The sequence below is a fragment of the Vicia villosa genome, unplaced genomic scaffold, assembly GCF_029867415.1.
Source record: "Vicia villosa cultivar HV-30 ecotype Madison, WI unplaced genomic scaffold, Vvil1.0 ctg.001967F_1_1, whole genome shotgun sequence".
In the NCBI taxonomy this organism is placed as follows: Eukaryota; Viridiplantae; Streptophyta; class Magnoliopsida; order Fabales; family Fabaceae; genus Vicia; species Vicia villosa.
In genome coordinates, this window is record NW_026705795.1 from 320,575 (window position 1) to 392,663 (window position 72,089).

At 35.0% G+C, this 72,089-nt stretch overlaps 1 long non-coding RNA gene across 2 annotated transcripts; it reads left to right on the forward strand.

Annotated features, from left to right (window-relative positions):
• Positions 1 to 28,757: 28,757 nt before the first annotated feature.
• On the forward strand, positions 28,758 to 29,714 carry LOC131637350 (uncharacterized). 2 transcript variants are annotated; one of them, XR_009294310.1, is made up of 5 exons: positions 28,758 to 28,914; positions 29,066 to 29,151; positions 29,266 to 29,336; positions 29,411 to 29,503; positions 29,600 to 29,714. It is a non-coding gene; the product is annotated as an uncharacterized LOC131637350 (long non-coding RNA). The 2 variants fall into 2 exon arrangements; XR_009294311.1 differs by having other exon boundaries at positions 29,632 to 29,714.
• The last annotated feature ends 42,375 nt before the right edge of the window (positions 29,715 to 72,089 follow it).

Consider the following 72,089-nt stretch of genomic DNA (forward strand, 5'->3'; position numbering starts at 1 on the left):
CATGCATCCATTATTTGGTCAACAACCACTCCAGGATTCACCGGTTTCCCACCTTCGGTCTCTACTTGTTTCGTCCCCACAACGGATTTAACCTTACTTCTCACATTACATGAAATATGATATCGACAAAGTAATACATCGGAAGAAGGAAATATCTTTGCAACCGCATTCATCAAAGAAGGGTCGCGTTCCATAACAATCGCCTTAGGCATCTCGACTTGTTTTTTCAAAAGTGAGCGACACACCTCCAATGCCCACCTAAGATTATCTTCTTTTTCACACTCCAAAAAAGCAAAACCAATGGCAAATGTCTTCTCGGTGGATGTAACATCGGCCATCTCAAATAATGGGAGTCGATACTTGTTGGTCTTGTAGGTAGAATCGAGTATGAGCACTGTCGGGAAAGTGTTGAACAACTTTATCGAATCCGGATGAGTCCAAAAAATATCTCGGACCATAACCTTGTCATTACAAGTTCTATACCGCGACACATATTTGTTAGCATCCAACATTTTCAACAATTGTTGCATCTCACTCCTATCTCCCCTACTCGCCTTATTATTGTGGTACCGGTGATTATACACTTGCCTTATATTCGATAAGTTATCGGGTTCCTTCCTTTTCAATGTGGCAAGTATATTTTTTCGGTTGGACAAGATTCAAGGTAATGTCTTTTGTAACGCCCGGAAAAATAATTATTTGCTTAATTTAGTCATTTGTGATGTTTATTAAAATTTTCGCGTTTTGGGACGATTTAGTCGGTATTAGTTCGGGATAGCGGATCGATATTTAATCGAAAATTTTAATATTTTTAGTATTAGAAATATTAATGAGTTAATATTTAGCGTTTTTGGAATTTTCGGAGTAATTAAGATTAGACCGGAAATATGAGACATTGAATTATTAGAGGATTATAACTATTGGGCCTATTTATTAGAAGTAGAAGTAAATTGGGGGTGTTATTTTCTTAAGCCCATTAAGACAATAAGTTAGTAAGGGTTTGATGACAGTTAGAGGTATCATTTCATTTGCTCATTTTCAAGAGAAGAGAAAGAGGGAAAGGAGACTAAGAGAGGAGGAGAACAAAAGCTAGGGTTTCAAGAAATCAAAGAGGTAAGGGGGGAATCCTTATTATTATGGGTTAGTATGATTGGTTCAATGGGTAGATTAACATGATTTAGGGATTTTGTTCTTCAATTTTTAAGTTTTTGACATGTTAGGTTTTTGTTGAGGATCCATGAAATTGATGTTAGTACATGTTTTGGTGTTAGTAATAGGTACATTAGTGAAATTGAGAGATGATTGGGAACCACCTATTAGCATATATATATATATATATATATATATATATATATATATATATATATATATATATACACACACACACTGTAGTGTCAACCCATTCTTACTTTTACTGTAGCAGTCCATGTTTTAAAACTAAATTATATTATTATGAGAAGAATATTAAATATTAAGGTACAATAGCGTGTGATTCTGGAAAAATTAACATGCATATATTGTTCTGTTAAATGAACTACATGATTATTCTTTGGAGTTAATTGCTTTTGGAAATAAATTTTATTATAATATTCTCTTTCTATGTTCTACTGTGTTGCAATGAGATTCTATCTACTACTAATTTATGGTGTGATAGTGAATATGTCACACTATGATGTAAGAAGAAATTAAGAGTATATATATAACTAGTAAGAGACCCGTGCTCCCGCACGGGTAATTTAATTATGATGTTGTATAAAATATATTTGGACACATGTAAATTTGAAATGAATGATTTAATTATAAATGAACAATAATCATAAAAGTTTAACTGTATTCAATAACCATATAAAAAAATGACATGTGTGTTGAAGAAAAAAAAAATGAAATTTTAAGAAATAAAAATATTAAATTTTAGAAATAGATATAAAATTTGAAATATTTACTTATTTTTAAAATAAACAAAAATCATATAAATTTAATTATATTTAATAATCATACAAAAAAAAAGAAAAAAAATAGGGAGATGGAGAAAAAATTAAAGATAAAAATTTTATCTCTTAAATTAAGATAATGATTGATTAAATTAAAATAAATATTATCTTGATAGTGACCCGTGAAAAAAATTAATAATTAATCTCATATTTATTAAAATTTTGTTATATGCAGAGAAGGGAACATGGCATTAGAGGAAGACATATTTCTGCTACTACTTGGAGTTTTGATTTGAGTTAATTTTAGATATAGTTTAGTTGATTGAAGTTATTCAATTATTTTGTATTAATCACTTTGTATTAGTACATGGTTGTCATGTACCAAAACATGTTGAATTCTTAATTTTTAGAGTGGATGTAGTGGAACATGTTGATCATAATTAAGTTATTTTTATCGTGTAGCAGAACATATTGAATTATGCATTATTGTTAAACTACCAAATATATTTAGCTCTAGCCTTTAAAAATAATGAAGCAAACATTTTTGTTTGATTTTGTCATTTAATCAAACAATCCAGCAATTCATAAAACAGTAACAATTAATAAAACCATGGTAATTTTACATTAGTAGTTTTACAGTAGCAATTTTTTAATTTTTTCAATAAAACAATAGCAATTTTATGGTAGCAATTTTGTCATTTATGCCAACTTTCAATTTTGTCATTCTCAACATCATAACTTCATCAAGATGTAGGTGATTGGAGTAATCTTTGCATTATAATTAATTACAATTCTATCTGTTATAACTCTATACAGTCCTGAATAATATGGTATATGACAGCAACATTGGCCTTTGAGTTGATAAAATTAACAACCTCATCATCAGTAACTCATCATCAATAACAATTTCAAAGACCAAAGTTTATTGTATCAAGCTCCAGCCAATTTGGTTTAGTATTCCTGTAACAAATTGAAATTGGGTAATTTAGTATTAAAATCAAACACATGGAGTCCATTAAAATCTAACCAATTTTAAAGGAAGGAGAAATCATGAAATGACAGTGTCTAGACATACAAACACAATTCAGCAGTGTTTGAGTATGCGGAGAAGAAAAGGTGCAGAAGACAAGGAAGAACTATAATTAAATCTTAACTGCAACAGCATGTACATTCACCCCGAGCTATCGCGTAAATCAATTGGCACAGATCGGTTTTGTATCAAACACCAAAAATATAAAAGAATTCAACATCACTAACAGGATCCCATAATCGATTTAATTTAATTTCTAACAAAAAAGGGCTGAGAGAAAATCAGAAACGGAATAGAATACTTACAGGTTCATAGCAGCAAGTCACTAATATAAACTAACTCACATAAACCAAGTTATGAATACTCAACGACATATTGATGGATTTGGTCTCCTCTTGCATATGTCCTTCACTTTCTAAAACCAACTCACATAAACTAAGTTATCAAAACTAACTCATCAAATGAAAATATAAATAATTTTTAGCTAATAGTAGTGACCAAGGTTTTAACTGCAGTCCAAAATTTAATCTGCATGCATAATTACACCCACAAATACAATAGTGTCCAACAGCCGCGAATTATAATCTGTCGACGTGCAAATTGCAGCCGGATTGATAATCTACAACAAAAACAACATCATTTAAATTTATTCAAAAATTATTCTGCACAAATTGTTGCATGTCATCTCTATGAGAAACTCTTTCAACCTACAACAAAAACTCTTTCAACCTACAACAAAAACTCTTCCGGGCAACTTAATAGTCTTCAAACTAAACCATGTTAATTTTATTTAGAGATTTAGATACTGAATTTGCTGGAAAATCTATCAGGTGTAACTTACATGTTTCTCCGGTTGTATTCACTTCAACAAAAACTTTCAATGGTTTCCTACGTATTTTGGCTACAGCACAATCAAGAAGGTTTTCTATCTACAAACAAAGAAAAAATTAACTAAAACCAGAAATGAAGAAGAAACATTTGCAATACAATATAAAAAAAGGAAGCTAAGATCATGACTGCACTAAATCAAAATACATTCTTTGATATAACATATTAGATTGACTATTTTCCAAAACAGTTTGAGATAAATTTTATTGCTTAGAACAGAATTATTAAGAAATTGATAATAAAAGGCAGTGTTGCAGTTACTTCTAGTCAGTGTTGCAGTTACTTCTAGTCAGTGTTGCAGTTACTTCTAGTCAGTATTTACCGTGGCGTGCATCTAGTGTAAGGCCCATCACTAAAATCACCATTGAGAAACATCCTATACCGCACATAGAATACTTTAAACATCAAATAGATAAACAATATAACCATCCAAGTGAAATTCCAAAATGTTAAAATAAATTTCGGCGTGTTACAACTGTTTCTGTGTCCAGTGTTCCATTAACCCGTTTTAACTCTATGTATAATTAACTTAGTTTAACAGAATAAACTCAAAAACCATACCAAGAAGAGGCTTGACTTTATTGCTTTACAAATCTCTGTACGTCATCTCTATGATTAACTCTTTCAGCCTGCAATTGAAAAAAAAAAGGTTGTAGCACAATTTATGTATGAATTGAAAAATTATTAATATTGTTTCAATAATTGGCCCAACATCAACTCCTTCAGTTTATGTATTCACTGGAGCCCTGTCACCAGCCACATGCATAGCTAATATGGCAGCAGTTTTATCACTTGATGAGGCTTTAGCAGCTGCTGCACTTCTTCCATGTACTAAGGAAGATGCAACAACTACAACACTGAGGGGCTGCATCAGGATTTGATTTGGAATCATCTTTAATTTGGTTAAGTGCTTTTTCAAACTGCAATAAAATCAAATCAATGGTAAATTCATAACAGCTAAGGTACTAACTAACATTTGATTATGAAAAAGTATAGGAATTGAATGTTTTCTAAAACCATGCTGGAAAGAACAAACATTCATAAAGTAACAACAACAAAAAAAAAGAAGAGAAAACCATGAATAATTTAAGCAAAGGTTAATAAGAAGCCATGTAACTCACAAATAAAAAAAACTGACATAATGATGGTTTTGATTGTTACTTTTCTCTTGATTTCACATTCTTCCAATTTTTCCATCCATTTCTCAACCTGAAATGGTAAAATATGTCAAATTTAAAATAGCTCAATAACACTTTAAAATAACACTCACTACAACACAAGCTAGTATACGATATTACATTTGGATGGAAGTAGACATAAATCATTCTAACTATCCAGATGTAGTGGTCAAGCCCAGATCTGAAATGCCGCTATCCACTGAAAAGATTTGTTGCTTAGTTGTTTCTTTCTTCAGAAATCAAAACCCCTAACAAAAAATAAATAAAAACACCACAAATTAGAAGAAGTAAATGAAAATGAAATCATAGCACCATAGATCTAAGAATATGAAGGAGTTAAAACAAAAATGAAAATGAAATCAAATGACAAATGAAATCAAACACAAACGAATATTTATCCAACTCTAAATAAAATGTGAAGAAGTGAAGGAGATATTGAAATGGTAGAAGAGTTTCTAAGATACCATAGAATCGGAGACGAATATTGGCATGGCTATGAGTTTCTGCATTTGTTGCGAGTTGCTTCGTCTTCCTTTTCCCAAATAGTTTCAGCAGCGCAGAGGGTGGAGAAAGGGGTGGCTGTGCTAGGGTTTGAAGGGAAAAGGAAAGAGAAAAGAGAAAACGTGTGAGAGAGAAGAGAAAATGTGTGAGAGAGAAGAGAAAACGTGAAAGTACAACATATCTTTGAAGTGACCAATGAGGAGAGAACAATTGGCATGAAGCAATTTTTATTTTGTTAATTACTGGAATAACCTTTAGCAAGGGAAAAAATAATTGATTGGAAGGGTAAAAAGGTCAGTTTGGGCAACACTTTAGTATTGGGTAGATAGTTGATATATATGTATGTCACGACATTGTACTCTAACCGGAAGAGAAAAAAAAAGGAGAAAATTATAGTGCTATATTTACTATGATTGTGGAAAATAATTAATTTAATATTGAGTTGATGATTGTTGAGTAAATTAACTAATTTAAGTTAATTTCAATTTTATTAGATTTAAGTTAATTTCAATTTTATTAGATTTAAGTTAATTTCAATTTTATTAGAGTTGTCAATAGAGTTGGCAGAGTTATTTTGAGTTACTAAGAGTCATATTTTTATTTCTTTTAATTAACTATGACATGTTTAGAGTTGCTTTCGAATTGTTTAGATTCAAATCTGATCAAACGAAAAATTAAAATTGAAGGTATTTGACTCCTTAGAATTGTTTCATTATTACTTGGGTCAGACCGTTAACCAATTAAATTTATAAAAGATATTTTTATATGTTTAGAGTTGTCAGTTTATGATATCAGTGTTTACATTATCGTTAAAACTTTACAAATTCATGTGATTCCACTGTGTATGCTATTATGTTATTTTCGAAGCTTGCCTTGTTCTGTTCCATATATTCTACTTAAGATATAATAGGTATATAATAGTGTACATAATGGAAGTGGAATATCCATTTTAGCCAAATATTTTCATTCCATGCTGTTGTCTTCAGTGCTATCAATTAATGAACATGTTGTAATGGAAATGAACCATTATAAATTGAAATACAATAGAAACAAGAGTATATTGAATTGTGTAACAGTAGTAGTTAGAAAACAAAATGAAATGCAAAACAATCCTGTTTGATCGAAATAGCCGAATTAAGCGGTATAATTAGTTGTCCGGAATTTAATGAAAATTTACGTGGTAACTAAGTTTAATTAGTAGATTAATGTGGTGGTGTTATTTTGTTGAAATTGTGATATTTTACGAATCGATCGAAATTGTGTTTGATTTGAATATCTTTATAATAAATGTTGGTTTTGTGATGGAAATGATAAATTGTGAATTGTATTATGTGGGTAGCCGTTTGACATGAATCCTAGTGATTAATTGATTAGTTGTGAAAGTGTGCATTCATATATATTTGGCAAATGTGAATTAACATGAGATAGTATGGTTGCTAGTGTTAATTGGATTTGTGAATCGTAATTGATTATTGGCCTTTATATGTGAATGATATATATGTGTTGTGAATGTTGTGTACAATTGGTGGATAATTCATAGAGTTTAATTATCATGGTATGCGGTAAGTTAAGATTGATGAGATAATCTTAATTGCATATAATATTGGTATTTGTACATTCATTCATAGCATGGTTGGCTTTATGGTGGAAGCGGTGAAACTGTGGGTTCACATGGTAATAGACGTTGATCCTTGAATGGAAATAGGCGTAGAAGATGTTGATCCTTAATTGGAAATAGGCGTAGCAGACGTTGATCCTTAATTGGAGATAGACGTGTTGGCTTTGATCTTGTCTGGATCGGGAGCGTGGCTAGATTCTATATGAATCGGAAGCGGTGGAACTTTGGGTCCACATTGGTACCACATGCATAGAGTCACATGTCTTACATTGGGTCACATTGGTGTTATGTGATATTTGAATATATGCATTTATGTGATTGTTATGTGTGTACGAAATGTGATCATTGAATTTGGTGATGTTTTACATAGTTTGGTGATAAATGTGAATATCTGATGATGATGGTTTGTGTACATATTTGGAATAATAGCATTGGATCCTTTTGAATATTAAACCATTGAGTTTGTGGCATACTTGAACATGTGAAATATATTGGATAATGCTATTTACATGATTATGCAAAGTGTGATGAATTTGTGAAGATAATCTTTCTACAAATTGGTTTTGATGAAGACAAGATTTCAATTGCAAAAGGAATGGATCAATTCATATGAAAGCATAAAGATTCAAGTATTTCAAAAAGAACTTAAACTTCATTGATCAAAAATATTAAGGTATATGGTATACAACTCTCTTGATGCATAAACAAGTGTTCTCAAACATTCATACATGTTCCATAATCTTTGCAAAACATTAGAAAATCATTCAAACCTTTAAATATATGTTTTTGGTGTTTTTTGCATATGGGAACCGAGTTCCAGTTTGGAGGAACCGGTTCCCAGTTCCCTCTGCCCAGCTATTTTTCGCTCATCATGTCCAGGAACCGAGTTCCAGTTTATGGGAACCGGTTCCCCAGTTCAAATTTTCAAATTTTAATAAAGTTACATATAGGGAACCCGGGTTCTGTTTTAAGGGAACCAGTTCCCACGTGAATTTTTTCAAAAATTCAGAATTCCTTTCATTCTTCAAATGGTACCTCTTCACCTTTTATTCTTGCATCCTTCCATACATAATAACCATTTGTAAAGGTGTCTTAGAGGCTATATATTTCAGATTTTTCACAATTTATTTTTTACCTCTTTCATTCAAATAATTCAAACAATTCAAGTGTCCATATCTTTCACAAAAATCACCAAGTGTCCATACTTCATTTTTATTTGAAACTTTGTTCATATAACTTTCACTCAAATACCAAAGTTTCATATCATACATTCATTGAACACTTGTTTATCATTAAAAAGAATTGTATGCTTGAAAGGGAAGATCAATCCAAGATTGATATATTATTCATCTTCATAAATTCTTGTATCATTCAAAGATATTTTTCTTTTTCCTTACTATCCAGGATTGTTGGAAGTAAGTGTTGTGTTTGAAGAGGATTGTTCTTCATTCACATTAGTGTTGCTTGATCTTAAAGGTGTTAAGAACCTTTGATCACCCTATAGGTTAGATAGTAAGCATAGGCTTGTACAATAATTCTAACTATAGTGAAATCTCTTTCGCGTTTGAAAGGGAACTGGAGTACTCTCGGATTGTGAGGGGAACCAGTATACATCCTTGCGTTCTTTAATTTTCCGCATTTTATTGCTTTCATCACCATTACCATGAAAAGAAAAGAACCTCTCAAAAACCTTCATACATTCAACCAAAAATTATTAGAAATATTCTCATAAAACCGATAAAATTTTTGAAAACCTAATTCAACCCCCTCTTAGGCATATCTGATACTTACATTTGGCATCAGAGCAAGTTATAGGTAACTTGTTCCTAAAGATCCAGAATGGCTTCCGCAAATCAAAATCCGGTTTTCAAAGATGGTGGTTCTAACAACAAGCCTCCATTGTTTTGTGGTGAATATTTTGACTTTTGGAAAATCCGAATGAAGGCTCATCTAGAAGCACAAGGAGAAGAAGTTTGGGAGGCTGTCCTACAAGGTCCTCATGTCCCTATAACGGTCGTTAATGGTGTTGGATCGGAGAAACCTAAAGCGTCATGGGATGATAATGATAGAAAAAGGGTTCTTGCTAACAAAAAGGCAGTCAATCTTCTTCAAGGTGCTCTTAGTATGGATGAATTTTTCCGAGTATCGGCATGTACAACATCAAAGGAAATTTTGGATACTCTTGTAGAAACTCATGAAGGTACCACTGAAGTTAAAAGATCAAGATTGAATACTTTAAGCCAAGAGTACGAACTTTTTAGAATGAAGCCCGGAGAAACTATTCTCGATTTGCAAAAACGATTCGTACATTTGACAAATCACTTGAAGGCACTTGGTAAGACTCTTACTACCGAAGAACTTAATCTTAAAGTGCTCAGATCTTTGACAAGGGAGTGGCAACCAAAAGTGACGGTGATATCCGAAAAGAAAAATTTATCAAAATTTAGTTCCGCAACACTATTTGGAAAACTTCAAGAATATGAGACGGAACTTGGAAGATTGGAAAAGCATTAGAACTTAGAGAAGAAATCCAAAGGCATTGCATTAAAGGTAGATTCAAAAGAAAGCAAAATGAAAGATGCATCGGATGAAGATGAAAACTTCTTGCTTCTTGTAAAAAGGTTAGGCAAATTTTTTGGTAATAAAAATAATATTGATAATACTAACTATGTCAAAAGAAAGAAATTCTCAAAGCATAAAGATAAAGAATCATCCACTTCATCACAAGAAGTTACATGCTATGAATGTGGGAAACAAGGACACATAAAGCCGGAATGTCCAAAGCCTTCGAAGAAGAATGGATTCAAAGGCAAAAAGGAGTTCAAAAATAAAAAGGCCTACATAGCATGGGAAGATAATGAAGTAAGTTCCTCATCGTACTCCGATAGTGACTAAAGTGCAAACCTATAACTAATGGCATCACACCACTCTGACGATGAAGAAGGCGAGGTTAGTTATGATGATTCTCTTTTTGATAATGGTGCACAAGGTGCAATAGATGAATTATTAAAAGAATGCAAAATTCTCTATAAAACTATCTCATCTCAAAAGAAAATCATACTATCTTTAGAAGAGAAGGTTAAGATAAGTGAAGTAGAACATAAAGATGACAAAGAAAAAATGATTAGTGTTCAAGAAGATAATGTTGCATGCAAGAATTGTGAATCACTTTCCTTCCAAATTGTCCAATTGAAACGTGTTTTAGAAAGATATGAAAAAGGGCAAATTGGATTGGAAAATGTTCTTAGCACACAAAGATATTCCAATGATAAGAGCGGACTTGGTTTCTCTAAATTTGATAAACCAAGATCCAACAAGACTATCTTTGTCAAGGCTAGTAACCAACCAATTCAAGAGAAAGTGATCAAGCCTAAAGTATTGCAACATTATCCTAAAAGAAATAACTTTGTTAAGAATAAATCTTATCCTCCTAGATATAGAAGTAACTTTGAACCTACTTGTTTTTATTGTGGTATTATTGGTCACACACCCAATGCTTGTTATGTAAGGAACTTTAGTGTTCCTAGTGGACATTATGTATGGGTGAAGAAAGGAACTAACTATGATGGACCCAAAGCCACTTGGGTACCTAACAAAACTTAATTTGTTTTGTAGGCATGCTTGAAGACCACTTCAAACCTATGGTATCTAGATAGTGGTTGTTCAAAGCATATGACGGGTGACCTAAACCAATTTTCAGATCTAAGGGTAAAGGCCAAGGGTTTTGTCACTTATGGAGACAACAATAAGGGAAGAATTCTTGGCAAAGGCAAAGTTGGTGCACCACCTTTCACATCAATTGAAGATGTTCTTTATGTTGAAGGACTAAAGCATAATCTTCTAAGCATTAGCCAACTTTGTGACAAAGGCTTCAAGATCAAATTCACTAAGGAGGAATGCTTGATCATTGATGAAGTCACCAATGAGGTAAAACTCAAAGGTACAAGAATTAATAACATTTTTATGATTTCTTTAAATGATTTATCTTTGAAAGTAAAATGTCTTTTGATAAACAATAATGAATCATGGTTATGGCATAAAAGAGCAGCCCATATTCATATGGATCATTTAAATAAGTTAACCAAACATGATCTTATTATTGGCTTACCTAAGATAAAGTTTGTCAAAGATAAATTATGTGATGCATGTCAAAAGGGAAAGCAAACCAAATCATCTTTCAAACCAAAGAATGTGGTGACTACAACAAGACCACTTCAATTGTTGCATATGGATTTATTTGGTCCGTCAAGAACAAGAAGCTTCGGAGGTAATGTATACGCTTTAGTTATTGTTGATGATTATTCTAGATATTCTTGGACTTTGTTTCTTGTGCAGAAAAGTGATGCTTTTAAAGCCTTTAAAAAATATGCAAAACAAATCCAAAATGAGAAGTCATTAAAGATTGTATCCATAAGAAGTGATCATGGTGGAGAATTTCAAAATGCATCATTTGAAGAATTTTGTGAAGAACATGGTATCTCTCATAATTTTTCAGCACCAAGAACTCCACAACAAAATGGAGTCGTTGAAAGGAAAAATAGGTTTCTAGTGGAACTTGCAAGAATAATGCTTAGTGATGCAAATCTTCCTAAATACTTTTGGGCGGATGCGGTTAGTACGGCATGTTATGTTGGAAATCGAGTAATCATTAGACCTATCTTAAAGAAGAATCCATATGAACTCTTCAAAGGAAGAAAGCCAAACATCGCTCACTTTCACATTTTTGGATGCAAGTGCTTTGTTCTCAACAATGACAAAGACAATCTTGGTAAGTTTGATGAGAAATCCGACGAAGGTATATTTCTTGGTTATTCTCTCTCTAGTAAAGCATATAGAATCTATAATAAAAGAACTTTAACTATTGAAGAATCCATGCATGTATCTTTTGATGAGACTAACACCTCCAAGGAGGAAATAGTTGTTTGTGATGATGATGATCCTTTAGATTTACCCCCGGAAGAGCTTTCAAATGATACAATTGTGAAGGCACCGGAAGTTCAACAAGAAAGTGTTCAACAAGAAAGTGTACAACAAGAATCAAACACCAATGATCTACCAAAAGAGTGGAGAACTCATAGAGATAATCCTATTGATAAAGTTAATGGTGATATTAGCCAAGGAGTTGCAACAAGATTAAATCTCAAAGATGCTTGCTTACACATGGCTTTTGTTTCTCAAATTGAACCTTCCAAAGTTGATGAAGCCTTAGGAGACGATCAATGGATAAATGCAATGCAAGAAGAATTAAATCAATTCGAAAGAAATCAAGTTTGGGAACTTGTTCCTAGACCAAGTGATAAACACATCATAGGTACTCGATGGGTGTTTAAGAACAAACTTGATGAGAATGGTATAATTGTTCGAAACAAAGCAAGATTGGTGGCCCAAGGTTACAATCAAGAAGAAGGAATCGACTTTGAAGAAACATTTGCTCCAGTTGCAAGGTTAGAAGCTATTCGTCTTTTACTTGCTTATGCATGTTCATTAAATTTTCAGCTTTATCAAATGGATGTCAAGAGCGCATTCTTGAATGGCTATATCAATGAAGAAGTCTATGTCAAACAACCCCCGGGATTTGAAGACTTCAAGAATCCTACACATGTCTTTAAGTTGAGAAAGGCTCTTTATGGCTTAAAGCAAGCACCGAGAGCATGGTATGATAGACTTAGCAATTTTTTGTGTTAAAAGGGTTTCGAAAAGGGTAAGGTTGATAAAACTTTGTTCATTAAGAAAATCAAAAGTAACACTTTATTGGTTCAAGTCTATGCTGATGATATCATTTTTGGATCGACTAACAAAGAAATGTGTGAAGAATTCCCATTGATGATGCAAGGAGAATTCGAGATGTCTATGATGGGAAAGATGAACTATTTTCTTGGACTACAAATTAAGCAACTCAAAGATGGAATCTTTATCAATCAATCCAAATATTGTAAAGAATTATTGAAGAAGTTTGATATGGATAACTGTAAAGCAATGAATACTCCAATGGGCTCCGGTACATATGTTGATCAAGATGAATCCGGTACTCCAATTGATATTACTAAGTATCGAGGTATGATTGGTTCTTTATTGTATTTGACGGCAAGCCTTCCTTACATAATGTTTAGTGTTTGCCTTTGTGCTCGCTTTCAAGCAAATCCAAAGGAATCACATCTTATGGCGGTTAAAAGGATCATGAAGTATCTCAAAGGAACGACCAACGTTGGCCTATGGTATCCTAAAGGTAGTGTTTGCAATTTAATTGGTTATTCTGACGCGGATTATGCAGGTTGTAAAACTGATCGTAAAAGCACAAGTGGTACTTGTCACATTCTTGGAAATGCATTAGTATCATGGGCTTGTAAAAAGCAAGCACGTGTTGCTCTTAGCACGGCCGAAGCGGAATACATAGCAGTGGGTAGTTGTTGTGCACAAATTCTTTGGCTTAAGCAACAACTTCGTGACTACGGACTTGATATCGAATGCATTCCTCTTCGATGCGACAACACAAGTGCAATTAATATTACAAAAAATCCGGTCATGCATTCTAGAACCAAACACATAGACATTTGACATCATTTTCTCAGAGACCATGTCCTTCAAGGAGATGTCGAAGTAACATTTGTGGATACTCATAACCAACTTGCGGATATCTTCACCAAGCCGCTTGCAAAAGAACCTTTTTACAAAATTCGGCGAGAACTTGGAATTTTAGATGAAAAAGATATATGATTCTTCATTTGATAAAATAAAGGTACACATATATCTCATACATTTCTAGAAATATATTTGCTATAATCATGTTTCTATGTGTTAAAAATGCTTGCATTTTATGTATTTTTCATTTTTTGGTTAAGGAACCCGGGTTCCAAAAAGAGGGAATCGGTTCCTAGTCTAGTCTGCCAGGTTTTTACGCTTGTTTAAGGGCTGGAACCCGGATTCCCAAAAGGGGGAACCGGTTCCTGCGTAACTTTTTCTTTTTTATTTTTTTATTTTTTATGTTACATTGTTCAAACATGTCATAACTTTCTCTCCTTTCTATATGACATATCTCTCTCCTCTTTTATGTTCCCTTCTCTTTTCTCTATGTGTCATAACTTGTCTTTTATTTGAATTTATTCACTCCATCTCATAACTCTCTTCAAACAACTTTGACCTACTTTATTCACCTTCACACTCATTCATATCTCTCTTGACTACACTATTCATCCTCTTCAACCTTCCTCCACTACCATTAAAACTCCACTAAATCAAGCCTTTATTCCACCAAAATTAAAACCCACTCATCCAATCTCTTATATATACTCTCACACATCCAAAACTCATATCACAAAACTCTCCACAACAACAAATCCGAAAATCCCATTCTCAAACCCTAACTTTCAAAAAGCTTCATCCATGGCTTCTTCATCAAGAGCATCAAAGGGAAAGAAAAAGGCTAGGAATGATTTTGATGAACAACCTCTTCCAAAGAATCCAAAGCTTAACATTTGGAATAGGCCTCTCTTGATTTCAAAATATGGTAACCTTGAATCCTTTCCTTCTCATAGTTTTGTATTTCCGGAAAAATTAAGATATCAAGGGGTTTATGATTTTGCTAGTGATTATGGAAAAATATATCCGGATTTGGTTAAGGAGTTCTATGAAAATTTGACTATTGTGTTTGGTAATGATCTCTCTAACCTAGATGAAATTAAGCTCACCTCTTCGATTCGTAATAAAACTATTAGGGTGGATGTTGCATCTTTTGGTAATTGTTTAGGACTCCCTACTACCGGCCAAATTTTGGTTGCTGGACATACACCCGAGTGGGAAGGCTTTAGCAAAACACAAAGCTTTCTAGATATGATTCGACCCTCTCAAACCACTACCGTGACTCAACAAAACCCTCTCCTCACAAAGTTTAACATGTTTGGATCAAACTTTCCAGTTAATGAGAGAATGCTCCATTTCATCATTGCTTATGTTTTGCTACCAAAACATTCAAATCACTCCCATGTCAATGAGTTGGAACTTCAAGTGCTCTATGGTGTCAAGAATAACATTCATATCAATTGGGCTGTCACAATGTTGCTTCATATGCATAGGCTTCAACACTTGAATGGTGGTTTACCTTATAGTAGACCTATTACACATATCATGAAAGCTGCCGGTGTGAACCTTAAGAATCAACCTTCTTTACCTATGTCTCCAAGGGAATGTGAAATCAACGACAAAACCGCTCTCAAAAATACCGGTATTGTCTTAGCTATGGACGGAGCTTTTGTTTACAAGGATGATGATGTTCCACCACCCATTCCGGAAGGAGGTGCGACTTTGGATATAGTCTTCAACAAATTGTGCTCTATTGAAACCACCATTGCTAACCACTATCAAGAACAACAAGCGGAAAATGCCTTCTTTCGCCAACAATTTGCACAAATCCTCCAATACCATAACCAACCCAATCAAGAGGATAATGGTGACCAAGGCCAAGATGATGAAGAGATTGATGGCTTGGATGATGAATGAGCATTATGTGTTTAATTTGTTTCCTTTAAATTTACATGTACTTTTCGTTTAATATCCTTTCCGTTTATGCATCTATAGTTTGCACTATGTTTTATTTCCTATGTTATGTTCCATTAAGTTTCAATTCCTATGTTGTAAGACTTATGTTATGTTACCATTATCATTATTTCTATGTGTTCACTTTTTGTTTTTATTATTATACATACCTTCTTCTATCTTTCATCTTCTTTTCCATTCCTTTTTGCTAATGACAAAGGGGGAGAAGAATTATATATAAATTATATATATGCACATGTATGTTTGTATGTTTCTCTAACAATTTGTAGCAAGCAAATCTTCAATAAAAGAATCAACTCAAGCAGAGCATCAATTATCATATTAAGGGGGAGCTTTGTCTTAGGGGGAGATTCAAATTTTAAAGCAACATCACCACCCTACCAATCCTACCAATTTCAAGTAATTTGTCATCATCAAAAAGGGGGAGAATGTGAAGACAATCTTTCTACAACTTGGTTTTGATGAAGACAAGATTTCAATTGCAAAAGGAATGGATGAATTCATATGAAAGCATAAAGATTCAAGTATTTCAAAAAGAACTTAAACTTCATTGATCAAAAATATTAAGGTATATGGTATACAACTCTCTTGATGCATAAACAAGTGTTCTCAAACATTCATACATCTTCCATAATCTTTGCAAAACATTAGAAAATCATTCAAACCTTTAAATATATGTTTTTGGTGTTTTTTGCATATGGGAACCGAGTTCCAGTTTGGAGGAACCGATTCCCAGTTCCCTCTGCCCAGCTATTTTTCGCTCATCATGTCCAGGAACCGAGTTCCAGTTTATGGGAACCGGTTCCCCAGTTCAAATTTTCAAATTTTAATAACGTTACATATAGGGAACCCGGGTTCTGTTTTAAGGGAACCGGTTCCCACGTGAATTTTTTCAAAAATTCAGAATTCCTTTCATTCTTCAAATGGTACCTCTTCACCTTTTATTCTTGCATCCTTCCATACACTAGGATGGCCTTGTAATTTTGCGCACAAATAATGGTTATGCAAACCACAAATAATAGAGCATCTCCACTTCTTGCTAGCCAACATGTAACAACAGATCTTAAATAGACACCCACATTTTCTAGTACCCATGTCGTCTTCTTTCGCACATCATTGTTACAAACGAGTTTCTTCTTGCCGTACCATTATTCGATCTTCCTATTACCAAACCAAAGTCAAGGTTAGTTTCATTCATACGAATCCATGTTAGCATGCTTTCACGATCATCAAAGTCTTCCTTGCTACTAAAGTCACCTCCGACATCTACCATCTTTGCGACTACCCATCAACACTCGTACAAACATCCACTAAAGGAGTTAATTCTCTTGAAATATTATCGGGATGCACCATACCTATTTGCAAACAATTGCAAAAATAACACAGAATTACATAACTGTTGGAAAAAACAACTCAGTGATTGTTCTGTAGATGCACCTACGGAAGTGTTCATCTTTAACACGTTCCGTAGATGCATCTACGGAAGCAGCGCAACTTTTTTCAAAAAAATTAGATGCATAATATGAACAATGTAATGGTTGAAGATGGATATTTACTTGAAATTCAGACTCCTCTTGCTTCCTTTGACTTGTTGCACCAAAAAAATTGAATCTTGGAGTGAAAATAGGTAATGATGATGTAGGGTTTTTAGGGTGTGGAATATGGATAGTTTGAAGAAATGAAACAATGGAGGGAGTGATCATGATGGTTCAAACTATATCAGACACTTCCGTAGATGCATCTACGGAATATTGTGGCGCTAAGTCATTCCGTAGATGTACCTACAGAACTATCCGTGAGCTGAATTTATTTGTATTTTTCCCCACATATAGTAGTTTATTATTCTTCCGTAGATGTTGCTAGGGAACCTATCAATTTTTTTTGCATGAATGGCGTGCTTCCGGAAGTGTATCTACGAAAGCTGGGGGCAAAAATGGAATTTTGCGTGGTGTATAAGAGATCTATGGGGTGCATTGAAATATTGTCATTGAAAATACATGGCTTATACATCTTGTTAACTCTTATTCGAAATATTATAACAAATACTACTAATATACATGTGTAAATTGCTAGCATATTAAATGATATTTTTTGAAATAGTATTGATATAAAATGTCAATCAATTATAATCAATAAAAAGATAAAGTTGACAATAATATAAATTTTAAGATAGTTGTAATAAATTGAAATATATGTGATATAGATGCGATTTTGAGAATGATTTAGTCAAAATGAAAAAAATCATATGATTTCAATCAGTAGAATTCAAAGTTATAATGAATAAGATGTAATATGATTTTGAGATAGATATGGTGAAAATCATAACAAAGCTAAATAATGATATTATGTAGCAAAGTGTGTATATATATATATATATATATATATATATATATATATATATATATATATATATATATATATATATATATATATATATATATATATATATATATAATTGTCATTCACTTGTGTATTTATATAAAATTGTTAATGAAAATAAAATAGATATTTTGTTGATAGTGCCACGTGATGAAAATAGAAATTTTAACATTTGAAAATAACAATTTTGTATCTCAAATAAAGATAATTGTTAATTAAAATAAAATTGACATTTTGTTGATAATTATCCGTGAGAAAAATAAAAATTTTGAAATTTGAAAAAAAAAGAATTTTGTGTCTCAAATAAAGACAATTGTTAATTAAAATAAAAAAGGTATTTTGCTTGCTGATAAAGTGTTTGTCAAGAATAATTAAAAATTTCAAATTATTATCTTATATATCAATTTTAATGGTTGTATATGTAACACCTCATTTCTACCAGACAAATCTTAATAAAATCAGAGTTACAAAATCTCAACATAAAAATAGGATGCTACACTTACTACTCGAAACAATGTCATTTAATCACGTATAAAACAGATACATAACACTTAAAACTCGGGTGAATCATTAACAACATAATTTAATCTTTAAAACAAAACCATTTTTAACATAAAGCAGCAGAATCATAATTTCAACTTAAATGACATAACATCTTGTCCAACTGAAAACAACTTCGAAACAACAAGGTACTTTAAGAAATTCAACTTAAAATTCAGCAACTAAATATAATAACAACGATAAAACACAAGTGTTCATCCCCCCGAGTGTTACGTATCAGGGCGACGACACCTGACTGGAACTAATGAAGGTAATCAACCTCCACTTTCGGATTACCTGCACGTTACCAACATATGGGTAATATTCAAACAGAAAGGGTGAGATATCGAACAATATAATTGGATGTGATAAATACTATATTAGAATCAGTTCATGTAAAATCACCACCTCACAACATTTAAACAACATTTATCATAACAAAACCATCAACAAGACATAACAACTATTTCAGCTTCACGATATCATCAACACAGTATAACAACTATTACAGCTTCACAACGATATCATCTACACAATATAACAACTATTTCATCATCACCACAACTCAAAGATGTAACTTAATATGTGACTCATTACGATGCACATGCATGTGGTACCAACGGAGCAAAGCCCCCAACTTAATATTTTTCAAATAATAGAGGCATCAACAAGGCATAAGCCTTCAACTTGTATAAGCTCCCAACTTGATATGCTATGTATGCGACAACATATATGAACACAACAACAACAACACAACACAATAACAACAATAATTCAACAGCAACTCAACATTGGCCATAAACCTATAATTTAGTCTTGCCAATAAATAAGGCAACAACGACAACATGTCAACACAGGCGTAAGTCTCCAACTTTTCTGCCAAGAATCAGAGGCAACATAACAACAACCAAAACAACCAAATTAACAAAAATTATCGACAACCACATAACAATGACAACAACAATTATCAACAATAACAATATAGCCACAACTTAACAACATCAACACAACAACAACTGAGCAATAACGACTTAGCAACAACAACACAGCAACCACTACCTACTGTGGATATTTCATCTACCACTAACTACCTCTAGTATTAAATTCTTTACTAACCTTGTAATTTAATATTAACTCTGTTATAACTAACCCTGCTATTTTGTTTAACTACTATGTCATTTAATTAAACTACTCTGCTTATTCACTTTTATCATCTCTGCTATTTTCCTAATCTGTGATAACCAATTGTTTTATTTATTAGTACACTGTTACTTAGCCCTAAGTCTGTTATAACTACTTCTGTTATGCAATTATATTAACTTAACACTAACACTATTATCAATATATATATATATATATATATATATATATATATATATATATATATAACACAAAATTATATCAATCATAACATAAAAATAATTTACAACATACAAATTCAACAATTCGTTTGGATTCAATTATGAAGACAATTCAACATATTAACATATAATCAATACAACCACAACTTAATAGCATACGATTTCAGAATTAATCACAACCTAATAATAGACAAGGCAACCATCTTACACAACCCAATTCCCTACATAACATTCACCATAATTCCCATTATAGGGTCAGAACCCCACCCTTACCTTGAATTGAAGGTTGCTCTATAACTCTACCAATTGAAGCCTTCTTGCCCAAACATCTAACTTTTGCCTCTTTTTCTCTTCTGCGACTTTCTCACGGTTAATTCTTCAAACCTTCTTTCCAAAATTTTACTTAACCTAATTCTCCTTATTAATATAAACCTTCATAATTTATTATTCATATTGGGCTTAACTTCCAGACCCCATCATTTACTACATTCAACCACTGAAACAAGCTCAAATATATATTACACTATTATTCCACCACTACTAGTTAATTAATTAATTCAATTAAAATAGTATAAACTCCAATAATTCACAATCACTTCATAATTTATCGAGTAATCCAAAAACACATAATTAGATAATTAACGAAATACTCGGGGCGTTACAACTCTCCCCCACTTAGAATATCTTTGTCATCGAAAATTCACTCGATACTACAACTCTTAACGTGGACTTCACATCTAACTCTCTGATCCTCAAGTCGCGTTTGGCAACACTTTAATCACTACTTTCCTAGACATAACAATAACTCCACACGATTTAAATCAGATATACACATGCTAATCATTCAACAACTTTACGACATAATCATTAATAACTTTATCAACCACTCAACCATATTCTAACATATCAGCATTTAAAGTAGTAACAACACCACACTTATACTTGGATATAGAACATCACAGTATCATAATAACAACATTTTCAACACCAAAACTCATACACAATTTTATTCTAGTATCCATGTATGTTGATTATCAACAAAATATCAGCAAATTTATTCGCATCGTCGCATCACTCTTATAGTGACATCAACATAGTCAACATAATCAACTTCGTCATAATATGGATTACTCTTCATTACATACGATAATCAAAAACAACATCACAACAACGATAACAAAATCATCATAACACCAACTTAACCGTATAACTCAACAACCATACACATAGCTCTCCATTAACCAACAATCCACAATAATATCCATGTAAAATCAGTAAATATTTACTAGAAAACTTAGCACCCTAGCACATCATCCTTATATCAACAATCCACCAAATTAAGCATGTAGATCAAGACATATCATTCCCATAGGCTTCTAACATTCTTAATCCTTCACTTTTAACGAGTTGTACATTCATAGCAATTGTGCCACATCACGCTTCAGCTGCACAACTCTGATCATCTACTTCAAATCAATGTTCTCATTAAAATTTTCGTCAACTATCTAGTTCACAAGTTTCCATCTAGTTTCAAACTTTCTTTAGCATCCACCATAAACTCGTTGTTCACTTTGATATTCTCAGTCTTTCACTTTGCGATGTTAGCTCGCATATAAACCTGCAACTCTGAATTGTTCAATACTTCTCAACTCTTCCTAGCCACTTCTCTATTAATTCACACAAACTGGTGAGCGACTATCCTCACGATATAATTCATCAATCACTTTACACACTATTAACATAGCAAGATAAGTCTATACCATCCAACACGATCTGGTCTACTATTAACAAGAGATTAAGGGTGATCAGTTCCTCAATTTGTCAATAGATAGCCGATAACCATAATGGAGCATAACCCTCGTTACCAAACTATAATAGCGTTCCTTTAGAATTGGTATTCGAGTCACGTGCAGCGCCATAATCCAATAATTTACTTTAAGGTTCACAAATACTCCCACAATTCTCCTCTCATTCGATCTTGTCAATGAGACACCAACGCCCAACATATTACAATTACTTAGCATCACACAAAGGATAAGTATTCTCTAACTCAAGAATTATTACTATACTGGCATTACCATTCGTCTTGTCTCAATTGAAATCTCAACAACATCGTTCTACATTGGTTTGATGATGGAACCTCTCCAAATTCTTCCTTTACACATGCCGCCACTTTGGCATCATAGACACGACTCTAATTCTTCTTAACAGCATATTCCCTTAAAAAGACATCTTCATTCTAATCTTTTTTAATCGATATTAAATGCATCTCTATGCGCTTCTCCAATAATTTCACATCCTTTTTAATACCGAACATCTCATTTCTCAACTTATTCGCCAATAATATATTACACTTGACCTTGTTTCGAACGACTGCGGCAATAACCATCCATGCCCAAAATCCTCTAGTTACGTAACCGACTTCAGAGTTCCTCCATATAGGAATGCATCTACTGTATTTGAAAACACTTTCATAGGTTAGAATATACTTTTATCTCTTCATAGGATAAAACAGAACATCAATCCGATACCCGGAACACAAGATATGAATTTCCAAAGTTATCCAAAAATGCGAACACTGACGTCATACAACAACATACTACTACACACCTTACGATAACATCAGAACATAATTTCCTTGTACCTGTACCAACACTTTCCATTCTCGAAATCATACTCATCTCCTCGCACTTCCGACTCTGACTCATGATTCAGAACATTCCAACAACTTCAACAACTTTTATAATCACTTATAAGGATCCCACGACAAGGTCTACAATAATCTATCACTCTACCACCATTCAAACTTCGACATCATATGCAAGGACTACTTAAACCGATAACTTCACGGTCCACAAACAACGCTGGAACATCGCAACTTTTTAAATTCCATCTTTTAAAATCATCCTCTTTACTTAACAATCACCTTCAGAAAACATCAGGGATTTACGCTCTACTCGTATATCAACAGCCTTAACATCGCTCCTCACCCTTCGAGAGGTAAGCATCAACAATGTCTGATCATTCTCCCTCAAGATGCTCCAACTTTATTAACATACAAAATCTCGAATCCTTGTCATCTTCAGATTCGAGAAACAACCAAAACTTCAGTAATACTTGCACTGTCGCCATCAGTAGCATCCTGAACAAACATCTTTCAACTTAAACATATCTGAGAAGCAAAGCTTCTCCCCCACTTATCTCAAACTAATTCCTGCAACAATCGATTAGAAAGCGAGAAAGCACCGACAGTGTTCCACACACATGTCGCGTACTATGAATCAACATATCGACAGTATTCAACTAGCATACTACTCTACTGGCTCGACAAACTGGTCGGACGGACTAACCGGGCTCTGATACCACTAATGTAACACCCCATTTCTACCCGGTAAATATTAATAAAATAAGAGTTACAAAATCTCAACATACAAATAGGATGCTACACTTACTACTCAAAAACCAAGTCATTTAATCACGTATAAAACAGATACATAACACTCAAAAACCGGGTGAACCATTAACAACATAATTTGTCTTTAAAACAAAACAACTTTTAACATTAAGCAGCGGAATCATAATTTCAACTTAAATGACATAACATATTGTCCAACTGAAAACAACTTCGAAACAACAAGGTACTTTGATAAATTTAACTTAAAATTCAGCAACTAAATATAATAACAACGATAAAACACAAGCGTTCATCCCCCCGAGTGTTACGTATCAGAGCGACTACACCTGACTCAAACTAATGAAAGTAAACAACTTTCACTTCTGGATTACCTGCACGTTACCAAAATATGGGTAACATTTAAACAGAAGGGGTGAAATATCGAACAATATAATTGGATGTATGATAAATACTATATTAGAATCAGTTCATGCAAAATCACCACCTCACAACATTTAAACCACATTTATCACAACAAAACCATCAACAAGGCATAACAACTATTTCAGCTTCACAACGATATCATCAACACAGTATAACAACTATTTCAGCTTCACAACGATATCATCAACACAGTATAACAATTATTTCATCATCACCACAACTCAAAGATGCAACTTAATATGCGATTCATTACGATGCACATGCATGTGATACCAACAGAGCAAAGTCCCCAACTTAATATTTGCCAATTAATAGAGGCATCAACAAGGCATAAGCCTTCAACTTCAAATTTTGCCAATCCAAGCCAACTTACCGAGCATAAGCTCCCAACTTGATATGCTATGTATGCGACAACATATGAACACAACAACAACAACAACACAACACAATAACAACAATAATTCAACAGCAACTCAACTACAAACCAACACAGGCCATAAGCCTATAACTTAGTCTTGCCAATAAATAAGGCAACAACGACAACATGTCAACACAGGTGTAAGCCTTCAACTTTTCTGCCAAGAATTAGAGGTAACATAACAACAACCACAACACAACCAAATTAACAACAATTATCGACAACCACGTAACAATGACAACAATAATTATTAACAATAACAATATAGCCACAACTTAACAACATCAACACAACAACTGAGCAATAACAACTTAGCAACAACAACACAACAACCACTGCTTACTATGGATATTTCACCTACCACTAACTACCTCTAGTATTAAATTCTTTAGTAACCTTGTAATTTAATATTAACCATGTTATAAATAGCCCTGCTATTTCGTTTAACTACTCTGTCATTTAATTAAACTACTTTGCTTATTCACTTATATCATCTCTGTTATTTTCCTACTCTGCGTTTACCAATTCTGTTATTTATTAGTACACTGTTACTTAGCCCTAAGTCTGTTATAACTACTTCTGTTAAGCAATTATATTAACTTAACACTAACACTAACTCTATTATCTATATATATATATATATATATATATATATATATATATATATATATCAATGTCTCTGCTACTTAATATTACCCTGTTGTTCAATCTTAACTCTACTATTTTAACATCAAGTCTGCTATCTTAATGACTCTGCTACATTATAACTCTGTTACTTATATATATATATATATATATATATATATATATATATATATATATATATATATATATATATATATATATATATACACACACACACACATATACTACTCTTAATCAGACTAGTAAGTTAAACAAATACGAGGGAGACACTGTGCCCTTCGGCACACCAACTTTGTGTCGTCCGTCACTTCTTCAGTTTCCCATTGTGTCGCTCGACACAACACATGTGCCCCTCGGCTTAGCGTGTTTCTCAGTTTTCTCCACAGATTTTGTTTAGTCCGTTTCAATGTTAACACAGGTACCAATCGTCCGACGATCGTCAACATTATCAAACATGCAGAAACAACACAACATTATATCAACCATAACTTCAAAATAATTCACAACAGACAGATTCAACAATTCGTTTAGATTCAATTATGCAGACAATTCAACATATTATTAAATAGTCAAAACAACCACAACTTGATAGCATACAATTTCAGAATTAATGACAACCTAATAGCAGACAAGGCAACCATCTTACACAACCCAATTCCCTACATAACATTCATCATAATACCCATTATAGAGTCATAACCCCATTCTTACCTTGGATGAAAGGTTGCTCTATAACTTTACCGATTGAAGCCTTCTTGCCCTAACTTCCAACTTTTGTCTCTTTTCCTCTTCTGCAACTTTCTCACGGTTAATTCTCCAAACCTTCTTTCCAAAACTTTACTTAACCTAATTCTCCTTATTAATATAAACCTTTATAATTTATTATTCATATTGGGCTTAACTTCCACACCCCACCATTTACGACATTCAACCACCGAAACAAGCCCAAATATATATAATTGTTGTGATAGGTAGCGCACTAGTTACCTTATAACCATAGTCACACGGTCGTTATGAAAACCAACATACATACAACCACCCCTTACCTCACAACGGTTGGTCAGGCGTTGTAGCATCCCTTTTTCAACCTTTGTGGTATCACTTTTACGTAGCATTGGAAATTTTTTTGGGGCCAGAATTGATGAGTCAATCGATGACATTTGTACCAATCGATTGGTTGACCTAAAAATATTCGATTAGGAAGTTTTAAAAGACAAGAAAAGATATATAGTCGTTATCACTCATTAAGATATTCTCCTAATTGTTTAGGGAGCATTTTTGTACTAATCTAATCGATTGGGTGAAGTGTCAATCGATTGGAAATAACAAAAAAGTCTCCAGAACTTTTCTGACAACTCCCAAATCTTCTGACATGATTTCAAGACAGTTTTAGAAATATTTTCTGAAGAAAAATAAGTTAAAAAAATTATTTTAGTGTGTGTGTGATTAGTCGTATAACTTTACGAAAAAACCCTTATGCTGTTATAATATTACTCACTCAAATGCAGTAGGACGAGCTTTCAGACACTTCAAGTCTTGTCAGATACTTCAATATTATAGGCACTTGCTTGAACTTTATTTTAAGATGATGCTTGAGTTATATTCTATTTAGATGTCATCCTGAGAAAATCATTCAGGCTTATTAAACTCTATTGATATGTTTGCATCTTTAACCACTTTATACATGACTTTAAATTGTTAATGTCATTATTTTCAAAGATTAATTGTCATCATCAAAATATGCAATAAAGTTTCTTTCCGGAGATCATATTCTATAAATTGTTAATGTAACCTAACCCACAATATAAAATATTAATTTTTGTATCTTCTTTTATGGCCTATCTATCCTATTTTGAACTAACCTAATGGAAATTAATCAATTGAGAAGTTGCTAATTTGTATCTCAAGAAAATGAAAGTCAAAGTGCATCAGATGCTTTTGTGCACGCCTGAAGTACGGATCCGTGTAACAACTACCACCACTTGGAAGATAGATACTATAAATATACAATAATCATCATTATTATAAAAAATAAATTATTGTTTTTAAGAATGCATTAACATTAGTCAATATGAATGACTCCATGTGAATAATTTTCTGTAAAGACAAAAATAGCAAGTAATTTCAACTAATGTTGCTTTTATGTTTCACACTTCTAAACTTTTATAATAAAACCTAAGTGCCAATTGTTGAGAGCAAAAAGTCTAATTATCTGTATTAACAACAAATAATACTTAATACTTAATACGTTTTCTACATTAGCTTATGTGAGAACGTTGCGATAGATATAGTTAAAAACAATATACTCATATATCCTCTTTAATTATAAAATTACTTTATTTATAGATAGTAAATTATCAGATAAAAATTATTTATTTTGATAAAGATTAATTTAATAAATGTTATATTATATATATATTTTTTTTGTTTTGGACGGATCAACAATCATTAAAGGTCAAATTTGTATGTTCAATGCAATAAGAGCACGTAAATTACTAACTTACATGTGAACCTTCATTCTTAGACATGATCTTCTGTCCATAAATTATATTTAAATATTCTTTTCAGTCACGCTTGCAAAATGTCTCACTTAGACATTAATTTAGCCGCATGAGAGCTAATCTTTTGCACATACGCCCATTAGTTACTAAACAATTATTACCACCACATCAGAAGTCTCACTGCGGTGGTCGTCATTGACCTATCATCTATTATCTATTCCAATACAGAATAGTGGTTCCATAAGTGGAAATCATCTGTTAATTTTTTTGAATTCTTCATCGATTATCTCAAGTTTCTCCAGTTAACCAACACTACAATTGTTTTATGTTACAACTTCGACAAGTGTAGCTGTTTCATTATTGGTTTTTCCGATCTCTGTTGATGGTATGTTCGAAGCTAATTTGCACTCTATAGTGAAACTATTGATCTAGAATTAATTGTCCACAATTTTTTATATAATGCTTCATCAGTTCTCTCTTCATGAAGAACATCCTCAACAATATGATCGCCAAGCTTTAATAGTGGCTATTTAGCCAATAGTTCGAAAACCTCATTTTATTCTTTTGTTCCAACATCATTTTTCTTCTCATCAATTCCCGCTTCCTCCACCACAATATCATCCTCCTCCTCAATCTTTGGCTCCACCACAGTTATCTGACTTTCAACAACTCTTAGCTTTGTGCGGAGCACCAAATGCAAATGAAATCAAGTTGAACATTTTCAAAAAATTTATAGCAATAAAACGCGAGGCTTCTTCGTGTTGAAAAAAAACAAGAAAAGATTCAACTCATAAATAGTAATGCAAATGAATGCGGCCACTCCAAAGTCATCTCAAACACTACAAGAAAGTTGTTGATTAGCCGGGTGAATCTGCCAGGTGACTCACACCTCGCAAAATATTGCACTTGCGGGATGCAATTCACCTCGCAAGCCGGATTTCTTAAAAAAAATAATATAAATGCTTTTCCATCTCGCAACGGAGGGAGGGAAATTTGAAATTTTGGAAAAAAGAGTTGCAGAATGTTAAACACCCCGCAAAAATATTTTAAAAAATTAATTGAAAATATAAATATTACATTTACTCAAAAGGCAGAGTGGCAGGTAACTTTTTTTCTGATTCTACTGACACAAAAGTTGCATAGTGGATATCACCCCGCAAATCTCAAAGCGTTTTTACGTTGCGAGGTGAATATTACTTCGCAAGATTTTTTTTAAAATTTTGGAAAAATATAAAATCTGGCAATTAATTAAAGTTCAGGCTGGTAGGACATGTGTCAGACACGGAAGTTGCGGGGTGTTAAGCACGCCGCAAGTGTTAAAATTCGCTGGGTACGTTTCACCTCGCAAATTTATTTAATATTTCCTTTTGATACTCATCTCCCACGTTCTCAGTCTCTCTAGTCTTTCACTCTTTGCCTCTGTTTCACTCAAAGAAAAACCATTTTTTCACAAAACCCTTAATCCTCGCAAGCTGTATTTCCAAGCCTTCCCACTCGTTTCAAGCCTTAATCGTTTGTTGCAAGCCTTCTCGCAAGGTACAATCATTCGTTTGTTTCTTTCTAGGGTTTTGCATTTGGGGGTTTCGTATTTGGGGGTTTTGCATTTGGGGGTTTCGCATCTCAATCGTTCGTTCCTTTCTTGTGAGCTTCGTTCTGCAATTGAGATTTCAGTGTTATGTCTTTGCAGTGTTGGTGTTACTAGCTAAGAATCGTGTTGGCTTCAAAGTTTATATTCATACTCTTTCTGTCTTCGTTTTGCAATTGAGAGTTCAGGTATGTTTTCATTTTGAGTTTTGAAACTGAATGTGTATGTATATTTTGTGCAATTTGAATGTGTGAGTTAGGGGATAATCTGAGATTTGATTTGGTTTTGATGTGTGATTACAGGTCTTGAAGTGTTTTGGCTTGGTATGAATCTGTAGAACTTGAATTGGATGTTGAATTGCTTTGACTTGCAGGTTCATGTAGTCTTTATTCTTTTAAATTGTTTTGGGCATGAATGCAGTTCTGAATTTCTGTATATTTTTGGCAGGTAATATACTTGGCTTGACATATTTGTTTAACAGATTTGTATTGGGATGCAGAATTGGTTTTGAGCTAGGTTTGAAGTTCGATTTGGTTTGAGGTGAGAATTAATCAAACTATGGAACATTGAGTGAAGCTAGTACAATATCATAGCATCAGTTTGTTTATTTATCTCTGAATTCCTCTTTAAATATAGAAATAACGTTCGTCAAAAAACATTACGAATAGGACGAGGGCTTTGCAGTTGATTAGGGCTTGGGGTGAATCTGAGGATATTGCTTATCTTCCTGTTTTCAGTCAAACCTATTTGGTTAGTTTCTTTCTGACTTGTTTGCTTTGTTTTTTTCTATGCCTCTTTTGTTGTAACATTGCAGGGTCAATTGGGTCCTCTAATTTGCCTTGGTCTCACTCAAAATTATAGTTTGTCACAGCTTGTGTTTATAGTGTTTATATAACTTTATTATATATTGATCAATAATAGAGCTATATCTGAGTATGTGAGTTATGATCAAATTAAGGGAAAAACTTAAAGTTTACTTTAGTAGGTTATTAGTTGGAATTATGATAGATAGAGGATGTGTTCTATTTTAAGAGGTAAGCAAGTGTTAGATTGGATCTATTGTATCTATTATTGGCAATCGTATTTTGCACGGTTAGGCTTAGGCTACTGATAGGAAGCTAATCCTATCAACACTATAAAACTAGGGTTTTCTAACTAAAGGGAAAGAACACTACAAGCTAAGAGAATAAAAGATAAAATAAACTTTGATTTTTCATTGATTCATTTCACTCTCTCATTAAGAGTACATATATAGTGATGGCAATAGTGGGTAGTAACATAAAAGCCCAAACATTAAAAGACTAACTAAATAATATCTAAGATAAGCCCAACTAACATAAATTATTTTAAATAACTTAAGCTCAATTTCATACTCTATCAGCTACCCTTTAAGGATGTTGGAATTATTTCCCTTGAAATTATTTCACTTGAATAAGTACTAACAGGATGAAAAATACAACAGATTACATTTTCATTGTGGTTTGTCATGCAACAAGTACTTATAGTAGCTACTAGCTATATAGATAAAGTCATATCATTTATAATGTTTTTTTAGTTTTCCTTTATATTTAATTATTAGAGTTTTCTTCATCCAGTAAAATTTCCTATAGGAATTTCTGTTTGGCTTATTCTGATATGGCAATTGGAAAATCATCGCATATACAACTCTACTAATTTTTATTGTTTTTAAGTTTTATTGGACGTGTTCATACTATTTTTACTTATGTCAATAATCCACCTATGAGCACCCTATTTCTTAGTATTATTACTGCTTGAGAATCAGTACTACAAATTCTTGTCTAGTCATGTGCTTCATTTCATCTATTTCCTTCTCATAGTTACTAATTCTTGTCTAGTCATGAAGCACATGTGTCTCTGATTTCACCTATTTGATATAATGGTGAGTTGAGAAAGTAATGATCAAACAGAAATCAAATTGCTGACGGGGAAGGATCTTCACGTCCTCCGACATTAACCCCTGAAATAATTGAAACAATTAAACAACTAGCTCAGATTGAAGCAGCACGTGAAAATGAAACATTGAGAAAAAAACAAATGGAGTTGGAGGAAGCATTGAGACTTTCACAAGAGCAAATGATGCTTACACAACAACAAATTCAACAACAAGTGCAACAACAAATACAACAACAAATGCAACAACAAATGCAACAAATGCAACAATTCTTTCAACAACAATATGGTGGTGGTGGATTTGGAGCGGTTGGTAACCAAGGAGTAGTAGACGAGAATGATGAAGCAAACGAAAATAATGCGGACGACCCGGATCCTAAGTGAATATTATTTTGAATTTAAATATTTTGGATTAATCATGTTTCTTTATATTAAATATGTATTTCTTTATATTAATTATAAATTTCTTTATATTAAGTATGAATTTAAATATTTAGAATTAACTATAAATTTAGTATTTTTAAAAAAAATTGAATTTTAATTATTTATTATATTTATATTATTCTAAATATTTAGAATAATATAAATACTTTTTTTTACTATATACGTTACTATTTGCAGCGTGCAATAAACAAGGAAATGTCAAAATAATTGCCAGGTGAAATACACCCTGCAAGTATTAAATATTCAAATATTGCTAGGTGAAAATCACCCCGCAAGTTGTCTAACATACTACTGGATCATCTGTGTCACACTGAACGAAGTTGCCAGTACATATTGGAAAGCGTGTTTGCGGGGTGTTATACACCTAGCAAAGTTGCGGGGTGAAAAGCACAATGCAGAATCACCTATTTCACCTGCTCTGACTCAACTGAACAAATGTGCTGTACCTCTTGGAAAGCGTGTTTGCGGGGTGTTTCTCACCTAGCAACGTTGCGGGGTGAAAAGTACCTGGCAAATTTGCGGGGTGCATATCCCTTTGCAAACAGTTGCGACTAACGTTTTTGCGAAGTGGCAAGCTCACCTCGCAACTGTTGCGTTGCAGGGTGATATTGGTACTTGCGGGGTGGTTTTTGTGTCGTCCGTCACTTCTTCAGTTTCCCATTGTGTCGCTCGACACAACACATGTGCCCCTCGGCTTAGCGTGTTTCTCAGTTTTCTCCACAGATTTTGTTTAGTCCGTTTCAATGTTAACACAGGTACCAATCGTCCGACGATCGTCAACATTATCAAACATGCAGAAACAACACAACATTATATCAACCATAACTTCAAAATAATTCACAACAGACAGATTCAACAATTCGTTTAGATTCAATTATGCAGACAATTCAACATATTATTAAATAGTCAAAACAACCACAACTTGATAGCATACAATTTCAGAATTAATGACAACCTAATAACAGACAAGGCAACCATCTTACACAACCCAATTCCCTACATAACATTCATCATAATACCCATTATAGAGTCATAACCCCATTCTTACCTTGGATGAAAGGTTGCTCTATAACTTTACCGATTGAAGCCTTCTTGCCCTAACTTCCAACTTTTGTCTCTTTTCCTCTTCTGCAACTTTCTCACGGTTAATTCTCCAAACCTTCTTTCCAAAACTTTACTTAACCTAATTCTCCTTATTAATATAAACCTTTATAATTTATTATTCATATTGGGCTTAACTTCCACACCCCACCATTTACGACATTCAACCACCGAAACAAGCCCAAATATATATAATTGTTGTGATAGGTAGCGCACTAGTTACCTTATAACCATAGTCACACGGTCGTTATGAAAACCAACATACATACAACCACCCCTTACCTCACAACGGTTGGTCAGGCGTTGTAGCATCCCTTTTTCAACCTTTGTGGTATCACTTTTACGTAGCATTGGAAATTTTTTTGGGGCCAGAATTGATGAGTCAATCGATGACATTTGTACCAATCGATTGGTTGACCTAAAAATATTCGATTAGGAAGTTTTAAAAGACAAGAAAAGATATATAGTCGTTATCACTCATTAAGATATTCTCCTAATTGTTTAGGGAGCATTTTTGTACTAATCTAATCGATTGGGTGAAGTGTCAATCGATTGGAAATAACAAAAAAGTCTCCAGAACTTTTCTGACAACTCCCAAATCTTCTGACATGATTTCAAGACAGTTTTAGAAATATTTTCTGAAGAAAAATAAGTTAAAAAAATTATTTTAGTGTGTGTGTGATTAGTCGTATAACTTTACGAAAAAACCCTTATGCTGTTATAATATTACTCACTCAAATGCAGTAGGACGAGCTTTCAGACACTTCAAGTCTTGTCAGATACTTCAATATTATAGGCACTTGCTTGAACTTTATTTTAAGATGATGCTTGAGTTATATTCTATTTAGATGTCATCCTGAGAAAATCATTCAGGCTTATTAAACTCTATTGATATGTTTGCATCTTTAACCACTTTATACATGACTTTAAATTGTTAATGTCATTATTTTCAAAGATTAATTGTCATCATCAAAATATGCAATAAAGTTTCTTTCCGGAGATCATATTCTATAAATTGTTAATGTAACCTAACCCACAATATAAAATATTAATTTTTGTATCTTCTTTTATGGCCTATCTATCCTATTTTGAACTAACCTAATGGAAATTAATCAATTGAGAAGTTGCTAATTTGTATCTCAAGAAAATGAAAGTCAAAGTGCATCAGATGCTTTTGTGCACGCCTGAAGTACGGATCCGTGTAACAACTACCACCACTTGGAAGATAGATACTATAAATATACAATAATCATCATTATTATAAAAAATAAATTATTGTTTTTAAGAATGCATTAACATTAGTCAATATGAATGACTCCATGTGAATAATTTTCTGTAAAGACAAAAATAGCAAGTAATTTCAACTAATGTTGCTTTTATGTTTCACACTTCTAAACTTTTATAATAAAACCTAAGTGCCAATTGTTGAGAGCAAAAAGTCTAATTATCTGTATTAACAACAAATAATACTTAATACTTAATACGTTTTCTACATTAGCTTATGTGAGAACGTTGCGATAGATATAGTTAAAAACAATATACTCATATATCCTCTTTAATTATAAAATTACTTTATTTATAGATAGTAAATTATCAGATAAAAATTATTTATTTTGATAAAGATTAATTTAATAAATGTTATATTATATATATTTTTTTTTTGTTTTGGACGGATCAACAATCATTAAAGGTCAAATTTGTATGTTCAATGCAATAAGAGCACGTAAATTACTAACTTACATGTGAACCTTCATTCTTAGACATGATCTTCTGTCCATAAATTATATTTAAATATTCTTTTCAGTCACGCTTGCAAAATGTCTCACTTAGACATTAATTTAGCCGCATGAGAGCTAATCTTTTGCACATACGCCCATTAGTTACTAAACAATTATTACCACCACATCAGAAGTCTCACTGCGGTGGTCGTCATTGACCTATCATCTATTATCTATTCCAATACAGAATAGTGGTTCCATAAGTGGAAATCATCTGTTAATTTTTTTGAATTCTTCATCGATTATCTCAAGTTTCTCCAGTTAACCAACACTACAATTGTTTTATGTTACAACTTCGACAAGTGTAGCTGTTTCATTATTGGTTTTTCCGATCTCTGTTGATGGTATGTTCGAAGCTAATTTGCACTCTATAGTGAAACTATTGATCTAGAATTAATTGTCCACAATTTTTTATATAATGCTTCATCAGTTCTCTCTTCATGAAGAACATCCTCAACAATATGATCGCCAAGCTTTAATAGTGGCTATTTAGCCAATAGTTCGAAAACCTCATTTTATTCTTTTGTTCCAACATCATTTTTCTTCTCATCAATTCCCGCTTCCTCCACCACAATATCATCCTCCTCCTCAATCTTTGGCTCCACCACAGTTATCTGACTTTCAACAACTCTTAGCTTTGTGCGGAGCACCAAATGCAAATGAAATCAAGTTGAACATTTTCAAAAAATTTATAGCAATAAAACGCGAGGCTTCTTCGTGTTGAAAAAAAACAAGAAAAGATTCAACTCATAAATAGTAATGCAAATGAATGCGGCCACTCCAAAGTCATCTCAAAGGATACTCACGTTGATGTTATTTGTATATGTCAAGAGCTCAAGAGTTGGCAAGTGGGTGTCATCATCATCAGTGTGATAGTGACTCTCCTCCCTGTTGGACAAGTGACTACAAGCACAAGGATGGTGAATTGTGAAGGTTGAAAACAATATTTAATTATAAAAATATTGATTTATAAAAATGTTTAAATCATATTTATAAATCAAATAGAGAATATGCAACAAAATAATTAAAGAAAAAAATCAATGAGAAGAAAATAAGAAAATGCATCAGAAAGAAATAAAGAACCGAAATATAAAGAGATAAGGGAGGCAAGAAATTCATCAGTTATTTATAGAGGTACAACTTAACCACTTAGCCTACTCTTATCACCAAGAATTTCTTCTTAAGAGCTCCTACTATATCACATGTGAACTTTTGCCTACGAACTTTCTTACAATCAAACAAGAGATTTTGGATAGACTAATCTCCAAATCAAACGAGATATTTTACATTGAGATACCCTCAGAACCAAACCGAGTTTTTACACTAGGATGAGTTCAAGAACCAAACAGAATTTTTATTGACTAATTAAACTCAATAATCAAACGAGAACTTTTAATTGACTGAGCTCACGAACCAAAAACTTCAAGTGTTTTGCTAAATAGTTTATAATTATCCAAACACTTTGCTCTTAAGTTTATTTCTTGACGAGTCATAGGTTGCTTTCTTTAATTATACTATCATCATTGAGTTTGAAAGCTAGCAATGAAACTGCTTAAAAAAACTAATTTATTGTCATTTGCTTGAAGAAGATTTTAGCCCCTTAACTATTTACAATATTTAACTAAATCTCTATTAAAGGTTGAACTTACACCCTCCTCTTTATGTGGCCAACTGATGCAAACCACAACTATCAAACGCTGGTACTTATCTATCATATGCTATAATTTGTCCTTGCAACCTAACCCACAATATAAAATGTTAATTTTTGTATCTTCTTTTTTGGCTTATCTATCCTAATTTTGAACTAACATAATGAAAATGAATCAATTGACAAGTTGCTAATTTTTATATCAAGAAAATGAAAGTCATCAGATACTTTTGTGCACGCCTGGAGTACGGATCCATATAACAACTACCACCACACCACTTGGAACATAGATATTAGATACTATAAATAAACATTAATCATCATTATTATAAAAAAAATGATTATTAATTTTAGGAATGCATTAACATTAGTCAATATGGCTTCACGTGAATAATTTTCTGGAAAGAGTCAAGCAAGTAGTTTCAACTAATGTTGCTTTTACGTTTCACACATCTAAATTTTTGTATGTTAAAACCTAGGTCTCAATAGATTTCAGCTAAAGTCTAATTATCTGTATTAACAACAAATGAATAATTAATATGTTACTTTCACATTAGCTTATGTGAAAACACTACAATAGATACTTATATAAAACAACATAATACTAATATGTTCTCTTTAGTTATAAAATTATGAATTAACCGATAAAAAATTATTTATTTTGATAAAAAAAAATTATTTATTTTGATAAAAAAAAATTATTTATTTTGATAAAAAAAATTATTTATTTTGATAAAAAAAATTATTTATTTTGATAAAAAAAATTATTTTAATAAATTTTTATTAATTTTTTTTTGTTTTGACCGACCAACGACCAATTAGGGTCGATAAAATATGCATGTTCAATCTAGTAAGAGTGTGTCAATCAATAATGTATATGTTGATTTCATTTTCGGACACCACACAAAAGCACGATCTCTGGTCTATGAACCACACCCAAGTACTTTTTTCACTCACACTTATAAAGTTTTTGTCTCACCGAGACACTAACAAGCATTAGAAAGCTAACTTTCTGCAGGTACTCCCCTCTTAATTATCACCCGAGAACCATTACCATTGCAACAAAAGCTTTATTACAGTAGTCGTCAACAACTTAATTATCATCTAATCTTTGTTCCAATACATAGTAGTGGTTTTATGTGTGGGAATTGTCTTTTGATTCTCTTGAATTCTCCATCGTTTGCCTCAAGTTTCCTCAATTGCACCACCACAATCATTTCCTATTATAACTCTAACAATCGTAATTGTTTCATAATTGTCTTTTACAACTACGGAGTCATCCCAGGGATGCTCCCGATGACGCCAGTTCACAACTGTGAAAAACTCTAGAGTTGCCAAGGAGGCATCACCATAGTCATTGTGAAAACAACTTTCATCCCCATGTTTCAAGGAGTGAAGACAACAACCATACTTCATCGGAAGACCAATGTACAAGGAGACTTTCCTCCCAGCATCCTCGAAAGAGACATGAGCACACAATTGGTGAAAAATATGTTTCCCATCAACGAAACCTATTCACCAAACATATATCATTAACTTTTGTATTCCTAAGTATTTCACTAAGCCTCCAAAAGAGGCGATGGTGACTTTCCTTTCTATTCCGGCCGCTGTTATAATCATCGACAAAATTATTCACCGTCAAGACCAAAAACTGTCAAAACCATAAGTAAAACAAAATAAACACTTTCCCAAACCTAAATCGGATTCAAATAACAAAAACGAAAAATGATAACCAAAATGAAAAAGAAATAAAAAATAAAAAGGAATGCAATCGGATTTGAAAGAGAAAGGAGATGACTTTACCATAATCAATGAACAAATCGTTAACATGCCGAATCAATTTGCGGTGGAGATAGCCTTGAAGTGTCATGAGGCATCAATGACAGTGACGAACCCGTTATGGTTTGAAGGGAAAAGAGAAAGGGACAGTGAGAAAACAAAAGAACTGTGGAGAGAGAAAGAGAAACCGTATGTAGAGAAACCGGGAAAGAGAAAGGAAGACAATTTGAAAAGTATATTATTGTGAAATTGAAATAAAAACGCCACTTGTAAAAAAGAAAAATACATGATTGGTTAATTGGAAATGAATTAGTCAATTACCATTAAAGACATTTTATAGTGTAAATTAAAAAGTAAAAAAAGAATAGATTAGAGAGTTCTTAAACATGTTCTAATCTGTGGTAGATAGTTGATTATTTTTATCATCTTTTATTAATAATCACGAATTCAATATTATCGATCATATGATATAATTTGTCTATGCCACCTAACCCACAATATAAAATGTTAATTTTTGTCATATCTTTTTGGCCTATCCTCCTTTGAACTAATATAGAGTAATTAATTAACAAGTTGCTCATTTTTCTCAAGAAAATGAAAGTCGTGCATCAAAATTTCGTGTACCTAACGGCACTTGTTGTAAATGTGCACAAGTTACTATTGTGCTTGCATGGAGTACGGATTCGTACAACAACTACCACCACTTGGAAGATAGTAGATACTATAAATAAACATTAATCATTAGTAATAATTTGTACTATTGAGATAACTTAATAAATCGATAAGAATATTTTTTCATTAAATTCACATCAATCAAATTATCACATGATCTATAAAGACAACTAGGATTATAAACTATTATTATTTTAAGAATGCATTCTGTCAAAAAAAAAAAGAATGCATTAACATTTATCAATATGTCTCCCTGTGAATAATTTTTCTTAAAGACTAAATCAAGTAATTTCAATTAATGTTGCTTTTACGTTACACACGTCTATTTTTTTTTTTTTTTATTAAAACCTAAGTCCTAGTTGATGTGAGCAAAAAATCTAACCATTTGTATCCGCGACAAATGAAGAATTGACATGTTCTTTTTTACATATTAGCCTACGTGAGAACAGAGAAATAATTGCATGGAAACGAATCTAAATTTATATATTTATGAACAATAAATAAGGAGAGAAAAAATTTAAATTTATTTAAAATTTAATTTGTTTTTAATTGACAACATGAGGTGGTTGTGATAATGGAAGAGAGAGACAATTTTATTTTTATTATTTAATTAATAAAAAAATTGTGATTGGTTATGCGTAAATCCATGTATTATGATTGTGTCCATCTAAGTATTTTTTGTGAGAACGTTAGATTAAATATTTGGATAAAAATAATATCATATAATATATATTATATGGTCTTTGATTATACAATTACTTTATTTATAGATTATAAATTATCTAATAAAAATATTTGTTTTTGATAAATAATTAATTTAATAAATACTATATTAAAATTTTTTTTTGGACTGGCCAATGACGTATATGTAAACACTTATTCATGGAACCAGATCCTCTCATGCTCTCTCCCGGCTGCTCATCTCTCATGTGCAATAGGTGACCATTGGATTAAATCTAATGATTGGATCTCTTTAGTTATTAATTGCATTTTTTTTTTCATTGTTGGATTAATTTGAAGGTTAGATTCAAAGCAGAATGGGCTGGAGGTGTTAAAAAATTGGCGAGGATTCAAATTCCTTATTCATGGACATCGTAAAAGAACTTGTGTCCATGAGTCACACTCAAGTAGTTTTGCACTCACACTTGCAAAGTTCTGTCTCACTCATACACTAACTTAACTATTGGAGAACTAATCTTTTGAAGGTACCTTTCTCTGATCGATCATCGAAGAACCATTACCACTATACCATAAGCCACTATAATTAGGGGTGCTCATGGACGGATAATTAACCTAACCAATTCATATTCAATTAATAATCATTTACTATAATCAGATTACAATGGATTATAATTGTATATAATAGGTTAGTGGGATTACAATTGAATATTGCAGGTTTACAGGTTTATTATTGACCGTGTTATTATTCCAGGTTTTAACCAAAATATAGACAAAAAAATGCTGCCTATAGACACTCAAGAAAGCGTTTTTTCTGAAAAAGCGCTGCTTAAAGTATACATAAGGCAGCGTTTTTAAAAGCGTTGCCTTATGCGTTTTTTAGAAAAGCGCTTTCTTAGGCAACACTTTTTCAGGAAAACACTTTCTACAGTAGGCTTTTAGCATCGCTTTTCCTTGAAAAAACGCTGCCTAAAGAAAGCATAAAAAGCATTATATAGAAAGCGCATTTCTAGAAAAAAGCGCTGCTAAAGGCCTATTTTAGGAAGCGCTTTTTAGAAAAAAGTGCTGGCTAAGGTATACCTAAGGCAGCGCTTTTGCCTAAACAAAAAGCGCTGCTAAAACCTATAGCAGCGCCACCTACGACAGCGCTTTTAAAGGCCCAAAAAAGCGCTTTCTTAAGTTTTTTTTGGCGTAGTGAATCCATATAAATGATTATATTTTTATATAACCGGTTAATCCATAACCAAATTTTAATTTAAAATCGGTTTCGAAAATTTGTATTTTTTCGAAAAAAAAAAGATTTTCATATTTTCGAAAAAAAATATTCGTATTTTCGAAAAAAAAATTGATTTTTCATTTTTTCAAAAGTACTCAATTTTTGAAAAAATTTGATTTTTTTAATTCCTATAAAATACGATTTTCGTATTTATTTGAAAAACTCAATTTATTCGTATTCTCATTCGTATTTCGGAAAGAACTCGATTTTTTACAAGTTTAGAAATAAAATTGATTTTTTTTTAATTTCCAAAAAAAGTCTAACTTTTTGTATTTATGAAAAATGATTTTTCGTATTTAAAAAAAACTCGATTTTTTTTCTATTTTCGAAAAATTTGACTTTCCATATTTCAAAAAAACATCGATTAAAAGTGATTTTAACCATTTTCGAAAAAATATCAATTTTTCGTATTTTTTGGAAAAAAACTCGATTTTTCGTAGTTTTGAAATAAAAACTTGATTTTCTTTTATATTTCCTAAAAGAAAAAAAACAAATTTTCATATTTTTGAAAAAAATTCAATTTTTTTGTATTTTTTATAACACTCGTTTTTTAAATGTTTTTAGAAATAAAATCAAATTTTTGTATTTTCGAAAAAAACCAATTATATCGTTTAAAAAATAATAATTTATTCGTTTTTCTGAAAAAATTTGATTTTCAGAAAATATTTTAATTTAATTTTTATTTTGGATATGGATTTCCAAAATATGAATTCGGTTAAAATCATATTTATAAAATATCCAAAATGTAGATTTGGTTAAAAACCATACTAAAATTAACCGGTTTTTTATAATCGAATTTGGATATGGATAATTTATATAACCGGTTAATTTGAACACCCCTAACTACAGTAGTCGTCATTAACCTATCACTTATTTTATGTTCCAATACAAAACAATAGTTACGTCTATAAGAATCGGCTTTTGATTCCCCAAAATTCTCATCAATTTCCTCAAGTTTTCTTAGTTGGACCATTGCAACCATTTTCTATTACAACTCACTCAATCGTAATTATTTCATAGCCGTATTTTCTGCAATCTTCTTCGATGGTAGGTTCAAAATTAGTTCGCACTCAAAGTACGACTAACGATATGCATTTAACTGTCCAATTTCTTCAAAGCAATGTTTCTTCAGTTCTCTCTCCCTTATATGTAAAACATCCTCAACGATAGGACCCCCCATGCTTCAATTGTGACTCCTCAGTCAATAGTTCAAGAAACTCATACTTTCCTTCGTTCCAACATCATTTTCATTCTCCTTAACGTTTGCTTCCTCCATTGCAAAATCACCTCCTCCTTTTGGATCATCGGTTCCACCAATATTACATGACTTTTAACAGCTCAAAGTTTTGTTCAGAGCACCAGACACAAATGAATTTATGTAGAACATTTTTAATCTATTACAACAATAAAACGTCAGGCTTATTCATATTGAAGAAAACTCTATTCCAATAGGGTTCGTCATCTTGATTTCACCCAAAGGTAAATCCCACCCTAAGGCTCAATGTCATAGGGATTTACATAGAGCTGTCAAATGGGCCGACCCGACCCAGCCCGCTTCGGCCCGGTAGGCCAATGTGTTTAAATAGGCTGATCCGGCCCAATTGCTTAATGGGCCACATAAATTGAGCCCGACCTATTTTTCAAAGTCTCATGCGGCTCGATGGGCCAGACCAACCTGTATTTCAATGGAACAGTTTAAATTTTATAAAAAGGATGTAATGGATAAATGCAACACAACATAAGTAGAGAGTCATCATAAACGTATATAAGTGATGTTTAAAATATTTATCCATAAATATATATGAATACCACAAAATCATCCATGTAAAAGTTCAAAGTAACTTAATATTATCACCAATACTTATCAAATTTTCTCTCCATCTCACAATCATTTCCTTGACAACATCATCTTGAAAATATATCTTCATCCTCTTTAACTTTTTTTTATCATTTGAAAACACATTTATGAAATCATATCTTATCTCAATCTTTTTCCCCCAAAATTTACCAAAATCTTTTTTTAATGGGTCAGCCCGAAGCCTGCTTGACCCGGCCCGACCCAACCCATAAAAAACATACGCCTGGTAGGCTGGCCCAAAAAGACAGGGTCGTGTTTTTTAAGGTATTTTGTGGCCCGGCCCTTGCTAAATTGTTGGGCTTATGGGCTGGCCCGATGGTCCGAGCCCATTTTGACAGCTCTAGATTTACCACCACTTGTTTAGTACTGAATCAACGTTAGTAACCGCTACATCACTAAGGTCTATAAGGGGAATACCTAAATTCGAGATTCTTGGGTTTGTCATATTCAAACAAGATTGAAAACTCATAAATGAACAAAGAAAAAAAAACAAATATTTTGTGTTTTAATGTAGGTATCTGGAGCATACTGTGAAGGATAGAAAAACACTTAGAAAGGGGGGGGGGGTTTGAATAAGTGTAGTCTTAAAAACTTGAACGATAAAAATAAATTGCACAGTTATTTTTATCCTGGTTCGTTGTTAACTAAACTACTCCAGTCCACCCCCGCGGAGTGATTTACCTCACCTGAGGATTTAATCCACTAATCGTAACAGATTACAATGGTTTTCCACTTAGCCCACGACTAAGTCTTCTAGAGTATCCTGATCACAACCTGATCACTCTAGGAACAAATGCTTAGACACAAGCTAAGACTTTCTTAGAGTATCTTGACCACCACGTGATCACTCTAATTACAACTGCTTAGACACAAGCTAAGACTTCCTAGAGTATCCTGATCAACACTTGATCACTCTAGTTACTTACAAATTAATGTAATCAAATAAGAGTTTTACAATGCTTCTTAAAAGCTATAATCACAACAGTGATATTTCTCTTAACGTTTAAGCTTAATCTCACTAATATATTACAGCAGCAATGTAGTGAGCTTTGATGAAGATGAAGTTTCTGAGCTTTTAATTGAACAGCGTTTCAGTAAGTTAATATTCACAGAATTTGGTTCAGAGTTGTTGTTGTTGTTCACCTTGCTTCTCATCAGAACTTCATATATATAGGTGTTTGAGAAGATGACCGTTGGGCGCATTTAATGCTTTGCGTATTCCGTACAGCATTGCATTTAATGTTTCACGCTTTTGTCAACTACCTCGAGCCTTGTTCACGCTGTGTCTACTGACGTTTCCTTTAATAGCTTCCAACGTTCCTTTTGTCAGTCAGCGTAGCCTGCCACTTGTACTTTCTTCTGATATGATGTTTGTGAATAAAATATTTGAATATCATCAGAGTCAAACAGCTTGGTGCATAGCATCTTCTTGACTTCTGACCTTGAAGTGCTTCTGAGCGTGATACCATGAGAACTTCAGTGCTTCTGCTTCTGATCTCAAGTTCTTCTGATGCTTCCATAGACCCATGTTCTGATTCTGCCTTGACCATCTTCTGATGTCTTGCCAGACCATGTTCTGATGTTGCATGCTGAACCTTCTGAGACAAAGCTTCTGAGCGCTGATTTGTGCATACTCTTTATATATTTCCTGAAAGGGAAATTGCAATGTATTAGAGTACCACATTATCTCACACAAAATTCATATCCTTGTTATCATCAAAACTAAGAATATTGATCAGAACAAATCTTGTTCTAACAATCTCCCCCTTTTTGATGATGACAAAAACATATATAAATGATATGAATTTGCGATCAGAAAGAGCAGACGGCTAAAGACAAATTACACAGCTATAGCATAAGCATGTGAATATGTCTCCCCCTGAGATTAACAATCTCCCCCTGAGATGAATAATCTCCCCCTGAAATAAATACTCGAAGAACTTTAATAATAAAAGACTTCCCTGATTATTTCAGTAGAGACGATCACATAAGCTTCTGTCTTCTGATAATTCATAGCTTCTGACTTCTGCTTCCATTGGACAGCTTCAGAACTTGAATTTCTTTAGATCCCTAGAACACTCACAGCTTCTGATTCCTGCTTCCATTTAGGACAGCTTCAGAACTTGAATTTCTTTGATCTTCAGAACATTCACAGCTTCTTATTCCTACTTCCATTTAGGACAGCTTCAGAACTTGAATTTCTTTGATCTTCAGAACATTCACAGCTTCTGATTCATGCTTCCATTTAGGACAGCTTCAGAACTTGAGTTTTCTGGATCTTTAGAACATTCACAGCTTCTGATTTCTGCTTCCCTCGGATAGCTTCAGAGCTTTGAATTTCTTCTTACATCACTTCATGCTAGATTGTATCAGAACATTGTTGAATTTACCAGAGCATCATTAGAGCATCTCTACATCTTGAAATGTTACAGAACAAAACTAAACGACAAAAGTCAGCATGAATGAGTTAGAACAAAAAATGTGTATCAGAACACAAAATATGTATCAGAGCCATATAAGCCATATAGAATATATCAGATCCAATAGACAATGTATCAGAGCAAATAGACAATGATTTGGATCATATTCTATTATCAGAATTTCTGATCATTCTTCCTTCTTTCTTCTGATTCTGAAGCTTCCTAGCACTCAGCTTGCTTCAAGAATCCAAGAGCTATTTCTGATCATTCTTCCTTCTTGCTTCTGATTCTGAAGCTTCCTAGCACTCAGCTTGCTTCAAGAATCCAAGAGCTTGATTCATTTTGTTGCTTCTTATGTTGATCTTGAATCTTTGATTCCTGCAACAACACAACTTAAAAACATAGAACTTTGCAAGTTCTGTTAGTAATTGTGGAGCCTTTTTACTTGGTAACTGATAATATTAATCAGATCATTTATCATATATTTTCTCCCCCTTTTTGTCATAACATCAAAAAGCAAAATTGATTCAGATGTAAAGCAAGAGACAAAAGGAAAGAAACATAAATAACTTTTCATTGATTTCAACAAGAAGGATTACAAAAGATGTATGCAGAAAACAAATGCAACGAAATGAAGGAATAAATAGAGGGAAAAAGAAGAGGGAACCGTTCGAGGAATATAAAAAAGAAAAGAAGGACAATAAAAGAAATGATGAATGGCATTTAATGTAACATGACGTGAGGAGAGATAATAATGACAAAAGACGAGATTTGCACAGTTACCTAAGTAGACGTCCCCTCAACTGCACGCACGCTTGTCCAGAAATAGTGAACACGTGTTTACCATCTGGATAGCCAGTTACAGCTGCTTTGCTTTTAAAGAGATTCTGAATCAACTTAGACAATGAAATGTTAGTAATAACTGAATCACAATTTCTAATTGATTTCAATCAGAACTTCTTAAAAAAATCCAATTTCATTTCAAAAGATACTCATACATAAGATCTTCTCATCTTCTCATTCTGGGCATAAATCCATACTGATATTCTTCAGAATGAACTTAAACCTATCTTCAGCAAGGGGTTTTGTAAAGATATCAGCCCATTGATGGTCTGTATCCACAAAGTTTAAAGATATAACACCCTTCTGAACATAGTCCCTTATGAAATGATGTTTAATCTCAATATGTTTAGCTTTTGAATGTAAAATAGGATTCTTAGATAAACATATAGCAGAAGTATTATCACAGAAAATAGGAATGTTACTCTCATATATCTGATAATCTTCCAGCTGACTTCTCATCCAGAGCATTTGTGTGCTACAACCAGCAGCAGCAACATATTCTGCTTCTGTTGTTGAGAGGGCAATAGTAGCTTGCTTCTTGCTGTACCATGAGATCAGATGACTTCCAAGAAATTGACAACTTCCAGAAGTGCTCTTTCTTTCTATTCTATCTCCAGCATAGTCAGCATCACAAAATCCTACTAAGTTGTAATCTTTAGATCTTCTGTAAACTAAACCAACATTAGTAGTACCTTTCAGATACCTTAGAATTCTCTTAACCGCTGTTAAATGAGATTCTCTTGGATCTGATTGGAATCGAGCACACAAACAAACACTAAAGAGAATGTCAGGTCTAGAAGCAGTTAGATATAGAAGAGATCCAATCATACCTCTGTACAACTTCTGATCTACCTTCTTACTTACCTCATCCTTACCCAGTACACATGTTGGATGCATAGGAGTTTTGGCTTCTTTGCTTTCAGAAAGATTAAACTTCTTCAGAAGTTCTTTCACATACTTCGTTTGATGAACATAGGTTCCATCGGAAGTTTGGTTGATTTGAATCCCAAGGAAATACTTGAGTTCTCCCATCATGCTCATTTCAAATTCAGCCTGCATAGACTCAGCAAACTCCTTTCCAAGTGTAGCATTAGATGTTCCAAAGATAATATCATCAACATATATTTGACAAATTAAAATATCCTTTTTAAATGTTTTACAAAAGAGAGTAGTGTCCACTTTTCCTCTAGTGAAATCATTTTCCAGAAGGAAAGAACTCAAACGTTCATACCAAGCTCTGGGAGCTTGTTTCAGTCCGTATAATGATTTCTTTAATTTGAAAACATGATTTGGAGACATGGAGTCTTCAAAACCAGGAGGTTGGTGAACATAAACTTCTTCATCTATATAACCATTTAAGAAGGCACTCTTGACATTCATCTGATAAAGAGTGATGTTGTGTTGAGTGGCAAAAGAAATTAATAGACGAATAGATTCTAACCTGGTCACTGGTGCAAAGGTTTCTGTATAATCAATCCCTTCTTGCTGACTATAACCCTGAGCAACCAGTCTGGCTTTGTTTCTTACCACTTCACCTTTCTCACTTAGCTTGTTTCTAAAAACCCACTTAGTACCGATGATGTTAAATCCTTTTGGTCTAGGAACCAAGTCCCATACATCATTCCTTGTAAACTGATTTAGTTCTTCTTGCATGGCAATTATCCAGTCTGGATCTTCTAGAGCTTGATCAACAGAAGTTGGCTCGATCAAAGAAACAAGACCTAATTGACATTCTGCATTGTTCTTAAGGAATGCCCTTGTTCTGATGGGATCATCTTTCTTTCCAAGGATCACATCTTCTGAATGAGCTGAGGCAAGTCTAGGTGATCTTCTGATAGTTGGTTCTTCAGAAATCCTAAGATTCTCTAAAGATGCAGCAACTTGATCTTCTGATCCATTGCTTTTGAGACTGCCAACTTCTGCAGCTTTGCTTCTTGATTCTTCAACTTCTGATATATCAATATCAAAATCTGCAAAATTCTCAAACTGCTTTGGTTTTTCAAGACCAAGCTTATCATCAAACCTGATATTGATTGATTCTTCTACAATCAATGTTTCAGTATTGTATACTCTGTAGCCTTTAGAGCGTTCAGAATATCCAAGAAGGAAACATTTTTGTGCTTTGGAATCAAACTTACCAAGATGATCTTTAGTATTCAGAATAAAACATACACATCCAAAAGGATGGAAATATGAAATGTTGGGCTTTCTGTTCTTCCACAATTCATAAGGAGTCTTATTTAGAATAGGTCTGATAGAGATTCTATTCTGAATATAGCATGCAGTGTTAATTACTTCTACCCAGAAATGCTTAGCCGTATTGGTTTCATTGATCATGGTTCTGGCCATTTCTTGTAGAGTCCTATTCTTTCGCTCTACAACTCCATTTTGATGTGGAGTTCTGGGGCAAGAGAAATCATGGGCAATACCATTTTCTTTGAAGAACTCCTCAAAGAATCTGTTCTCAAATTCGCCACCATGATCACTTCTGACCTTTATGATTTTACACTCTTTCTCTGATTGAATCTGAGTGCAGAATTCAAAGAACACTGAATGAGACTCATCCTTGTGTTTCAAGAACTTTACCCACGTCCAGCGGCTATAATCATCAACGATGACTAATCCATATTTCTTCCCTCTGACAGATGCTGTTTTGACTGGGCCAAACAGATCAATGTGTAAGAGTTCTAACGGCCTTGAGGAAGAAACAACATTCTTAGACTTGAATGCAGGTCTAGAGAACTTGCCCTTCTGACATGCTTCACAAAGAGCATCTGATTTGAATTTCAGATTAGGGAGTCCTCTGACCAGATTTAGTTTGTTAATCTGAGAAATCTTTCTCAAACTAGCATGTCCTAATCTTCTGTGCCAGACCCATTGCTCCTCAGAAACAGACATAAGACAAGTCACCTTCTGCTTCTCAAGATCAGAAAGATCAATCTTATAAATGTTGTTCTTCCTCTTGCCTGTAAATAGGATTGAGCCATCCTTCTGACTTACAGCCTTGCAAGACTTTTGATTGAAGATTATGTCATAACCATTGTCACTTAATTGACTTATGGACAATAAGTTATGCGTTAATCCTTCTACAAGAAGTACATTAGTTATGGAAGGAGAGTTACCAAGACTTATGGTTCCAGAGCCAATGATTTTGCCCTTCTGATCTCCTCCAAACTTGACTTCTCCACCTGGTTTAAGCACCAGGTCTTGGAATGTAGACCTTCTTCCCGTCATGTGTCGCGAGCACCCAGAGTCCAGGTACCATGATATTTTGCTTTCTGTCCTCTTTGCCGCCAAGGATATCTGCATCAAAAATTATCTTCTCCTTAGGTACCCACAATTTCTTGGGTCCTTTCTTGTTAGTTCTCCTCAAGTTCTGATTGAACTTGGGTTTAGCAAAATATTTAACAGGAGGAACAACATGATATTCTTTAGGTTTGTCAGCATGATATTTCTTAGGATGTGTCACAAGCTTCTTGGTGTGAACAGTGTTAAACTTCTGTGCATGTGAAGTGAGCCTAATATCATGTGCATGACCATATTTGAACTGATCATACAATGGCTTGTATGTGATCTTCATATCATCAATAGGTTCAAATTTATGTGAGGTATCACCCTCATAGCCAAAACCAAACCTTTTGTTTCCAGAAACACCATATATCATAGAAGCAAGATGACTTTTGCCAATACTCCTAGATAAGAACTTTCTGAAGCTCGAGTCATATTCTTTCAGAATATGATTTATGCTAGGAATGGATTTTTCTGTTTCAGAAGGAGATCCACTATCTTTGGATAGATTTAAAACTTTTTCCTTCAGTTCAGAATTTTCCAGTTCCAGCTTCTTAGTTTCAAATTCAAACTGCTTTTTCAGCTTTTTGTATTTGATACTGAGATGAGCCTTGAGTTCCAGAAGTTCTGTTAAACTGGAAACTAACTCTTCTCTAGATAGTTCAGAAAATACCTCTTCAGAATCTGATTCTGATGTAGATTTTGATCCATCATCTTCTGTAGCCATTAGCGCAAAGTTGGCTTGCTCTCCTTCAGAGTCTGATTCTGATTCTGATTCAGAATCATCCCATGTTGCCATAAGACCTTTCTTCTTATGAAACTTCTTCTTGGGATTCTCCTTCTGAAGTTTTGGACACTCGTTCTTGTAATGTCCAGGCTCATTGCACTTATAGCAGACAGCCTTCTTCTTGTCAGATCTTCTGTCACCAGAAGATTCTCCTCGTTCAAATCTCTTTGAACTTCCGAAGCCTCTGAACTTCCTTTGCTTGCTCTTCCAGAGTTGGTTTACCCTTCTGGAGATCATGGACAGTTCATCTTCTTCTTCAGATTCTGATTCTTTAGGATCTTCTTCTCTAGCCTGAAAAGCGTTAGTGCATTTTTTAACATTAGATTTTAAAGCAATAGACTTACCTTTCTTCTGAGGTTCATTAGCGTCAAGTTCAATCTCATGACTCCTCAGGGCACTGATCAGCTCTTCCAAAGAAACTTCATTCAGATTCTTCGCAATCTTGAATGCAGTCACCATTGGGCCCCATCTTCTGGGAAAACTTCTGATGATCTTCTTTACATGATCAGCCTTGGTGTAGCCTTTGTCGAGAACTCTCAATCCAGCAGTCAGAGTTTGAAATCTTGAAAACATCTTTTCAATGTCTTCATCATCCTCCATCTTGAAGGCTTCATACTTCTGGATTAGTGCAAGAGCTTTGGTCTCCTTGACTTGAGCATTTCCTTCATGAGTCATCTTCAAGGACTCATATATGTCATGGGCCGTTTCCCTGTTAGATATCTTCTCATACTCAGCATGAGAGATAGCATTCAGCAAAACAGTCCTGCATTTGTGATGATTCTTGAAATCTTTCTTTTGATCATCATTCATTTCGCTTCTCGTGAGCCTTACACCAGTAGCTTTAACAGGATGTTTGTAACCATCCAACAGAAGATCCCATAGATCAGCATCCAGACCAAGAAAGTAACTTTCTAATTTATCTTTCCAATACTCAAAGTTTTCACCATCGAATATTGGTGGTCTGGTGTAACCATTGTTACCATTACCATTGTAGTATTGCTCAGCTGAGCCAGATGTAGATGTTTGAGTTTCACCAGCCATCTTTTACTGAAGCGTTTTTCTCTTCCTGAATCTTTTCTAAACACGGTTAAGTGCTTGCACCTTAGAACCGGCGCTCTGATGCCAATTGAAGGATAGAAAAACACTTAGAAAGGGGGGGGGGGGGGGGGTTGAATAAGTGTAGTCTTAAAAACTTGAACGATAAAAATAAACTGCACAGTTATTTTTATCCTGGTTCGTTGTTAACTAAACTACTCCAGTCCACCCCCGCGGAGTGATTTACCTCACCTGAGGATTTAATCCACTAATCGTAACAGATTACAATGGTTTTCCACTTAGCCCACGACTAAGTCTTCTAGAGTATTCTGATCACAACCTGATCACTCTAGGAACAAATGCTTAGACACAAGCTAAGACTTTCTTAGAGTATCCTGACCACCACGTGATCACTCTAATTACAACTGCTTAGACACAAGCTAAGACTTCCTAGAGTATTCTGATCAACACTTGATCACTCTAGTTACTTACAAATTAATGTAATCAAATAAGAGTTTTACAATGCTTCTTAAAAGCTATAATCACAACAGTGATATTTCTCTTAACGTTTAAGCTTAATCTCACTAATATATTACAGCAGCAATGTAGTGAGCTTTGATGAAGATGAAGTTTCTGAGCTTTTAATTGAATAGCGTTTCAGTAAGTTAATATTCATAGAATTTGGTTTAGAGTTGTTGTTGTTGTTCACCTTGCTTCTCATCAGAACTTCATATATATAGGCGTTTGAGAAGATGACCGTCGGGCGCATTTAATGCTTTGCGTATTCCGTACAGCATTGCATTTAATGTTTCACGCTTTTGTCAACTACCTCGAGCCTTGTTCACGCTGTGTCTACTGACGTTGCCTTTAATAGCTTCCAACGTTCCTTTTGTCAGTCAGCGTAGCCTGCCACTTGTACTTTCTTCTGATATGATGTTTGTGAATAAAATATTTGAATATCATCAGAGTCAAACAGCTTGGTGCATAGCATCTTCTTGACTTCTGACCTTGAAGTGCTTCTGAGCGTGATACCCTGAGAACTTCAGTGCTTCTGCTTCTGATCTCAAGTTCTTCTGATGCTTCCATAGACCCATGTTCTGATTCTGCCTTGACCATCTTTTGATGTCTTGCCAGACCATGTTCTGATGTTGCATGCTGAACCTTCTGAGACAAAGCTTCTGAGCGCTGATTTGTGCATACTCTTTATATATTTTCTGAAAGGGAAATTGCAATGTATTAGAGTACCACATTATCTCACACAAAATTCATATCCTTGTTATCATCAAAACTAAGAATATTGATCAGAACAAATCTTGTTCTAACATACTGGAGGACAGAGTTATTTGGACGCTGGAAAAAGACGATGATTTCTCGGTCAAATCGGCTTACCACCACATTGGGGTGGTTAAGAGAAGAGATTTTGTTGAACCCTCTATCAACAGGGATAGATTGTTGTGGAAAGGGATTTGGAAGCTCCGGCTCCCCAATGCTATGAAGAATTTTCTTTGGCGTTTGGTGAAAGGAATCCTCCCAGTCAGAACAAACTTGATTAAGAAAGGTATGCCCATTGACCCTTGTTGTCCGCTATGCTTTTCTACCTGCGAATCGGAGAACCATCTCTTTCTAAACTGCAACATCGTAAAGCTGGTCTGGTTTGCTCCTTCCTTGGGGTTCTACATTCCTAATAACACTGGGGTTAGGGAGTGGCTTCTGAACTGGTTTAGATGCTCTGATGATAGAGGCTTGGTTTTGGCATGTGCCACAGTTTGGAAAATTTGGCAGGCGAGAAACTCTCTCCTGCTCCAGCATAAACCTTTTACTCCTTTGGAAGTGGCGAAGAATGCCTTGGCTATGACTGTAGAATTCCTTGACATGAGTGGCACTCGTGAGGCTGATGGGATAGAGCAGGTTTTGAATGTCCCTTCGGGAGCGGAGTTTGTTGTGTCAATTGATGCAGGGTGCTTTTCGGATGGTTCGACGGGCTGGGGGTGCATGGTGAAAGATTCGTCGGGTGCGGTGTGCTTTAGCGCTTGCAAGAAACAACACATTTCTGTCCCCTGTCATTGTGGCTGAAGCAATGGGCGTGAGGTGGGGACTGGAACTGGTGGAGCATTTTAAATGGGAGAATGTCATTATCCAAACGGACTCCCTTTCGGTGGCGGATTGTATCCATGGCCACACGGTCTTTGCTGATATTTCTTTTCTTGTTGAGGACTGTAAATTTTATCTCTCTGTGCTTAATTTTGTTTCTGTTAGGTTTGTTAGAAGGGCATATATTGCTGAAGCCCATGAACTTGTTGGTTTTGCTAGGGCTCTTGGTAACAGAACCTGGCATAACTTGTATCCCTCTGTTTGATTAATTGAAGCATCTTTCCAATAAAAAAATGTAGGTATCTGGACAATTCAGGCAAAACGATTTAAACTCCAAAAATCTTAACAACAGGCAAATGACTAACAAAGGGAGCTCTCTCTAGACACGAGTGGGGTAAGGCTCCATGTCATATGGATTTACCACCACTTGTTTAGTACTAAATCAATGTTAGCTACATCACTAAGGTCTATAAGGGGAATACCTAAATCCGAGATTCTTGGGTTTGTCATATTCAAACAAGATTGAAAACTCATAAATGAACAAAGAAAAAAAGACAAATTAAGTCTTTAGTTCTCGCTTTATAGGCATGAAAAAGCACCAAGTTTAATAATCTCAATTATTCAGAAGATAAAAGGTCACTTCCAACATTCTATTGCACAAAGTGCATTGAATGTGCATGTTCCCTATGTTAACTACTCTCACTCAACACCACCGTATATCCCTATCTTTTCGGGATATGTTTTCAATGGTCTATCTTCTCAACCGTTCATATTCCTGAATCGACCTCATTGTTTTCTACATAAACAATCCTAACTTCAAAGCTGATATGATAGGCTTAATTTAATAAGAGTGTGTGTAACACCAACGTACATGTTGATCCTCATTCATGGGCACCGGAGAGAAACACAACTTCCCGTCCATCATAATTGTTGATTTATATTCAACGGTCACTGCATACTACGACCGACAAACTAAAAACAATTATGATTGTTTTCACTATATAAATGTAATCCCAAGTCACACTTAAATATTATTTTTACTCATATTTGTAAAATTTTATCTCACTCAAATATTGACATGAATCTTCGACTAATAATCCTTGTTGTCATACCCCAAAATTTACCCTCATATATTTGCAAATGTAATCTTTATTTCGAATAAGTGACATAGTCCAGTTGGTAAGGATTTGAGAGTAAGAGGTATAAGAGTGAGAGGTCCCGGGTTTGAATCTTATTTCTGACGTTTTCCCTTTTTATTTATTTCTAATTTTAGTTTTAATTTTATTTTCACTTATTACTAAAAAAAACCACAAAAATAAGTTTCTATATATTTAGGTATTATATTCGCTTTTATCCACTTTTTATTCAAAAAAAGCATAAAAAAACCAAAAAAATTATTATTAGATGTTATTTCTTATTTTAGTTTTATAGTTATTATGATACTAAAAAAAAAAATTAAAAAAATCAAACCTCTTTATCACTTCCCAACACTTACACGACAAAATCATTAGTATTCCAAAACAAGCTCAAGACAAGAATCATAAAAAATTGAAAAGAATTAATTGGGTAGACAAAAGACAAATAAATACTGTACTGGTAGAAAAGAGAGAATATGGAGAGAGCAGCGAGAGAGAGAATTTAGAGAGAGCGAGAGAAGAAACACAACAAAGAATCAGGGTGGATTTATGTGAGCCATAAAAAGAATAAGGGGTACAGACGGGAGAGCGACAAGAACGGTGGACGCGAGGATATTACGACGTGCTATTTCACTAACTTTCCAGACGGCATTTCTTTGACAGAGTTAAGGAGTCAATTTGGACGAAATGGTGACTTAGTAGATCTTTTTGTTCCCTAGAAGAAAAATAAGGAAGGGAAACTATTTGGATTTGCTAGGTTCGCAGGGGTAAGAGATGAACAACGTCTAGAGGATCAACTCAGAAATACATGGTTTGGAACATATAAAGTGTGGGCAAACGTCTCTAGATTTCAGCGGGAAAGGACCAAGACAACAAGAGGGAGGACTCATGGAGGGGAGAGTGGTGATACACTGAGAAAGGGAGAAGTAAGGGAGTCAAAGGGAGGTCGCAAAAGTGGAGAGACTCGCAGGAGTAATGAACGTCAGGAGGGGTACGTAAGGAATCTCCGAGTACAAGATACTAGCTATGCGCAGGTGGTGAAGAGGGATAAAAAGATAGATGTTATGTATCGTACGAGGAGCAATGATATCAATGAAGGGTGGAAGGGACTGAGTTACACGGCAGATGAAGAAGACATCAGGTGGGCGGAAAAAGGATACGTAGGAAAAGTCCATAATATCGACGAGGTATCCTTGCTCCAACAAAAAATCATGGATGTAGGGATTCTTTCTCTTGAAATAATCCCCATGGGTGGGGATAAAGTTTTTATCAAAGTACATGAAGAGGAGGATTTTGATTCATTGGTGAAGGATGCCAAAGAATTCTTCCAGCATTGGTTTGTTAGACTGGATAAATGGTATCCGAAAGCAGTCATGAGTGGGAGAGTTACTTGGATCAAAGTTTATGGAGTTCCAATTCATGCGTGGAACCGGAAGTTTTTTGAAAAAGTATGTATCAGTAGAGGTTCGCTATTATTGATGGATAATAACACAGAGAAGAAGAAAAGGTTGGACGCTGCTAGATGCTTGATAAGAACAAATTCAATGGAAAGCATAAACAAAGTAGTTCAAGTCATGATTGATGGCCACATCTTTAATATCAAGTTGGAAGAAGAGGCGTTCATGTGTCCATTAGATGTGCATATACAGGGAAAAGAAAACATAGAAAATTCGGACAGTGACGAAGAGACGGACATGGAGGTCGAAATCCCGTTTAGGAAGGAGATGGAAGAGGAAGAGGTCGAGGATCAGGTAGAGTTTGAAAACAATTTCGAGGCAATTATGAGCCATCATGAATTGGCGGCGGAAGATGCAGGCTTTGTCATTCCCAACAATCAGAGACATGGTAATGATGGGACCCTAGGAAAGAGAATGGAAGGGGAAAGGATGGAAGAATCTGAAAACGTGGAGAATACCAAAGGTGTCGAGGAGAGCAATGTAGAACATTTAATCCTAAGCCATTTTACTCCTATTGGGCCCTAGAAACAGTTGTTGGCCCAAATGGAAGTAGCAAGAAATTTGAGTCAAGTGGGCCCAGATGAAGAGAGTTTGGCTAAAGAAGCCCATCAGACGATAGATATGGGCAAATTAGACAACTTATTGGGAGAATACAATAATGAGGAAAATAGTAGTGAGGGTAGTAATGATATGGATCACTTTGAGGGTATTAACCAAGGTTGTTTGATCCAGACCCAAGTCCGATCGGGGGGAGAAATAGTGTCAGTTTCTTCGTTCAATAGAGGGGGTCGACATGCGGCGATTATAGACCTTGAGGAGCCAACGATGGATGATGACACGAATAATATTTCCAATCCGAAGACAAATCATGTGATGAATTCTGTAAATTCCAAAGAAGGAGCAGCGGAAGCTGAGAAAAATCATTCTATTCAGGATACAGGGGCCAAAGAAAGGAGAAAAAAAAGGAAGTCTATCATAATTGAGAAGAGGAAAAGAAGATTGCAGAGGGTGGAGCTCTCAGGAAGAAAACTGAAGGAAAAGAAGAAGGTAAAACCTTCCTACTCTAATCATAAAGCTTGCGGAGATGAAATTAAGGCATGGGTAGAGGCACATGGAGAGGTTAAGGATATTGCCAATGGAGTCTGGGAGTTCGGTAAGAAAATAGGGGTTCATTATGATGGGGAGGAAGAAGATGTTCGGAGGTTGTTATCTTTGAACGAAGAGAGAGATAAGAAATATGCAAAAAAAGATAAGAAGGGAGGGAAGAAATAGAGTGTGATCCAGAAGGATTGTGTGAAGGGGTTAGGGAGCAAGTGTGTAAGTATGAAGGTTATTAGTTACAATATCAGAGGCTTAGGTGGGGCTGTGAAAAAGAAGGAGATATCCCAGATAATTCGGAAAAATTGCCCAGATGTAATAGGTATTCAAGAAACAAAAATGGGGGAGGTGGAAGAGAAGACGTGTAAAATTGTGTGGGGAGATGATAATTGTGGGTCATTGTACAAATCAGCAGTAGGGAGATTGGGGGGTTGTTGATGCTGTGGAATTCTACGTCATTCAAGAAACATGCAGAAATTTATGGCGAACATTTCATTGGTGTGAAAGGGTGCTGGGGGATTGAGGGGATTAGTGTGATAATGGTGAATGTTTACGCGCCTTGTGATTCCAACGGTAAGAGGAGACTTTGGAAGGAGCTAACTAATATTTTAGATGCAAATCCAGATGCAAGGTGGTGTGTGATGGGAGATTTTAACGCGATTAGATCAGAAGAGGAAAGGAAAGGGATAGGAGCATTTCATAGAAGAGAGGAAATGGAGGATTTCGAAGAATTCATCTCGGAGGCTGGACTAGTGGACTTACCATTAAGAGGTGGGCAATTTACTTGGTCCAATTTGGAAGGGAAATCTATGAGCCGAATTGATAGGTTTTTATTATCGGAGGAATGGATGAAGCAGTGGCCGAATTGTCAGCAATGGTGTTTGGCCAAAGGGCTATCTGACCATTGCCCCATCATGATATGCGATAAAGTGGTAAGTTGGGGACCGAAGCCCTTTCGTATGTTCGAGTGCTGGAAGGAGCTGGATGGATATCATAAGTATGTTGAAGAAACATGGAAATCGTTGGAGGTTCATGGTTGGGGAGGATTTGTTCTGAAAGAAAAATTTAAATTGATTAAGGGTTATCTTAAAGAATGGAGCAAGAAACATGTGGCAAACATTGACGAAAGAATCGAAGGAGCTAAAAAGTTGTTAAATGAGCTCGAACGTAAAGGAGAAGTGGATGATCTATCTAGTGAGGAGATAAAAGAAAAGAGGGAGGCTTCGACCCAATTGTATTCCTTATCTAGAATGAAGACAAGCATATGCTGGCAAAAATCCCGAATGAGATGGCTTCGGGAGGGAGATGCGAACTCATCTTTTTTCCATCGGTGTATGGTATCTAGGAGGAAAAGGAATGAGATCTTGTGTTTAAAAACAGATAATGCAATTCTGTCCGGTGTCCAAGAGATAAAAACAGAGGTGTTTGAGCATTTCTCAAGGGTGTTTAGAGAAAGTAAGACGCATAGGCCAACTCTTAGAGACTTCGAGTTCAAGAAGATTGACCAAGAGGACAACGTCAGACTTATAGCAGGTTTCACAGAGGAAGAGGTAAAAAAAAGCGGTGTGGGATTGCGATAACACTAAGAGTCCCGGTCCTGATGGTATTAATTTTGGTTTCATTAAGGATTTTTGGGAGATGTTAAAAGGGGACTTCCTCAGGTTCATTTTAGAATTCCATTCGAATGGTAGGCTGGCAAAAGGGATTAATAGCTCTTTCATCACTTTGATCCCGAAGGTGGAGAATCCAGTGAAGCTAACAGAGTTTAGGCCTATCTCTCTAATTGGGAGCATGTACAAAGTGTTATCTAAACTTCTTGCAAATAGGTTGAAATCGGTGATGCATAAAGTAATTTCAGATTCTCAGTTCGCCTTTCTGGAGGGTCGACAGATTGGGGACTGCATCATTATAGCCAACGAGTTGGTTGATGACGCAAAGAGGAGGAAACGTGAAGCCATTCTATTTAAAGCGGATTTTGAAAAAGCGTACGATTCAGTGGATTGGAATTACCTTGATTTCATGATGGAAAAAATGGGGTTCAGTCTAAAGTGGAGGAGTTGGGTTAAAGAATGTGTGCGTTCAGCGTCTGTCTCTGTGTTAATCAACGGAAGCCCTACCGAAGAAATATTGATGGGAAAAGGATTGAGGCAAGGGGATCCGTTATCCCCGTTCTTATTCCTTATAGCGGCAGAAGGTATAAACATTATGATGGAGAACAACGTCCAGAGGAACCTTTTTGAGGGGTACGGGTTTGGAAATGAGGATTTGCACGTGTCTCATATACAATTTGCGGACGATACTATTATTGTAGGCAAAAGGAGTTGGAAGAACGTGTGGGCAATTAAAGCAACTCTTCAGTTATTCGAAATAGTCTCTGGGCTGAAAGTGAACTTCCATAAGAGTCTACTAGTCGGTATTAACACCTCGCAGGAGTGGCTGGAGGAAGCGGCATCAGTTCTCAATTGTAAGGTGGGAGGATTTCCGTTTAAATATTTAGGTATATATATTGGAGGTAATCACCGTAGGGAAGGAGTGTGGAAACCGGTGATAGACACGGTTAGAGGTAGGTTGGCTTCATGGAATAACAAACATCTCTCAATTGGGGGTCGCATTATTCTGCTGAAAACAGTGTTGTATGCATTGCCGTTATATTATCTATCTTTCTTCAAGGCACCTACAAGTATTATTCTCAAACTGGAATCTATGTTTAAGAATTTCTTATGGGGTGGGGGGTTGGAAAAGAGGAAAATTAGTTGGGTCCAGTGGGGAAAAATCTGTCGGAAAAAGGAAGAAGGTGGATTGGGGTTAAAAAACTTAAAGGCGTTTAACTTAGCATTAGTAGGTAAATGGAAGTGGAGGTTGCTGAATGAGAAGAAAGCTATGTGGGTCAAAATACTGGAGTGTAAGTATGGGGTAAGTGGACAAGGAGAGGAGAAGGTTGACAAATTTAGTTCCCTATGGTGGAGAGATTTGCACATCCTGGACAAAGAAGAAGGAAGGGGTTGGGATAGATGGTTTGATAACAATTTGGCTAAAGTAGTAGGAAATGGAAAAGAAACATATTTCTGGAAGGACCCGTGGCTGGAAGGTGTAAGACTGAAAGATAAATACCATAGCTTGTACAAGATGTCGAAGGAGAATGAAATTTCAGTTGGTGAGGCAATTATGATAGAGAATGGGAGATCGATCTGGAAAGGAGGATGGGATGGTAGGCTTGAAGGGGAAAATTCTAAGAGTGAAGAGGAAATTAAAGATCTGGCTAGTAGAATTTCATTTAGGATTAATGTCAAAGACAAATGGACTTGGCATAAGGGGGAGTATTCGGTCAAGGAAGCGTATCAAGTGATCATGGAAGGGCTGATAGATTCCATAGAGGTTAACAAAGAGTTGGCGGCTGTATGGAACAGATATGTTCCGTTAAAAGTTTCGGTTCTGGTATGGAGAGTTTGGCAAAACAAAATACCAACTAGAGTGAACTTAGTGAAGCGGGGGATCTTAGTCGAATCTCAAAATTCATGCCCTTACGGCTGTGGGAGAGAGGAAAATGTTGAACACATTTTCTTCGAATGTCCTGCAGCTTTGGTCGCATGGAGCGAGGTCCTAAGATGGTTGGGCTTCACTTATGTTTCTCACAATTCTGCTATACAAAATTTTACTCATTTTGCAGGTTTGAGCAATGGTGGCAGAGTGCTTAGAGAGAAATTTGATGTCATTTGGTTTGCAAGTATATGGATCATTTGGAAAAGGAGGAATGAGAAGACATTCAGATCAACATTGCGGTCCAATTTCTCTTGTATTGAAGATATTCAGGTGATCGCTTGGAGGTGGCTAAAGGCAAAAGTAACAGGATTCATATATGCGTTAAACCAATGGATTACAAACCCAAAAGAATGCATCGGTTGGGTAGGGAATGATTAAGGGAGATAGGGAGAAGTGACGTTTTCTCAGAGGGTCATATACAGTGCAGTACTTATGTTGAGTCTGGTGGTGTCTGTAGTATAATCTACTTGCGATAGGTTATTTCGTCTTGGATTCGGTGACCACATTCTCGTAAAGTCCAGAGGTATCAGCTGGAGCAATCGTTCGCGGAGTAATGAGGCGTTTTATAATTGGTCTGCTGGTGTGTAGCCTCGGCAATATTTGGGAAAGGAGAATAGCTTCACAGGGTGTAACCAGAGACGGTTTTGAGCCCAGGCGTGCGAGGGATAGGCGGAACATGGGCGGTTCGCAATGTTAATTATGCTCTTCGTGGTTTTCTGATGTATCTCACCTTTAGGACTTTTCAAATGGCAAGAATGCTGTTGCTGGCGATACTGTGATCTAGTCTGACCGGTCATTTGAAAGAACTGCCCGCAGGAGAAAATTCAGCAGTATAGTGAGATGTTTTTGTTAAGGAGTTTATGACATATCATTATGCTAAAGGCCCTGTTGAAACTTGTTATCTGCAGCTATTCAAGATGCTGATGTTGGTTGTGTTGTGTTACGTGGCCGGATGCGGTATGCTATCACTAAGTGTTTGAGTACTGAAAAAGAATCTGCTGTAGAATGTGCAGAGGCATTAAGGTTGGGAGAGTATTTAAGATAAGGTGTTGGTTTGGTGTTGGACATGGGGATGGGTAGTGTTTTAGATTTCATGTATCAGGATGTTTTTTGCAGTGGAACTGTTAGGTCTGTATGTACTGGTGTAACTATGCTAAGCATACCTTATGCTGTTATGTTTAATAAAGTTTGCTTTGGTTCTTCAAAAAAAAAAAATTGGGTAGACAAAGGTCTTAATGTGAGTAGATTGACTTGTCTAATTCTATAAGAGAGGACACTCACGACCAAACCAAGGAGGGAACCCTTATACTCCCCTCTCACACACAATAATACAGGCACAAAAAAGCCAACCATCCATTCATGTACAAACACACAAAAACTAACAATTTCCACTCCTATTCTGCGTACACGTTTTTAACCTTTCCCTACATACCAATACAAACCAAACCACATATTGTCATCAACACAACACTTTCACACCTGCAAAACACAAACTCTATCCGCAAGATAAACAAACTCCCAACACCGCCATCATCATCAACTTGCAATAATAAACCATATTTCTAACCATTTACAAACTAACAACATCAATGTAGTTTATGCTTCTTTTTTTGTTGTTGTAGAAAGTAGAAAGAGACAAATAAAAACAGATTCGGAAGTACAACACTCACGAAACCAGATCCAATGCGCCGACGAAGCACCGCTGTTGATTCGTACCGATTCAAAGCTGTCGCAGCACCGACTAGACGCCACCGCGTCCTCTTTGACGCAACCGCGAAGACCGTCGCGCCTTCATTACGGCCGCCAGAATCGATCTCCGCCATGCACTACCGTCGACATCCCCACGTGGCCACCGCGATTGTTCCGATTCAGGTACTTTCGTTGTTGTTAGACACTATATCTATGCGGGATTAACATTGGTCTTGGGGTATTTGGTTTGCTTGATCGTATTTGGTTTTGGATCTGGAAAATTTTACAGTAAAAAAGAGAGAGATTTAACGAAGAAGAAGAAAAGAAATCTGAATATTTGTTACTCTCTATGTTAATGTATGGTTGTTATGGTGTTTAAATTATAGCTTGCCATGTGTCAATTATCCAGTGGCTGGTTTAATATGTTGAAAAGTCAAAATAGGGAAATAAGGTGTGTACCGTTCCTGATATTTTGCTGTGCATAATTGCTCACATTTATCTATTGTTGTTGTTCACTTTAATTTACTAAAATATATACTATACATAAAAAAAAAAAGAACATATCACTTTGTTAATATGTGTTAGTTAGATAAATATATGTATAACTATGTTAATATGACTTAGATAGATTAAAAAATATATTAACATAACTTACTTTTCTAATACTATAAAAAATATAAAAAAACAACTACTACAAAAATAATTTTATTTAGAATTAGATTTTATTTTTTATTTTAATATTTTAAAATACTAAAAAGAATATATAGTTTGTTTTCTTTTTTTAAATTTAACATGCTTATTGGCAATTTTTTTTCCGTTAATTATAATTAACATTTGTTGGTATTTATTTAAGCATTATTTAATATTTCCGTACTAACACTTTCTTGTTTTTGTGAGGTACCACATCTTGAGTCATTGGATTACTTCATGGACATTTACAAGCATTTTTCTTTAATTTTTGTGTATATTTTCGCTTTAATCTCCATTCGAGTTTATTGTAATAATTGTAGTAGGTGTTTCATCCCTGTTTGGAAATTTGTAATCCCCTCCCCGAAGCCATGTAATAGCGTAGGACTTTATATTCCTGCTCTTTATTTTCTGTATATTTTTAACTGCTAGTAATTAGGATTGTATGGAAAGATAAATTAACTGAACGCTAGCTCACTAACTTCAAGATAAATATTTGAACCTAACACACCCGCACTCACTCACCCCTAGGGTACGCCTCTCTTGGTTGCCTTCGTTTATAAGGTCATGTCCCTCGAATGTGGAGGTACCCATTAGCAAAGTCCCTCGATTAAAAATCATTGCAAAGATCATAAGTCCCTCGATGACCCACGATGTTGCCTACGATAATATGATCTAGTCCCTCGAACGGTTGCCTACGAAACAATGATTGTCCCTTCGAATATTGCTAAAGGTACCTCTGCCTGTTGCCTTCAAACGACCTCGATGACCCGCACGTCCAATATAACAAGGACTACCTACTCCTATATAGTATGGATAGTCCTGGGAACTTTAAAATTTACAGAAAAAGACCAGTCAAATAGGGTAGTACTCTTAAACTGCCTAGCTCAATAAAAATATCTTTTCAATATCATTTAAAAAAACTAAGGCTACGCATTTATGCTAAAGTCCTTATGCTCCTTTCAAAACAAACAAACAATATGAGCTAAGCAAGTTAAGAGCCCGTAGATAACTACGGATGAAAAGGGTGCTTGCACCTTCCCTTTTCATAACTTACCCCCCGATCCCGTTTTTTTTTTTTAAAAAGGTCTTTTTCTGTACTTTTTACCTTTCCTAAAATTGGACAAAATAAAAGTCGGTGGCGACTCATGCTCACCGCAACATTGGTTGCTTATAAAAATAAAAGTCAGTTCACCGAGTTACAGAACTGGCGACTCTGCTGGGGATAAATAAAAAGAGGGGTTTACCTTAGGGCTTAGATCACCAATTTGTTTGTTTTGATTGTTTTACTTTTCCAGGTTGCTTGAGTTTCTTTGGAAGATGAATCCTATACCCGGATTCGAGTGCACCTTAAGATAGGAGCGGCATAGTCATGGAGACCTCCCTTGTGCATGCTTGGGATTGGTCAATATGAAGTTCGCACTTGAGTTAGGCCTCCACTGGTTATTGTGTACCTCTTTTGCATGAGAGAGGTTTACGCATGTATCTTTGGGTGCGTCGGAGCTCAAGGACCTTTAGTCACCTTTAACCCATCTTAACTTTTAGGAACGTAGTGGGAGGGCTATTCTTGGTGCATGCCAAGTTATGGTTGCGACCCGATACTACAGCTCAGATAGGTTTCTTCCTAAAGTATCATTGCGTGGTATGCATGTACCATGTTCGATGGTGCTTTAGAAGGGGCTGACAATTCTGGGTCACTGGTAGAACCCGTTGCTGATATCATCCTTATCCTTAGAAGTACCTTTGGGGAAGGGTAATCACCTGGTCATACTCCATGCAAGCTGTAAACCTAAGGACTCTTGTGTGACATGTTTGTTATCTAACCACTTGATCTCCTTGCAGGTTTTGTTTGTAGGACTTACTTGTCCGTACTACCCTATGCTTTTACATAATGTGCTGACTAACCTTTTCAGGGATCTTTGGTATTTAGGATGCATAATTCCCAGGTACTGTTATGGAAGGACTATCAAGAGCCTTAATTCATATCAAGGGGCAAGAGGATTTATTTTCCTCCAGCCAGATGCTTTTCAAACTCGAAAGTAGAATAAACTTCTGTCAATGGGCAAGAGGATTTATTTTCCTCTAGCCAGATGCCTTCAAACTCAAGGGTACAGTTCCTATCAAGAGGAAAGAGGATTTGTTTTCCTTTAGCCACATGCTTTTAAGCTCAAAAGTACCATACCCCGAATCAGACGCTGTGACCCACTGGATATGGTGAGCCTGATTCTTAAAGAAGGACGTTCAAAGACGGAAGTCGAAGTTCTTCAACAAAGCTGCAACTACATGTCAATGTTGCAAATTGGGTTCCAAAAAAATCCTTGAAAGCATTGCATATGCATTTGCATACATATCATTGCATAACAGGTTTCCAGACAACGAGCTTCTCATTTTCTACCTCAAATCCCTAAAGCTTGATACTTACAACTCCTTTGTGGCTTCGTCAGAATCTTCTTCTTAGAAGTAATCTGTAGTTCAGATACGAACGCTTGGTTTGGTTTCCTCTCTGGGGCACTTGGTCAGTCGATCGATAATTGCCAACCAGTCCGAGATAAGGTATAAGACCTGATTGATGCAAAGGTTATCATATTCACACCTGCAGGCCAGATTTGAAGTTCTCCCTCGACTCAATGGACCTTCTGAAGCAATAAGTCCATACGGAGAAAATCTCCTCAATGTTGGCAATTCGTAATTTCTCATGCATTTTCATGCGTAATCTTTCTTGTTCTTGTTCAATACTGTCTATATGCAATACTTGTTTGTTTTTGAACTATAATAACGATGCTTTGGATGTGTTTGTCTTGAAAAAATTCATTCGCTCTCGCTCTAATATGTTCTTATTTGCTTGTGATACCAAACTCTCAATGATAAAGCATGATGACTCTGAGGGGAGAATGACGAACACATAATACAAATAATCTCAAATGGTGTGCTTTCGAGTAAAACCCTGTTGATGATGTACAGGCATTGTTTCAAATTCCCAAACACTGGAGATATAAGGAAGTTAATCCCTTGCCAACCCCTTTTGAGCCTTGAAGTAGGAGTTTCTTTTCTATACGAAAAAACCCTCACATTTAACCTAGGGGTAGGGTAGTGTTCAGTTAACCTGATTGGGTGTTCAAAATTCAGCAGGACCTCGCACCTAAGGAAACAAAAATGGTTATCCTTCAAAAGGTTGAGAAAAAGTCGAGACCGCAATGGTCATCTCTCGCACAATAGGAGGTCAAAATATGACGGTACAACAACGACTATCCCTCGTCAACCAAGAAATGAGGCAGTCACAATCTTTCCAATGATAATAAATTGAAGACGTCTCATACGACTTGTTCAAAAAAAAAAAAGAGAAAAATGAATCGAAAAGAAAGAGAGAAAAGAAAGCCCGCTAAGTCAACAAACTTGAAAACAAATGACTTAGGCAAAAGTTAGGGCATCCCGCTGGACTTCAAACTCGAAATTCAAAAGAATTTACCCAGGCAAAAGTTAGGGAAACAAAAAAGATCCTCAACAAAAGGGGTAAATTCGCGTGTCTATAAATTCAAGATCGTGTGATCAGACATTAAGAATAAAAGGTAGGTGACTGCCATGTCCAAACACCTCATCAATTCCTCAATCGTACATCTCAAGCTGCTCCTGAAGGATGAATTCTCGCGTCAAGTTAACTGAACTTAGGTTGGAGAACATCACGAAGGGGGTGGGCACCAATAAAATTTTGAGCCTAAAAATCCTTTTTTTTTAAAACCATTAACCTGGCCACGTTACAACCCTCAAAAGTCCTAATTGAAGCAGGGTTAATTCGAAAGCATACTATAACGAGAAAACGGTAAACCGACTCCTAGGAGTTTTGCTAAAACATTTGAGTTGGTATCACGCCACTTTTCACAAAAAATCGATGTTTTGACATCCTTTCAAAAAAAAATATATTTCAAGACAAACATGAACTTTGCATTAGATTTATATTTCTCATACTAAACATTCTTTGCATATGAACAAGTACTTGACACCAGGAAAACTTCCATCATGAGCTGCAGATGAAAAGTTTAACCCTCTCAAGGGACAAGTTGTCTTCGGAACTCCGTTGAGTTCGAGCATGAACATCTCAAATTATAATCACCCTCAGGGTCACAAAAACGGTTGAAATACCCCATGGACTAAGCGTTCAGATATTCGGGGCAATCAAGCCAAGTTTCAAAGGATCTCTTAAAACTGCTGAAATTACCAGGAGCCTTCACCCAAGCACAACTATAATTACCTCCAACCCTGATCAACCAGAGGCATGATTCCTAAGTTCATGATACAGGGGCATGTTGCTTATGATAGCACGAATATCAGAAAGTCCCCCGATAGATAAAGCTGCAGAGACGTCTCGTACGCCCGACTCAGTCAGTCAAAAGCTTGTATATACAAGGGGCATGACATATCTCATTCATCAGGGGCAATCAAGTCAAGATTCCGAGAATCTCTCAAAGATGCAAAAAAACAATCAGGGGCATGTATCCAAGTAAATCTTAGTCTATTTCTAATCAACATGGGGCATTGTCCTGGGCCAATGATTACGAGGGGCATGACGCCCATAGTGCACATCTCATAAAGTCCTCGCGAGGCGAATCTTTCCGAAGTCCCTACTAACTGGGGCAAATCTATGCAAGTCCAGTTTGACAGCTTGATCAATACTCAGTAGGGTGTCCTAAATCGAATGGTAGTTACTACAATACTGGGGGCAATTTTCAAGACACCCATGTCTCCCCACAGAGCCGGGTTCACAAGATCATATCCCCACAGAGTAATCCTCAAAGAAGATATATTTGAACATACTCGTCCCGACAAAGACATGGCTCCCCACTAGAGTTTACATCTTCAACACCACCGGTTCTCCGACACGTTGCTCTTCTCCAACATGGCTTACTAATATCTTTATCTCCAGTCAGGGTACATCAAGTTACTGGTTATCCCCAAGCAAGAATCATAAATTCCCAGCTGAGCATCTTCAAAACAAGATCAGACATCAAAACCACAAAGGCATAGAGATTTATTTTCTCAATAAAGACAACATAAATCATATTCACATATCATATGGCATAAACATATTCATACATTGCATACATTACCTCATAATGAATTCATCCATAACATACAAAGTTTCTCTTTTATTCTGAGGGACTCATTACATAATACATGCATCATGACATTGCATAACTATACCTATTGCAGGATACAGGCACAGACAAATGAACGAAATCTCCAACTTTCCAAGATCTAATTCAGCTACTACGAATAGTACTGACACGGTCAACGCTCGAAGATCTAATTCATTTACCACGAACGGTAATGACACGATCGCTTTCAAAGATCTAATTCAGTTACTACGAACGGTACTGACACGGTCAACGCTCAAAGATCTAATTCATTTACCACGAACGGTAATGACACGATCATTTTCAAAGATCTAATTCGGTTACTACGAACGGTACTGACACGATCAACTCTCAGAGATCTAATTCTATCATCACGAATGGTGTAGACACGATCACTGACCTTTCCAGTCTAATTCAGCTACTACGAACGGTACTGACACGACAAAAGATCTAATTCAGTTACTACGAACGGTACTGACACGGTCAACGCTCAGAGATCTAATTCTATCACCACGAACGGTGTAGACACGATCACTGACCTTTCCAGTCTAATTCAGCTACTACGAATGGTACTGACACGACAAAAGATCTAATTCAGTTACTACGAACGGTACTGACACGGTCAATGCTCAGAGATCTAATTCTATCATCACGAACGGTGTAGACACGATCAATGACCAACTAAGTCTAATTCAGCTACTACGAACGGTACTGACACGACAAAAGATCTAATTCAGCTACTACGAATAGTACTGACACGGTCAACGCTCGAAGATCTAATTCATTTACCACGAACGGTAATGACACGATCGCTTTCAAAGATCTAATTCAGTTACTACGAACGGTACTGACACGGTCAACGCTCAAAGATCTAATTCATTTACCACGAACGGTAATGACACGATCATTTTCAAAGATCTAATTCGGTTACTACGAACGGTACTGACACGATCAACTCTCAGAGATCTAATTCTATCATCACGAATGGTGTAGACACGATCACTGACCTTTCCAGTCTAATTCAGCTACTACGAACGGTACTGACACGACAAAAGATCTAATTCAGTTACTACGAACGGTACTGACACGGTCAACGCTCAGAGATCTAATTCTATCACCACGAACGGTGTAGACACGATCACTGACCTTTCCACTCTAATTCAGCTACTACGAATGGTACTGACACGACAAAAGATCTAATTCAGTTACTACGAACGGTACTGACACGGTCAATGCTCAGAGATCTAATTCTATCATCACGAACGGTGTAGACACGATCAATGACCAACTAAGTCTAATTCAGCTACTACGAACGGTACTGACACGACAAAAGATCTAATTCAGCTACTACGAATAGTACTGACACGGTCAACGCTCGAAGATCTAATTCATTTACCACGAACGGTAATGACACGATCGCTTTCAAAGATCTAATTCAGTTACTACGAACGGTACTGACACGGTCTACGCTCAAAGATCTAATTCATTTACCACGAACGGTAATGACACGATCATTTTCAAAGATCTAATTCGGTTACTACGAACGGTACTGACACGATCAACTCTCAGAGATCTAATTCTATCATCACGAATGGTGTAGACACGATCACTGACCTTTCCAGTCTAATTCAGCTACTACGAACGGTACTGACACGACAAAAGATCTAATTCAGTTACTACGAACGGTACTGACACGGTCAACGCTCAGAGATCTAATTCTATCACCACGAACGGTGTAGACACGATCACTGATCTTTCCAGTCTAATTCAGCTACTACGAATGGTACTGACACGACAAAAGATCTAATTCAGTTACTACGAACGGTACTGACACGGTCAATGCTCAGAGATCTAATTCTATCATCACGAACGGTGTAGACACGATCAATGACCAACTAAGTCTAATTCAGCTACTACGAACGGTACTGACACGACAAAAGATCTAATTCGGTTACTACGAACGGTACTGACACGGTCAACACGAACGGTGTAGACACGATCACTGACCTTCCTAGTCTAATTCGGTTATTACGAACGGTGCTGACACGACAAGAGAATCTAATTCTATCATCACGAACGACGTAGACACGATTATCTCTCCAAGATCTAATTCGGTTACTACGAACGGTGCTGACACGATCGACCTTTAAAGAATCTAATTCTATCATCATGAACGGTGTAGACACGATCATCTTTCCAAGATCTAATTCAGGTATTACGAACGGTACTGACACGATCTACTTTCAAGGATATACTTCCATCATCACGAACGGTGTGGATGCAATCAACTATTCCCTAAAGTTTAATTCAGTTACCACGAACAGTGCTGACACGATCAACTCTCAAAGATCTAATTCATTTACTACGAACAGTAATGACCCGATCGACACTCAGACAACTACTTCTCAAACACTTCAAAATAATCTAATGCATGACCTACTGGATGGCATCTTCAAGCCCATCCCCATCATACACCTGGATGGCATCCATAAACCCATCTCCAGCAAACTTCGCTCAATACACTGAACTCGGATACAGTCTAACGTGTGACTCATTCTGACTTTCATACTATCAAAAACCAGATGGCATCTTTAAGCCCATCCCCAATAACATTCTACCAACACCTTGATGGCATCTTTAAGCCCATCTTCGGCATAAGTTCCTGCATCAGCAAGGGCAAATTTCTGGGTATTTTAGTGTTCAATCCTCTTCCACCTTCAGATTACGATAGGCAAACAAGCCAATCTACATCCTCAGGTTTAAGAAGATTGAACAGGGGCAGCTGTCATACCCCAAAATTTACCCTCATATATTTGCAAATGTAATCTTTATTTCGAATAAGTGACATAGTCCAGTTGGTAAGGATTTGAGAGTAAGAGGTATAAGAGTGAGAGGTCCCGGGTTTGAATCTTATTTCTGACGTTTTCCCTTTTTATTTATTTCTAATTTTAGTTTTAATTTTATTTTCAATTATTACTAAAAAAAAACCACAAAAATAAGTTTTTATATATTTAGGTATTATATTCGCTTTTATCCACTTTTTATTCAAAAAAAGCATAAAAAAACCAAAAAAATTATTATTAGATGTTATTTCTTATTTTAGTTTTATAGTTATTATGATACTAAAATAAAAAATTAAAAAATCAAACCTCTTTATCACTTCCCAACACTTACACGACAAAATCATTAGTATTCCAAAACAAGCTCAAGACAAGAATCATAAAAAATTGAAAAGAATTAATTGGGTAGACAAAGGTCTTAATGTGAGTAGATTGACTTGTCTAATTCTATAAGAGAGGACACTCACGACCAAACCAAGGAGGGAACCCTTATACTCCCCTCTCACACACAATAATACAGGCACAAAAAAGCCAACCATCCATTCATGTACAAACACACAAAAACTAACAATTTCCACTCCTATTCTGCGTACACGTTTTTAACCTTTCCCTACATACCAATACAAACCAAACCACATATTGTCATCAACACAACACTTTCACACCTGCAAAACACAAACTCTATCCGCAAGATAAACAAACTCCCAACACCGCCATCATCATCAACTTGCAATAATAAACCATATTTCTAACCATTTACAAACTAACAACATCAATGTAGTTTATGCTTCTTTTTTTGTTGTTGTAGAAAGTAGAAAGAGACAAATAAAAACAGATTCGGAAGTACAACACTCACGAAACCAGATCCAATGCGCCGACGAAGCACCGCTGTTGATTCGTACCGATTCAAAGCTGTCGCAGCACCGACTAGACGCCACCGCGTCCTCTTTGACGCAACCGCGAAGACCGTCGCGCCTCCATTACGGCCGCCAGAATCGATCTCCGCCATGCACTACCGTCGACATCCCCACGTGGCCACCGCGATTGTTCCGATTCAGGTACTTTCGTTGTTGTTAGACACTATATCTATGCGGGATTAACATTGGTCTTGGGGTATTTGGTTTGCTTGATCGTATTTGGTTTTGGATCTGGAAAATTTTACAGTAAAAAAGAGAGAGATTTAACGAAGAAGAAGAAAAGAAATCTGAATATTTGTTACTCTCTATGTTAATGTATGGTTGTTATGGTGTTTAAATTATAGCTTGCCATGTGTCAATTATCCAGTGGCTGGTTTAATATGTTGAAAAGTCAAAATAGGGAAATAAGGTGTGTACCGTTCCTGATATTTTGCTGTGCATAATTGCTCACATTTATCTATTGTTGTTGTTCACTTTAATTTACTAAAATATATACTATACATAAAAAAAAAGAACATATCACTTTGTTAATATGTGTTAGTTAGATAAATATATGTATAACTATGTTAATATGACTTAGATAGATTAAAAAATATATTAACATAACTTACTTTTCTAATACTATAAAAAATATAAAAAAACAACTACTACAAAAATAATTTTATTTAGAATTAGATTTTATTTTTTATTTTAATATTTTAAAATACTAAAAAGAATATATAGTTTGTTTTCTTTTTTTAAATTTAACATGCTTATTGGCAATTTTTTTTCCGTTAATTATAATTAACATTTGTTGGTATTTATTTAAGCATTATTTAATATTTCCGTACTAACACTTTCTTGTTTTTGTGAGGTACCACATCTTGAGTCATTGGATTACTTCATGGACATTTACAAGCATTTTTCTTTAATTTTTGTGTATATTTTCGCTTTAATCTCCATTCGAGTTTATTGTAATAATTATAGTAGGTGTTTCATCCCTGTTTGGAAATTTGTAATCCCCTCCCCGAAGCCATGTAATAGC